This window comes from Ursus arctos, unplaced genomic scaffold, assembly GCF_023065955.2.
Source record: "Ursus arctos isolate Adak ecotype North America unplaced genomic scaffold, UrsArc2.0 scaffold_10, whole genome shotgun sequence".
NCBI classification, from domain to species: Eukaryota; Metazoa; Chordata; class Mammalia; order Carnivora; family Ursidae; genus Ursus; species Ursus arctos.
The window spans coordinates 57,323,836-57,395,924 of NW_026622764.1; the positions used below are offsets into that span (position 1 = coordinate 57,323,836).

General features: G+C 39.4%; 1 long non-coding RNA gene and 1 other non-coding gene across 3 annotated transcripts; one reads left to right on the forward strand and one right to left on the reverse strand.

Annotated features, from left to right (window-relative positions):
* The first annotated feature begins 2,333 nt into the window (after positions 1–2,333).
* LOC130543080 (uncharacterized) lies at positions 2,334–40,302 on the forward strand. Of its 2 annotated transcripts, XR_008958102.1 has the most exons (6): positions 2,334–2,724; positions 3,736–3,809; positions 16,954–17,077; positions 17,798–17,910; positions 31,011–31,089; positions 37,162–40,302. It is a non-coding gene; the product is annotated as an uncharacterized LOC130543080 (long non-coding RNA). The 2 variants fall into 2 exon arrangements; XR_008958101.1 differs by having other exon boundaries at positions 2,335–2,724; positions 3,736–4,030; positions 17,012–17,077; positions 22,485–40,302.
* LOC113251578 (U6 spliceosomal RNA) lies at positions 27,100–27,206 on the reverse strand. Its single transcript, XR_003314551.1, has one exon. It is a non-coding gene; the product is annotated as a U6 spliceosomal RNA (small nuclear RNA).
* Positions 40,303–72,089: the final 31,787 nt, after the last annotated feature.

The window sequence follows — 72,089 nt, forward strand, 5'->3', positions numbered from 1 at the left end:
TACATCCAATTTTTATGGACAATGTGGAGAGGCTCATTCCTAAGAAAACTAAAGTTTCTTTTCATCAAAATAAAAGAAACAATTCTCCCGTAATCTGCATCGAATAGGTAGCTTAATCTGAAAAATTTCTGTCAAAGAAATAAAAAACCTAGATCGTACAGTTTTTAACCAATAGAGAACAGGGGCAAATACATAAAAGCCTTGCAATTTCAGCCAGCAGAATTACAATTTTTCAGAAAACTGCCTCCTCAGTTTTACTTTTAATATACATTTCAGAACCATTCGAAAGTCCTTTATGTAAGAAAAAAATATTACACTCCAGCTCCCCCCCCAACTCCCCGTCTTAACGTTTCCTATTTCCGTGGTTCTCTAAAAGTATAATTTTTCGGAAAGTCGAGAATTGTAATCTAGTGTTCAACATTCAAACCCCCCAGTCCCGCTCTCTTCCAGCCAATCAGGGGGGTAACAAGTCCGGTGTTTTGGGAACTCCGTTAGATACAATTTGAAAAACATCACATTGCGCTCTCCTATTCTCCTCGGGGATAGATAGATTCTAAATGAGGGCGGGTCCTCTATATAGAAATAAGAAATCAATCAATCGTTACATCAATTCCAGGAGGAAAAACTCTTTAGGCAGTTGGTCCTAAAGAGTGTGAGACTGCGGTTCCCAGAAAGCGTTATTCCTCTTTGCGAACAATTGAGTAACTGCTGCAAAACCCATCTCCTGCATATTCGCAACCCAGAGCCGCGCGCCCCACACGCAAAACACCACACCAGCAAAGGGTTAATCAGTGGTGCCTTCAGCGCAGAAAAAGACTCAAAACCTAATATATCTTTAATGGGCAATTTTCACAAAGGCCATTATTTATAAAGTACTACTTAAAGTTAAAGCCGTCACTGGCCCAAATCATTCAAGAGTTGTCGACTAAGAATTGGTACAAACTACAAGGATAAAAAATCACGAAAGGGAAAGACAAATAACAGCCCTCTTCCCTCCGCCTCAGAGTCAAGAGAGTTCCCGAGAAAAGGTGGGGATTGCAAAATTACCGTTAAGTTGTCCGGGCTAAGACTTTTCGGGAGGAAAACATCAATAGTTTCACAGATTGCTTTTATCCTTGCGACATGTTTCAAAGACTGGAGAAGCAAAAAGTCTTCTAAGAAAAGTGCAACTGGGTGAAGGAAATTGCAAGCTCGAAGCCCTGTCTCCCCCCCCCCCCCGAAAAAAACAACACCGTGAGAGCAAATGACAGAAATCCCGAGCAAAAATCGAAAGTCCAGCATCTTTCCTAGGAGCCCGCTAAAACCTCAAAAGTCTGCCCCCGCCCTATATTACCCAAATTGGAAAAGCCAGACACCGACAGGGTTACCGCTGCCGGGACCGAGGAGCGCAAAGCGGGAGGGCTGCGTTGTGAAACTCAACATTCCTAGGGCACCTCACGCTTCAGCGTCAAAGACAATATACAGCGCTGGGTCCCGCGGACGTAAGTCCGCCCGACGGACTGGAGGCACCCGCCACTCCTGGTTCTTAATTTTCTGCCGACCTTAAGTTTTATGTCACGAGAAGACGGCCGTCAGCGGGCCGGGAAAACTGCGATAAAAGACGGCTCAGTTCGGCAAATGGGGGAGGGGACGCTCGTCCCCCTTCTCCTGTCAAGGGGCCGCGGCCTGCGGAGCCCCGCCGCGCCCCGGGTCCGGCCCCGGGCGGGGGGTCCGGCTGACAGATCCGCTGGGCGGCGGCTGCTCCGCCGCAGCCCGTCCGCGTCCCGCTCAAACTGCAACTCCCCTCCCCCCACGCCCCCGTCTCTCCGCGCTCCCGCCACATTCCGCCCGCCGCCGCCCACTCCCAGACACCCAATTACCCCCAACCCTATCTCCTCGCATTTTTAGCAATTAAAATGAGGGCGGACCCAGTGCCCACTCCCAGCACCCCCCATCGTCTGACGGTCCCACCACTACCACCTCCCAGGTCCCGCTATTACTTCTTCAGGTTCTTACCGTCTGCGCCAATCCTGGCGAAGCCCCACGGACTGCCCTTTGCTCAAAGTAATTTTTGGCGATTTTTTTGGTGATTTTTCGGCGGAGTCCTAGTAGCGCTATAATCTCGGACAGGTTATCCCGTCTCTCCCACTAGATTGATGAGATCAGGCATCACTCGAAAATGGCGCCGAAAGCGCTGAGGCTCCTCATTCAAATTCGTTAGAGCCAACCCCGCCGCCCCGGGGCATGCCGGGAACGCGGGCTGCCTCCACAGCTGTCAATACCGCCTCCGAACCCTTCTCCAGTTTTCCCGACACTTCTGCTCATGCGCAAACTCCTACCCCAACCTCCGCGCCTTGAACATGCGCAGAATCGTGGCTGTTCGCCGCTCTCACTTCGCTTCCTCAGTCTCACTCCTCCGACCTCCTTTCTTGCGCGTGCGTGCAGTTCCTTTGCTCAGCCGCGGACGTGGAGGAACCGTGCGACTGTGGGCCCGGGGGTCCATAGATGACATGTCTGTCGATAGGTATTTACTCTACTGTTCGAGGAAAACAAATAAGGGTGCAGCTTAGACGAAAAGAAAAACGTTTTATTGCCAGTGTCTAAACTAACAACGGAATGTGTCTCTAAGACCTTGTGAATGGATACACGTGTACTTAAAACAGCCTCGCCTGTGTGTAGAGCGCTTGCTGTATGTCAACGCTTTACAGGAGCTATTGCACTTAAGCCTCTTAACAACTTTATGAGGTAGGTACTGTTATTATTATCGGTTTGCAGACCAGGAAAGCAAGGCTCAGAGACTTTAAGTAATTTGCCTTAGCAGGCACAGGTAGCAAGCACGTGGATGAGTCCGCATCTGTCAGATTCTGGAACATGGGCCATTCTTTGCCTTGCTGTGCGATGCAACCTGAGCACACACAGGAGGCGTGGTTTCCCCTGCTCAACAGCTGTGCGTGTGCGTGTGTGTGTGGTGTGCGGTGCATGCGTGCGCGCGCGTCTGGGGTTCAGGATTACTTAAGTGTGTTGGAGCTCTTCTTCCCGGTTCTAGGGTGCCTGTTGCGAAGGCGCTTTCATTCAGTCCAGTTTCTCTCTCTGTCTCACTTTGTTCTTAAACGTTCTGCTCCGTTTTGGAGAGGTGAATGGGCAGTCTGGCCATCAGTGTGTGTGTGCGTTTGTGTGCTTAAGGGTGGTAAGGGAACCGAAACTATCAAAGACGGGTTTCCATTGTGTGACACATAAATAAAATAATAGTAGCTAGATGTCACGTACTGACTGTACTCTGGCTGGGCACGGTCCTAAATAAACGCTTTACGGATTGATCGTGTTTGCTGCTCACAACAGCCCTACTAAGAAGGTATTATTATCGTCATTTTACACATGAGGACACCCGACACTCAGATTAAGAAATTTGCCCCTAAATCTAACAACTATTAAGTAGAAGCACAAGACCTAGGCAAATCTGTGCTCACCTTCAGAAACTGGACGCTAAGATAGGACAATAAATGATGATAAAGTTGTCAGTATTTTAACACCTTCCTTAAAAACCTCTTCATATGCTTGGGAGAGTTATCCTACCTGCCACCAGTCTAGTTAAGATGAAAATGAAAACAAAACCACTGCCATTGATTCTAATTTATTACATTTTAAGATAATTTTTGGTTACTTTTTTCCTGATCCCAAGTTATAATACATTTTCTAAAGAATCCAACAATTTAAAATTTGGAGTATTGGTACTTTTTTTTTTTTTTTTTTTTACAGTTTTTGTTGCAAAACAACTTGTGATGAGGGTTAAAGACGACGATGGATATTGAAAGTGCCTGACGTACTAAGAAGTAAGGAAATGGGAGAAGGCTAGCATGATCTGCATTACTGAGGTAGAATTAGAAAAGAAATGGATTTTAATAATTTGAGATCATCAAGAAGTAACTCCGCAGAGTACTGTTTGTCTTACATCTCTGTGGTACTTTTGTGCACTGATTAAGTGCATGGACTCTGGAACCAAACTGCCTGGTTTGGATCTCAGCTCTGTTACTAACTAGCTTTGTGACCCTATGTAAGTTGCTTTTTCAGTTTGATCTTTTGTAAAAGGAGTAATGCTATTATATCATTGGGTTGTTGTAAGGATGTAAATGAGCTAATATAGTAAAGACATTTGAACAGTGTTTGGTGTATTAGTAAATGTTAGCTATTGTGAGTCATTAACACTGATCTTTTAAAGCAGCTTCTTATGTTTTAAAAAGTTTTAAGTTAACACCATTAGGAGTTAAGCATTTGTGTTCAAAAGTCCCTTAAAATGATAAATCAGCCTGACAAATTATTTTTGCCAAATATGAGTAATGGCTTCTGCCAGATGAATAAGGATGTTAATTTGTTTTATCATTTCCTAAGAGTATCATATGGAAATGGAATAGTTTTATTGATTTTTCTAATTATTAAAATTAAGGGGGGAAGGGAGAATCAGGCCAGTCTAAAATATAAAGTAAAAACTATCCAAATTTCTATCATCCAGAGATAAATACATATTCTTTGTTCTTTAAAAATGTATCTGTGGTGATTGGGGCGCCTGGGTGGCTCAGTCTTTAAGTGTCTGCCTTCGGCTCAGGGCTTGATACCAGAGTCCTGGGATCGAGCCCCACATCAGGCTCCTCTGCTGGGAGCCTGCTTCTTCCTCTCCCACTCCCCCTGCTTGTGTTCCCTCTCTCACTGGCTGTCTCTCTCTCTCTCTCTCTGTCAAATAAATAAATAAATAAATAAATAAAATCTTTAAAAAAATGTATCTGGTGAGAATCGGCTAGAGGTAGTCTGGATAAGTGGTATATTTGGGGAACTTATTTGCACCATTGTACTTGAACTTAATGAACTGGTAAATTTTTTATCTAACCCCCTTTTAGATATATTCTGCCAAGAGAATTCTGAAGTGATGATATTGGTAAATAACATTTACTAAGTTCCTACTGTGTGTCAGCTAAGCATGTATATGCATTTTCCCCTTGAATCCTCACAGTAACACTTGAGGTTGGTGTAATCATCTCCATTTTGCACAGACTAAAGTTTATATGGAGGTCACTTTTAGAAGATTTAAGTCCTGTTTTAAAATACTGTTCAATAAACCCAAAACCCTTCATAAATCTTCTCGATTCACCAAAATGGGAGAAAACAAAATTGAGTAACATGGGTCCCATGCCTGAACAAAAAGCCCATTTGGAAAAAATGTTTTGAAAACCAAGAAGTTTATGTTTGACCACAAGGGGGTGCAAATAATTGAGTTGAATTTTCATGAGGAAAAAAAGTGCTTTTTACTTTAGATTATCAAATTCACAGGTAAAAACTAGTAAGAATACCTTCTCCAAACTTTAATATTCCACATGGTTATGTACTTTATGAAAAAAGAAGTCACTTATTTAGGTACTCAATTAGGGCAGAAGTTTTCAGCTTTCTTTTATCTTCGATATCCGCCCTACCCCCACTCTTTTCCACCCACCCCATTTGTGTTTCTGCATATTCTACTTGTCATAATGGTAGAACTGAAGTCATAAATTTAAAATCTGAGGTTTTACTTGGAAACTGGAATGCAATCACCAGCAAACGAATAGTAGATATGGGTAGTGTGGAGAACAGAGGTTTTGTAATTTCAAGGCTTTCTTTTCCTCCTGCTGTTTCTAATGAGTAAGCTACAACTGATGGAATGTTGGATTCAACATATTAACTTATTTAGATAAAACTGTGAAAGCTATAAGTCTGTTCATCTTTTACAAAAGAATGAATACTCTTGAAGAAAACATTTTGAACAGTAACTTGGAAACTTAGTATATGCTGGAGAATGTTTTAAAGATGACTTGCTTAGGTTTTAAAGTAACTTTTATTTTCTTGTTGGTCTTGTTTCTCCAAAGTGGACTTAATTCTTAAGAAAATCTTTTTACTTAGAAAGAATTTAAAATTGGCTCAGCTGGTTAAGAGTTCCATTCATGATTTTGGCTAAGGTCACAATATCATGGGTCTTGGGATCCAGCAGGGAGTCTACTTGAGATTCTCTTCCTTTGCCCCTCCCCCCACACTCATGTGCTCTCTCTCTCTCTCTCTCTCAGATAAATCTTTAAAAAAGGAAATAATTTAAAATTTACAAAAAATTGCAAAAATAAAAATAGTTCAAAGAACATCCTCATCATTTGCTTGCCCTTGTGCAAGGTCTCTCTCTCACCACATACATGTACACTTATATACATTTTTTTTCTGAACCATTTGAGGTTAAGTTACATACATTTTGGCCTGTCACCCATGAATACTTAAGAGTTATTTCTTATCCATTCATAGATTTACATTGAAATAATACTTCAGTGTACCACCATATTCCAATTTTGTAGCTTGATCCTTACAGCATTTACCCCTCCAGTATAGGAGCCAGTCTGGGGTCAGGTAATACATTTAGATGTCGTGATTCTTTAGCTTCCTTTACTTTGGGACATTTCCAGCCTTTATCTGTTATGACCTTGACATTTTTAAAGAATTTTTAAAGAATATAGCTTTTCACTCCACTGCACCTTTTTTTTTTTTTTTAAGATTTATTTATTTGAGAGAGAGAGAGCACCTGAGTGGAAGGGCAGAGGGAGAGGGAGAGAAGCAGACTCCCCACTGAGCACAGAGCCCAAGGCTGATGATCTCACAACCCTGAGAACATGACCTGAGCTGGATTCACTGTGGGAGCCACCTGGGCACCCCTCCACCACTCTTTTTAATAAAACGTTCCTTCTTTTGTTTTTGTCTGATGTTTCCTCATGATTAAGTTGGGGTTATATACATTCTCAACTGGACTATTGCACAGGTGATATTGTGTCCTTTGTAGGGTATCACTTCTAGAAGCACATGATCCATCTGTCCCTCCTTGGTATATTAGTTTTGATCACCTGGTCCATATGTGGCCCAAATTTTCCATTGTATAGTACTGGGTTTTTTTTCCGTCCTGGCAATTAAAAAGCAAATGGTGCGGAAAGATATGAAGATACATCCTGCTCATCATCAAAATTCCCGTTTAAATTTACCATCAATTATTGCTGATATAATTTTGACATAATGGCTGCAAAATGATTCAACAAATATAATACTCTCTCCACATCTACCAGTCAGTCCATAGCATTCTACTGTGAACAAAGAGCCCTTTCTTTTCTATTTATTATCTGCATTAACTTATGAATTCCTGTTTTTCTGTTCTGTATTTGCTTTGTTTTCTTGAGTTCTAGCTGTACTTATATATGTATATTTTGTACACTTTTTTTAAATGAATCACTTGAAGGTAAATTGTTATGTCATGACCTTTCACCTCTAAATATTTAAGTCTGTATTTAATTATTTTGGTATTTCAATTGTCCCAGATTAAGCTAGTAGGAGTACTTTTAGTCTAGGTACTATGTCTTTGTGATATGCCTACATCCCCCCCCTTTTTTTTTATGAGCATTTCCTTACTTTCTCGTATAATAAGATGTTCCATGTTCATCTTGTCCTTACCAGCCCTTTTTCTCTAAGGAGCCCTGTTTCCTGTTAGTACAGAATGGTTTTAGAGACCAAAACTAGATATGCTCATGCTAATGAAGTGTTTCTGCTTCTTGGATCTTTCATAAGACTGACTTAGGAAATATATACATACATACAGAATATTTATATACACAAACAAAATATACATAATTACAAATGTGCTTACACTTATATACATATGTTAATGATATGGGCTTAATTTTAAATTATCTTCATTATATTTGAGAAGATACCATTTATAAAGTTCTTAATAAAGGCAACAAAATCACAATCCACAGAAACCACTCATACAATTTTCATGTTCCCTTTTAGTCAATATCTATACATATAATTTTAAAGGGTCATAGTGTGAAATCAGTTTTCTTTGTCCTTTTCCACTTAACATGTTGTTAGCATCTGTGAGTTACTATATCATTTTATAAGCTTCATTCTAAATTGCTCTGCTACATGTCATTCAGCAGATTCTACCATTCTTCTATTGCTGGACATTTAGGTTGTTTCCAATATTTTGCTATTTTAAGTAATTCTGAAGTGAACATTTTTATGCATATACCTTTTCTAATTGACTTTCTTATTTATTTGCTTATTTATTGGAAGATTTCCCAGAAGTGGGAATACCACTTCCCACAGGTAGGTATGTTTTGATGGGTTTGATATGTTTTGGCACACACATTTAATCAAACAATTACCCAAGCCTAAACCTGGGTTGGATATATAGAGATGAAAAATATGTAGTCCTTGCTAGGAAGAAACTGAAAGTCTAATGGAAGATAGATAAATTCTCTAAAAATGACAATTAGAGAAATAATAGATGAAGAGCACTTAAACCAGGTTAGGAGTAAGTGGCCCAGGAAAACTTTTCAGGAGTAGAGCTGTATCTTGAGGGATACCTTGAGGGAACCTTAAAGGACTGGGGTTATCCCAGTGTGAAAGAGAGAATAGAAATAGGCCATAGAAAGCATTTTAAACATAATCATTGGATTGTAAGAAAACAGAAGTCAGGAAGAACCTGCATGTGCAAGAAAATTCAGGTAGTTTATATGACTTGTTGCTACATGCCTTTGGAGGAGTTGAGAAAGTTTAGCCTGATCAAGTGGACAGAGGTAACCATGAAGGGTCTTGCATGTATGCTTTATAAAATGCAACTGAAAAATCTCAAACCAGTGAGTAATATGATCAGATATGTATTTTAGAAACTCACTTTAACAAGGATACTGAGGGATGGCTGAGTGGCTCGTTGGTTAAACCTTCAGCTTCAGCTCAGGTCATGATCCCAGGGTCCGGGATCGAGTCCTACATCGTGCTCCTTGCTCAGCCTGCTTCTCCCTCTGCCTGCTGCTCCCCCTTCTTGTGCTCTCTCTCTCTGTGACAAATAAATAAAATCTTAAAACAAACAAAAAACCAAGGATACTGGAAAACAGATTAGAAAACGTGAGAGCAGTGGTTGAGTCATTCAGAGGCTATTGTAGTATCCAGGCAAGCAATAAAGAGTACTTGAACTAAAGAAGTAGAAATGGGAGTGAAATGAAGTACAAAAGGTATTAAATTTATTTAGTCAGTATTAATATGTAGGTATTTCCAGGTAACTAGCACCTACAAAGTGTCACGTTTTGTGCAAGATACTGGGCATATTAGTCAGGGCTCCTATTGTGGTGTAGTCTAGTGAAAGAAACAATGTTTAAGTTAATAGTTATACAGATTATAACTGTGATAAGTACTGTACCAGAAAAATACAGATGGAATGAAAGCATACACCATGGAGACCTAACACTGGAGGTTTAATTAAGGTCTTCCTAAGGTGGGACGGTTAAGCCGAGACTTAGGAATTAGCAGGCCAAAAAGAAGGGAAGAACATTCTAAGCAAAGGAAGAGTGTATGTTAACATCCTGGGCAGGAAGGACTGGTAAATTCAATGCCCATATGGCTAGAGCAGAGTAAGTAAGGATGGAAAAAGTTGGAAGGTGAGACTACAGAGGTTTAGGAGGCTTTGTTTTTGGAGAAGAGAGGAGGAGATATGTCACAGGACTCCTAGGTTTCTGGTGTAGGCAACTGAGTGGATGTGGGTGCCATTTCCTGAGATAAGGAAACTAGAACAGGTTTGATGGATTCTGATATACGAAGTATTGATTTTGAGATGCCTGTGGGTTATAAGTACATCCTCCCATCCTCACTTAACAGATAACTAGATATTAGGATTGGGTTTTGATTTAGAAGTCTGGAATTTAGGGGAAACGTCTGGTTTGCATGTTGTCTATAGATTTCCTAGTTGACCGATTACAGATGGTAGTTTAAACTATGGGCTTGGATGAGGTCACTGAGATATGTAGAGTGGCAAAAAAGTTCAACACAGAATCTCAGAGAACATTGTTTGGTAGCTACACAAAAAATAAATACACAGGAAAACATTCACTATTAATACACAAGACACATGACAAACTAAAAAATATGTTTAACTTGTAAAGCAGATAATGGGTTAATATCCTCAATGTACATAAAGAGAAGTCTCTAAGAAAAATGGGATAGTTAACAAACACACAGTTAACAAAAAAAGGAAAACAAATACAAAAAAATTAATGAATATTTGAAAAAGCAAGACCTGAAAGTGAAAGTAAAGAAATTTGTGAGTTTTCACCACCTATCTCATTTTTATTGACTTACTTTTTAAAATCAATAATTGAGGACATTGTTTAGAGACTGGCGGGTGCTGATGGACTGATGGATCACATAATTCTTACAAATCTGTTTTTTAAAGCATTTGCTTCTCTGGTTCATAAAACATTAGATCCCACTTGTTATGACTTTAGTGTTGTGTTGTGACCACAGTCACAGAACTTGAGAGATACGGAGAATCCAACTGGATGATCTTAAGGTATCCAAAGATATGTAAAGTGAGCTAAGTAGTGATGAAAATTAGCTACAGTCCTAGTGGCACATGGAAGAATTAAGTTATGTGTAATTTGGATCTGGGTTATATGTCTGTAAGATCATCTCTTTTGAGAGGCTCTGATAATTGACTTCAGTGCCTGGGATGGTACCTAACTTGCTTGAGTTGACAGTTTTTACCATTGTCATAGTTTTAGCCCCAGGAAGATATAAATTAAATGTGGAATGATTTAGCAAATCAGGCATATACTATTATAGCTTAGGTAGGAATGATCTATATATTTTAAATTCTTGTAATGTTAAAAAAATTAGGCAAATACCAATTTATTTCAATTAAAAACAGTATTATGGGTATTATGGGAGTAGTCAGAACAAATTCATACATAGCATTTTCAACTCTGATTTAAGGTTATAGAAGTATAAGGGGTTTTTCCCCCCGTATGAAGAATTGTTTTGCTTCCATATTCTTGAGCACAGATTATGAGACTGATCTAAAATTTATTTACAATTAGTAAAAGCTAATATTTACTGAAGAAGTATGGGTTCCCCTCACTCCCTTTACCAATAAGGATACCTGGAAAAGGATAAACCCACTTATTTCAGTTATCTATTTCTAAAAAATTCATGTGACCATGCTGCCTTTAGATAAAATATTAAATACAGTGTTTTGGAATGTTGTTTTTAAAATAATAGGTTTGGAGTCATAGAATCTTAGTAGTTCAAACATATCTCTTTGTAACTGCTACCCATTGTTGAAGTGCCCCATGCAGATAGTGAGAATAAATTCATTCCCATCTATGTGTGATAACCTTTTAAATATGACCAATGTTGGCGTACCTGGCTGGCTCAGTTGGAAGAACAGGAGACTCTTGATCTCAGGGCTGTGAGTTCTACACGTTAGGTGTAGAGATTACTAACAAAAAATAAATAAGCTTAAAAAAAATATGATCACAAACTGAGGGCTTCAGAAGGGAGGGGGTGGGGGAATGGGATAGGCTGGTGATGGGTAGTAAGGAGGGCACGTATTGCATGGTGCACTGGGTGTTATACGCAACTAATGAATCATCGAACTTTACATCAGAAACCAGGGATGTACTGTATGGTGACTAACATAATATAATAAAAAAATATTATTATAATAAAAAAGAAAAAGAAAGAAAGAAAGAAAGAAAGAAACAAACAAACAAACAAACAAACAATCTGATGGTCACCAGAAGGGAGGAGGGACGAGGGATGGGTTAAATAGCTGATGGGAATTAAGGAGTGCACTTGTCATGATGAGCACTGGGTGGTGTATGGAACTATTGAATTATTATAGGTATTCTTGAAACTAATATAACACTGAATGTTAACTGGAATTAAAATAACTTAAAAAATAAAAAAAAATATGATCACTATTATCTTCAACCATGAAGACAACTGAATCCCTGCCCTCCAAACATCTTTAGTTTCCTTAGTGGCTCTTTGATTTTAAACCCTTTACCATCTTGGCTTCCTTCTAGTTATGCTCCAGTTTAACAGGGCCCCTCTCAAAAGTGATATGCCACATCATATACCATATATGGTCTGAAATATACCAAGTGCTAGTTAACTTTTTGTCCTAGCCATTAAAATGTTTGTATTGGGGGAATAATTTAAGTAATAAAAAGGACTGGTAAATAACAGAAATGGATCTATTAATCCTTTATCAAAAGAAAATTGAGAGTTTTTTTTTTTTAAAGATTTTATTTATTTATGTGACAGAGAGACAGCCAGCGAGAGAAGGAACACAGCAGGGGAGAGGGAGAGAAAGAAGCAGGCTCCCAGCCCAGGAGCCTGATGTGGGACTCGATCCCGGAACGCCAGGATCACGCCCTGAGCCAAAGGCAGATGCTTAACGACTGCGCTACCCAGGTGCCCCAGCACTACCCAGGCGCCCCTGAGAGTTTTAATAAAATAAACTTCACATTGTGTAAAAACTTTTAAAAATTATAACTCGTGACCTTCTTAGAGACTTTGTTGACTTGGGGCGAGCCTTGTCCTGGAAGTTGAGAAAGACAGCAAACCAGGAATCTATAATCATTCATTTCTTTTTTATTTTTAGTAAACAGAAGTAAAATTGAGACCCTCTGGTCTCTAGGATAGACATGACTGAGAATGTGTGATGAGTTCTCTATGACAGTTGAGCTTCATGTTACATATCTATTCTTCATATGTAAAAATTATTTCTTTCATGTAGCACAAATCTATAGGGAAATGAGAATAAAATATAGCACATTCTTTTTTGGCGAAGAAATGCTTACGTGTTTAAAACAAATTAACTTTTTAAGGCAGCTCTGAAGAAGTAATTTATTTTAAATAGGTGAACAGTTTACAGCTCTTGTGGGAACACTTTTTCCTCACTTTTCTTCATCATAGGATTCGGCCCTATGTTTTTAATTTAAGTCCTTTAATTTTTGCTGTTAACATTTAATTTACTTGATGACCCTATACTATTAACTTTTGACCCAGTGAACCCAGGATGGTATATACAATGCATATACCTAATTTTAAGGAAACTCTTAAAGAAAAATAAGTGGTTTGAAGTATCATACATTTTTTTCCCCTTTTGGGAGGATGTATTTTATAAGCATAGGGTTTTGTTTAACAATTAGATGTTTATATGCCACTGGCAAAACAACCCAAGGCTCATGAGACTTAACTGCAATATATTTAATAAACTGCAAAACTACTAATATATTGTGGTGGATACAAAACTTTTCCTGACCAGAAATTCTTATAGCATATGACCAAACCTAATGATCCTCCCATCTACCTTTATTTATAAACATATTTCCTTTAAAAGGAAAGGAATATGAAATTGAAAGTTCCTAAAGTTTAATCCTTTAGATGTAAAAAGTGTTAGTAATACAGTTGTTAATTATGATAAAGTTCAAAGCTTCTTGTGAATCACTTGATGTAACAATACTTTTATTTGCCCTTGACACTAGACCTGTCGACTCACTTTTGAACATCTCTGCCAATTATAAAATACATGTGCATTAAAGAATATTGAAAAAAATAAGGCATTGCTTTTGAAGGCCCCTTAACAGTATACCACTTTACTCTCTCCTTCCCCAATTGACAAAGGAAGACTCTATATTTGTTTTTCCTGTCTTGGTATTATTGAATTTCATTCATTTAGCATTATTAAATGCTATACTTTGTTTTTCTTCTTCAGGAAAATTGCAGATTGTATCTTGTGGAATAGATGGTTCCATCTTTCAGGCATCAGAAAGCAAAGCAGAAAATATTTGGAGAGGCAGTGGGACCCCTCTGATCTACCTATGCCACACTTAACCTTACTAAAAGGGTGGCTGTGAGGGTGCATTCACTTTCATAATTTTGGAAGCATGGAAAGGTTGAGTGCTGTTAAAGACAGTAGAATAGGAATGAAAGGAAGCTCAATTTATAGGGAAAACTCAGTTTGGTAGTTTATCTAATTCCTAATGTGGAATATGTATATAGGTATGTGTGTGGTATGTGTTTTAAAGAAATTCTGGTGAACTAACAAGGTGTAAAATTGTAGTTTGTTATAAAACTTAATATGAATCCTACTATTTATTGAACTTTTAATATGCAGGTTATGATGACTATAGTTATCTTTAAGTGTGCCATGTTTACCTTATTCAAAAGTGAACAGATAGTAAAGCAACAACTGCTGTGTGATAAAAACTTAGGTAGGGGGGTATAAACAAGGTTTCTGATCTCTGGGAATAGTGGAGGCTATTTATGCTTCTGTATAAGCCTTCATGGTTTGCTAATAAGGTAACATGGTTGTAATTTCATAATTTGAATACTAGGGGAAATGTTGTAAAATGTGCTCTATTATTATTATTACATATTGTTATATGTAATGATTATTATTACTTAAGTAAATGGAAGTAGTTTTATGTGGTTTTACAGTCATGAGGGCATATAATCAGATTTTGGACTAGGGTAGTAATGGTTGGAATAGAGATGAGGAAGAATCTAGAATGGCTTTCTAGTTCCTGGCTTGGTTGTAGAGTACAATAGTGGTATCATTAACTAGGATAGAGGCAAATGGAGAAGAACAGGGATTTTGACTTCTGTGTATGTGTGTATAAGGATGTGGAATAGAAAACTGGGAAAGGCGAAGGAGATGAGAAACTCAATGCAGACATATTGAATATGGAAGATTGTCACTGGGATATCCATATAGAGAAGTTCACTAGGGAGCTCAGCATGTGAGTCTGAGGCTTAGGAGAAAGGTTGGAGCTGGAAGTGGGTGTCACTAAAAAGGTAGTAGTTGAAATTTTGGGGAAACTGGATGCCATTGCTCATAGAAACTGAATATAGTGAGAGGAAATGAAAACCATTAGTAAATGGGCAAAGTAACAGAAGGCAGTGGGAAAAAAAAATTAAGAGTAAATAGCAGAAGGATGGAAGGGAGCACCAACACAGCTCAGTGTTCTAGAAGCCAAGGGGAGAGAGGATTCAGGAAAAAAGGAGTCAGGAGTATCAGAAGATAAAGACAGGTCAGGTAAATTGAAAAATATAACGGGATTTGGCAATTTTGTCATTAGTAATGTTTGTCAGAACATTTTCACTGTGCTGATGATGGCAGAATTCTGTGTTGGTTGAAAAGTATTTTATTTTTTTAAAATTTATTTTCTTGTTTTTTAAAGATTTTATTTAAGATTTTATTTATTTATTCGACAGAGATAGAGACAGCCAGCGAGAGAGGGAACACTAGCAGGGGGAGTGGGAGAGGAAGAAGCAGGCTCCCAGTGGAGGAGCCTGATGTGGGGCTCTATCCCATAACGCCGGGATCACGCCCTGAGCCGAAGGCAGACGCTTAACCGCTGTGCCACCCAGGCGCCCCAAGATTTTATTTATTTATTTACCAGAGAGAGAGAGCACGTGCAGGGGAAGTGGCAGGCAGAGGGAGAAGCGGGCTCCCTGATGCTTGACTTGATCCTTGGACCCTGGAATCCCCTGAGCTGAAGGCAGACGTTTAACCAACCGAGCCACCCAGGCTTCCCGAAAAGTATTTTAAATGAGAAAAGTTACAATAGATTTATATAATTTCAAGGCTTTTCAGTTCTTCAAAACAGAAATAAAGGATCACTATAGGGAGTAGTTTATAGAATTGAGGAGGAGATTCTCCAGTGAAGAGAGTTTAATCTTTATAAAATGTGGGGAGAGTCAGCAGAAGAGGAAGAGAAGAGATGAAAGAGAAGAGGGATAAAGGTAAAGAAAGATCTGTAGGAGATGAGGGAATGTGGGATCAAGGGTGCAGTAAAGGAGTTGACCTGGAAGAAGAAAGAAGATACTCCTTCCTCTGAGATTAGAAGAAAGGAGGTGAAGACCGTTATATATATAACTTGTAAATGTGGAATAAGAAGGTTAGGAGGTTCATAGCTTATAGTTTTCACTTTTTTTCTGATAAAGGAGACACTAAAGATAAGGGCATAGGTGAAGTAGCAGGTCTGAGTTGTAGTAAGGTGGCATAAAATACATGCTCTGAGGAATGGGAGAGGGAATTAGCCAGGGGACAAGGTTATTCTCGAGAGAGACTGACGTACTTGGGAAACTAAGCTAGATAGGAAAAGATTCGAAGCCATGCTGGAGATTGTGGTTTGAAGAAAAGAAAAGGGAATAGTTGAGGAATAGAGGTTAAAATAAGATAAGAAAGCAGGTATTTAGGGAATAAGGGAGTGAAAAAATTGGAACAATAAGTGATTGTGGTCTGAGATCAATAATATTGACGTCTAAGGCTGTGGAACAATTTCCTGGTGATCAGAAGGTTGAGGGTATGGGTCTGGGTATGGATCACTGAATGAAGTGGTTGTAAGTGGTGGAGTCAGAGTTCTAGGTTGTTGGATGGGTTGTCCATATGGACACTGAAGTGGCACATGATGGCAGGAAATGCAGGGGAGGCAGATACTGGAAGTCAGGTGCCAAAGTCCTCTATAAATAAGGGAGGGAATCATTGGGTAATCAAGTAATAAGAATGAAAAGGAGGAATAAAACATTTCAAAGATTGTTGACTATGCCCTTTTTGCCCTCACAAATTAAGAGTCATGAGAGCAAGGACTTGTCTTATTTATTACTGCAAATATTGTTAATTAATGGGTAAACAAATGATGACCTCATCATTTTGAGTAAGTATTTATTCATGTTGAATTAGTATTTTTGGAAACTTTGGGTATTTCGTATTACATGCAGTTGCTATTAAAGAATATAAAATAAGATGAGCAAGATGTAGAAAAAAATTAATAATCCAAACCCAGAAAATAACCACTGTTAACCCCTTTTATTACATTTTCATACCTGTTTATTTTTCATCCTAGTAATAAATACTCAGCTATAATATCCTTTAATGGCCGAGTAGGTATTCTATATAGAATAAGGATATACCGTAATTTAAGCAATTTCTTATTTGGGGGGTATAATATTTATGTTTTTCTCTATTTGTAAAAGGGACAATCTGATAGTTAAATTTTTGCTTTATTTCCTTAGGATGCAGACTTACAAGTAGATCTAGTAGGATCTTCATAGCCAGCCTATTTTTCTTTGTTTTAGGCTTATTTCTAATAGGCTTGTTTATGTGTATTCTTATTCTATCCTGGACTGGAATCAGAAAACTGGACAGTGTTGCAGGTACTGAATGATGTAGGCATGCTGATAGACACAACAGTGAGAATTGGTAAGTAAAAGTCCTTTACAGGAATAATGATGGGTATTTAAAAAACTTGGAATTAAGTGTAGTTTTCATGAGCACTATAAGAAATGATTCATGAGCTGAATAACAGGATAGTCGTCAATTCATAAATGCATATTGAAATTAAATAAAAACCTTTATGAATAACCTACATTTGTTGACAGCATCCAATTTGAGGGGAGGTTTTAATAAATCATGAATAATCATCAAGTTCACAGCTTCTCAAACTTTTTCACAAAAGTGTGGTTAATGTAGAGAAAAGTGAAAAAAAGTGCCCTAGAAGCTTGATCCCAAACTAGAAGTTTCTTAATTTCTTGTTTTGTCTTAAATTTAATATAAATGTTGCATTATATATCATAATAGTCCTATGTTTAGTATAAATATAATGCTTATACATTTTTTCAAAATCCCTAGGTAAAACTGATATGTAAGAAGATGCCTCATGTTTATTCAGTAGCTTTTAGCACCCTGGCATACTATAAGTTTCCTTTGCCTCAAACTGGACTTTTAGAGGCAAGGTTCTAGGATATTTCATGGTTGTACAGTATGCTCCTTTTCAGTTTTCTCTTTTACACTTTAGCCCAGGCTATTTATAGTAGTGTATGGTAGAGAGTAGATTAATTGATGATTACCTACTTTGAACCTGAGAGTGTTTCAAAGACTCTGAAAATTCACAGAATGAAAATTTAATATCATTGCCAACAGACTGCACTACAAGAAATATTAAAGTAAGTCATTCAGACGGAAGGGAAATGATACCAGATGGAAATATAGATCTACACAAAGAAACGATGAACACTGGAAAAGGCAATTACAGGGTAAATGTTTAAGTTCTTTTTACATTTAATTCTCTTTTAAGATAATCAACTGTTTAAACAAAAATAACAGCATTGTATTATGGGGTTTACAACATGCATTAGTAAATATACGCCAACGATAGCATAAAGACCAGGAGGGGAAAAATAGAAATAAGATATCATAAGGTTCTTTTATTATACCTTAAGTGGTATAAATTCACTTGGAAGTAGACTGTGATAAATACGTAAACTATAAACCCTAAAGCAATCAGTAGAATAATAACAAAATTGTTATAGGTAATAAGCCAACAAAGGAGAAAAAAAGGAATAATAAAGTACTCAATCCAAAAGGAGGCAGAAAAAGAAAAGAAACAACACATGGAAAACAGAATAGAATAGAAAATAGCAAGCTGATAGACTTAAATCTAATTATATCAATAACCACATTAGATGTAAATGACCTAAAAATACTAATCAAAGGGTAGAGATTGTCAGATTGGATAGAAAGCAAGACTCAACACACTTAACATATAAAGACACAAAATGTTAAGAATGAAAGGATGGAAAAAGATACACCATGCTGATGCTGACATTAGTTAAAAGAAACTAGTGGAGCTGTATTAACATAGTAGAAACAAAGTAAAATTACAGAGCAAAGAATATTACCAGGGTTAAAGAATGTCATTTCATAATAATAAAGGAGTCAGTTAATTAGGAGGTTATAACAATCCTAAATGTTTATGCCCCAAATAAAAAGAGGTTCAAAATATATAGAGCAAAATCTGACAGAACTGCAAGGAGAAACAGACAAATCTATAATTATAGAAAGAGATTTCAGTACTTCCCCTTCAGTAATTGCTAGAACAAGCTGAAACATAGCAAGGATATAGTAAACTCAACACTATCCACCAGTATTACCCAACTTTCCTAATATTCCACTAACAGTAGAGTACACATTTTCTTTAAAGAATACATGAAACTTTTACCCAGAGAGACCATGTTCCTGGCCAGGGGGTAGCAAACTCTGACTGGGGGAGCCAAATCTAGCCTAGTTTTTTATGGCCTATGAACTAAGGATGGTTTTTGCATTTTGAGAGGTTTCTTAAAAGAAAAAAGGAAAGAAAATATGTGACAGGAGAAACTGTATGTGACCCACAAAGCTTTAAATATTTATTGTCTGACCCTGTATAGAGAAAGTTTGCCAGTCTCTGTTTTAGATTATAAAAGATGTCTCACTACATTTTAGAGGATTTAAGTCATGCAAAGTATGTTCTCTGACGACAGTGGAATTAAATTAGAAATCAATAACAGAAAGTTAGCTGGAAAATCCCTGAATACTTGGAAATAAAATCACATGCTTCTACATAACCCACTGATTAAAGAAATCCAAAGTGAAATTAGGAAGTATTTTGACCTGAGGGAAAATAAAAATACAATACATCAGAATTTATATAAACAAAATGCCTACATTAAAAAATACAAAAAGTCTCAAAGCAATGACCTCAACTTCCACCTTAAGAAACTAGAAAAGAAGAGCGAATTAAACAAAGAAGCAAAAGAAATGAAATAATAAGGTCAAAGTGGAAATCAATGAAATAGAAAACAAAGATCAATTGAGAATATCTATGTAATCAAAACCTGGTTGTTTGAGATCAGTAGAACTGATAAACCTTTGGTCAGACTGGTAAGGAAAAAAAAGAGAGGGAAGACACTTATCAGGAAGACCAATATCAGGAATGTGAGAGGTGACATCATTACAAATTCTACAGATATTTCAAGGATAATAATGGAATATTATGAACAAATTTAGGCAAAAAATTTAACAACTTACATGAAATGCCTAAGTTCCTTGAAAGACATAAACTACCAAAGCTGACTCAAGAAGAAATAGATAACCTGAATGGTCATATATCCATTTCCAAAAAATTGAATTTTTAGTTTAAAATATTCCCATAAAGAAAAATTCTGGTCCATAGGACTTTACTGGTGAATCCTTCCAATATTTAGAGAAAAAAAATACCAATCACACAAAAACTCTTTTAGAAAAGTGAAGAGATTGGGCACCTGGGTGGCTCAGTCATTAAGCATCTGCCTTCGGCTCAGGGCGTGATCCCAGAGTCTTGGGATCGAGCCCCGCATCGGGCTCCCTGCCCCGCTGGGAGCCTGCTTCTTCCTCTCCCACTCCCCCTGTTTGTGTTCCGTCTCTCGCTGGCTGTCTCTCTGTCAAATAAATAAATAAAATCTTTAAAAAAAAAAAAAAGTGAAGAGAAAGGAATACTTCCAAGCTTGTTCTTTGAGGCCAGCATTACCCTGATACCCAAGCCGCACAAAGACATTACAAGAAAAGAAAACTCAGGCCAATTTCCCTTATGAACACAGATGTAAAAAGTTCTAGACAAAATCTTATCAAATCAAATCCAACAATATATTAAAAAAATAATATTTATTGGGTGCTATTTATCCCAAGAATACAGGATTGATTTAACATTCAAAAATTAATCATTGTAACTTACCAAATTAATCTAAAAAGGAAAAACTGATCATCTCAGTAGAGGAAGAAAAAACATCTGACAAAATCCAATATTCATTCCCTATTTAAAAACTCAGCAAATGAGGAATGAAAGGCTACTTCTTCAACTAGATAAAGTGCATCTACAGAAAACCTATAGATAATCTCATACCTTCTGGTAAAAGACTGCACGCTTGCCCCCTAAGATCAGGAACAACACAATGATGTCTGCTCTTACCACTTTTTTTTTCTTTAAGATTTCATTCATTCATTCATTCATTCATTTAGAGTGTGAGTGGGATGAGGGGGAGAGGGAGTAGGAGAGAATCCCAAGCAGACTTCATGCTGAGTACAGAGCTTGACATGAGGCTGGATCCTGTGACCCTGAGATCATGACCTGAGCTGAAATCAAGACTCGGACACAACTGACTGAGTCATCCAGGTGCCCCTGCTCTTACCACTTTTATTCAACATTGGAGGTTCTGCCAGTGCAATCAGGCAAGAAAAGAAAAAAAAATACATTCAGATTGGAAAGGAAGAAATAAAACTGACATAATTATCCATCTGTTCCACTTGGTGGAATCTACAAAAAGCTACTAGAACTAATAGGTGAATGTAGCAAAATTGCAGGATACAAGATCAATATACAATAATCATCTATATTTCTACATTCTAGCAACAAACAACCAAAAATGGAAATGCAAAAAATATATAGCATTTACAATAGCATAAAGTGAAATATTTAGGAATAAATCTTATAGAAGGCAAGAAAGATCTGTATACTAAAAACAGCAAATACTGTTGAGAGGAGGAAGTAAAGACAACTTAAATAATTGAGGAGATTTACCTCGCTCAGTGGGCTCATATTGTTAACATGTCAGCTCTCCTTAAATTGATCTAGAGTTTGAATACAAACCAAATCAAAATCCCAGTAAGTTAAAAAAAAAAAAAGACAAGCTGATTCTAAAATTCATATAGAAATGTGAAGATCTAGAATAGCCAAAATAATTAACTTTGACACAAAGAACAAAGTTGGAAGGCTGATACTACCTAATTTCAAGACTTATTAAATATCTACAGTAGTCAAAACAGAGTGGTATTAGTGTAAGACTAGACAATTAATGTAACAGAACACGGAGTCCAGACATAGACCCACATATATAAGGATAACAGATTTTTTACAAAGTGCAAAGGTAATTCAGTGAAGAAAGAGTAGTTGTTGTTGTTTTTTCACACATTGTGCTTGGAAGAACTGGATATCCATATATAAAAAATAGGAATTTGATTCATATCTTACACCATGTACAAAAATGTACTCAAAATTGATCATAGGCCTAAACATAAACCTGATATTACTATTAAACTTCTAGAGAAAAATGTAAGAAAATTTTTGTGACTCTGAGTTAGACAAAGATTTCTTAGATGTAACATCAAGAGTACAATCCATATGTGAACAAATTGAGAAATTGGACTTAATCAAAATTTTACAAACTTCTATTCTTTAAAATACACTGCTAAAGAAGACAAGCTCCAGCCTTAGAGAAATATTTGCAAAGCATGTAATAAAGGATCTGTATCAAGAATGTAACATACTCGCAGGGTGCCTGGCTGTCTCAGTCAGTAGAGCATGTGACTCTTGATCTTGGGGGTCATGAGTGCAAGCCCCACGTTGGGTATAGAGATCACTTAAAAAAATAAATAAAGATTAAAAAAGAAAGAATGTAACAAACACAAAACTCAACAAGGAGAAAACAAAAGTCTCAAAAAATAGGCAAAAGACTTGAATAGTAACTTCACCAAGAAGATAACCCATATAGCAAATAAGCATATGAATAGATGTTCAACTTTATTAACCTCATTAGTCTTTAGGGAAACACAGAGTAAAACCATGATGGAACAACTGGATATCCATATCCATATACATCTATTAGAACAGCTAAAATAAAAAGTATTGTTAAGGATGTGGAGGAACTAGAACTTTATACACTTCTAATAGGAATGTAAAATGATGCAATTGGTTTGGAAACAGTTTGGCAGTTTCTTGAAAAGTTAAACATACACCAATATATGATCCATTTCATTCTAGGTATTTCCACAAGAAAAGACAGCATATGTTCCTACAGAGATCTGTATGCGAATATTCATAGTAGCTTTATTTTTAACAGTCTCCAATTTGAAACAACTCGAATGTCACCAAGAGATAAATGGATAAATAAATTGTGATATATTCATACAATGGAATACTACAAAGCAATAAAAGGCAATGAACTACTGTTATGTGCAACAGCATGGTTTAATTTCAAAACAATATTCTGAGTGAAGAAAGACAGAAAATATAAAATTCTAGAAAATGCAAACTGATCTTTTGGGACAAAGGGCAGACAGACCAGTGGTTGCCTGGGGAGAGAGGTGCTAGGGGGAGGATTATAAAAAGGCAGGGGAAATTCTTAGGGTTGATGGATATATTCACTGTCTTATTCTGGTGATGGTTTCACAGGGATATACATGTTAACATTTATCAACTGTATACTTATCAATTCTATACATGTTAAAACTTATCAATTGTATACCTTATGTATATGCAGTTTATTGAATATCAGTTATACCTTAGCTTAATACATTTAAAAATGTATCTAGAAAATAAAGGAGGGGTGCCTGGCTGTCTCAGTCAGTAGAGCATGTGACTCTTGATATTGGGGTTGTAAGTCTGAGCCCCATGTTGGGTATAGAGATTACTGAAAAATAAAATCTTAGAAAAGAAAGGAAAATTTCAATTGAAATATAAAAGGGAATAAACATTTATTAGAAATATACTAAGGAGCAAGTACTAGGTAGGTGCTTTAAATAAGAATTACAGTATATGTAAATATATAATTTTCTACGTGCCAACCTCTGTTATATGTACTTAAAATATATTAAGGTGTTAAATCCTCACAACTCTTTGAGGTATAGGGACTTTTATTACCCTCATTTTATAGATGAGGAAAAGGAGGCATTAAGTCACAATTTCTGTGTGAGGGAGCTGAGATTTGAATCTGGGAAGTCTCTTCTTTTAATAGATCTTTATGACATCCATTAGACTACAGAGTTTTAGTTCCAGTTTACAAAATGAAAGAACTGTGACTCACAAAGGCAGTAACTTTTTCCGGATCACAGAAGTTGTAAGTAATGTCAAGATTTAAACTCAAATTTGTTCTACTCCAAAATATACACTCTTCTATACTAGATTGCCTCCATTTAGATTTGTGGTTCAGTAGCAGCACTGATCGTATTCTACTACTGATAACAAGAGCTCAGACTGTGTGATCCACGTCTTCCATACCCCCTTTACCACTCAATAGTGCTGTCTGGCATGTTTGTTGGCTATAGATTAGAATGTTTTACACCGATAAGCAACTAAGCTCAAAAATTATTTGTTGCTTTGTCTTGACAATTCTCTTTTCGGTATTCATAGTATAGCTGTGTCTGTTGAAACTAAGAAATTGAATGTGTGACTTTGGAGGATTTTTTCAGGCTAATATTAAAGCCAGTAACTTATCTATGCACTTCTATAAGTAGAATTAAATAGATGTGTTCCTATATCCCTAAAATTGTACTGGAGGATTTTTTTTTTTTTTTTTACTTTTCCATGAAATCTTCCTTTCCTGTGAATGTATGTCTGTGTGTCTCTGTATGTGTGTGTTAAGTTATGATTACTAATCTGGGAGATATGGTTTGATATGTGGTCCAAGTGGCACCCAAGAAGATTTTCTTGGTTAAAGTCATGACAGTAAGCAAGAACACAGGAACATTTCTAAATTGCCAAAAAAAAGTATTCCATTATATTGAATAAAATTCAACAGAAAACTTTTATAATAAAAATATTTTTAGGTGAATTTTGGAGGCAATAGCGTATTAGGAAAAGTGGCATTAGAATCAGATAGATCTGAACTCAAATCCTAGCTCTGCCCACTTACCAGCTATGTTACCTTGAAGATATAACTTAACTTGGGCCTCAGTTTTGCCCATCTGTGAAATGGGTTAGTAATGCTTCACTGAATTGTGAATGTTAATTAAATGAGATCGTAAATACTGGAGCACTTAACATAGTGTCCAACATATAGAAAGTACTCTAATAAATGTTCCACTGCTAGCTACTACATAAATATAGAAATCCAAAGCCAGATTATATAATGATGAAATGCTGAAATTATTTTATGATATAATCTGCGTACAAAAATAGCAAATAGGTTCTAAAAACTTTTAGTTCAGGGAGTATCAAGCTTGATCCTTTCCTATTTAAAGAAACATGTAACCTAGCGCATTTTAAAATTGAACCTTCTTTAAAGGTGAGTTTCTATTTATGTGGTTCCATAACCAAGATTTGCTTTGGGCATGGAAATTTATGTTCACCCTGACAGTTGTATATAAAACAAACTCCATATTTAACATAATATTTTTTTTTAAAAATCCAGAACTTGAGTGAGATAATCCAGAAAAAATAAGTCTTTCAATTTTATTCATTTGTTTTGTTATTCTCACTTACTAAGGGGTCAGTCAAAATGAAGAGATGATGTTTAATAAAGGACAGCTTTGTCTGACTTGAAGGAAAGAGTTCCAAAACTAGACTGTCTTCTTTGAAATTGATACCTCATCTTATAATCAAAGTTCATACATAGCCATTTGATCTTCTTCTTTGCAATTCCTCATTAGTCCATAGAGTTTCAGTCAATTTCTATATGATGCCAACTTACACGTGTACATTACAGGTCCATTAGCTTATTGAGAAAGTCTGAGTCCTCTGTCTTCTGGTGACATCTCATTTAGATCTGACATTAAGTTCATTTTTTCCCTTCAAGCTATTTCTTTCAATTTCTTGGCTATTCTTATTGACAACACAAATTTTCAGACCTTCAAACTTAAAATCTTACATTCATTTCCTTAGTTTCTTATCCTCCCATAGGTAAACAGGGGTTAAACTTGTTATTTTGTATAGTTGTTCTTTATTGTATACTTCAGATATGTCTCTTTTCATTTTTAAAGCTGCCCATTTAATCCAAGCTCTTAATTGTCAAGTTTGTATTCTAGGCTCTTATACTGCATTGCATTACAGCCTCTTGGTATTTTCCCTAGCCCCCATCTTGTCTTACCCCTTTCCCTACCATCCTACACAAAACATAAAGTACTTTTCATCACACTCTGTAGAGAAGTATTGCTAGGTGAATAAGGAACACCTGACTGACCAGAAAAAGGGAATTTAAATGGAATCTCCTTTCCTTTCAGTGATTCCACCTAGAAGGAAAGAAGAAGAGCAGAACCTTCAGGAATTGAATCACAAATACTGAATGGGAGACTTGCTGGAAAGGGACTGATAATACGTAATAGCCATTATAAAGATAAAAGGAGACATAAAATTCAACTTTTGCTACCCATTCTTTCCCTTTTTGCTTTCCACATAATTTAGCTGGGAATTTTTATATGTGTAGTATTTATTTTGTGTTATCCTGGTTATTATAAAGTTATCTAAGAGGCTAGGAGAGCTGACCGACAGAAGGGGAAAAAAAGCAGTTATTCTGACTGCAGTGACCAAAGGAGTTCAAGTCACACCAACATCTTTCTCCCATTTAGAAGCATTCTAGTATTTAAGGCCTTCTACTATAAGCCCCTTACTAGTTCTTTTCCTTTCTATTTCATTTCTTTCTACTCTCATATTTGTGTTTTCTGTTCCTATCAAATTATCATGCCTGGGCAATGAAATACCTGTTCCTGCTCTGCAATAGTTTGTGTATTGCCCTATCTCTAGTGCCTTGAACAGTGCCTGGCACGTGGCACATAGTGAGCACTCAGTAAATCTTTGATGAATGGTTATCTTTTCTCTCTGGCAATCAAAATCCATCACTTTAAAAAATCTATATAAAATTTGCCTATTCCAATAAGCTTCTACCCATTATCAATCTAGTTTTAAATCACTTCATTTTCCATTACCCCTTAGCAATTATTAATAGTTTGCATTTGATTAATATACTCTTATTATGTTACTTTTCAAACACTCCCAAATCTTTTTAACATATGCTGTATTTTCAATGAAAATACCTCAAATTCTTGGGGCACCTGGGTGGCTCAGTCAGTTGAGCATTTGACTCGATTTTGCCTCAGGTAGTGATTTCAGGGTCATGAGATCAAGCCCAGCATCATGCTCCGTGCTCAGCAGGGAGTCTGCTTGAGATTCTCTTCCCTCTCCCTTTGTCCCTCCCCCCACTTGTACTCACACGCACTTTCTCTCTAAAATAAATCTTAAAAATAAAAATATACCTCAAATTTTATATATTATATATGCTGCTCAGCAGTGTCTCATGTGCTGTAGAAAGCTAGATACTCAGTAGACGAGCAGGCTATCTCCTTTTAAGATATTCTCTGGATCATTGTGATCTGCTTTGAAAGGAGTTTAGATACATAGAAAGGTTCTATTTTTTGCTATTTCACTCCTGTATTATGTGACTTTGAGTAAAATTGTTCCTTCAGTGCTCAGTTTAAGAACAAATTGAATTTGTTCCTAAAGAAAAAACATTTTGAAGTTATAGAAGTATCTATATGTTGGTATATTTCTCCAGAAATATTTAATGTAATATAAAAGTTCTAGACTGGTCAATTTGAATCTCTTCTTCTTCTTCTTCTTCTTCTTCTACTTCTTCTTCTTCTTCTTCTTCTTCTTCTATTTCTTCTTTTTTATGGAACGCTTCATGAATTTGCATGTCATCCTTGCACAGGGGCCATACTAATGTTCTCTGTATCGTTCTAGTTTTAGCATATGTGCTGCCAAAGCGAGCACTGAATCTCTTCTTGTAATTTCCATAGAGATGTCCATGTAACAAAGAAACTGAAATAGTATTATGTAGAAAATATCACCAATCCTAAAAAGACTCCTAATTTCTTCATAGAGGAAACAGAGATAATATCCTGATTTTTGCAGTACTTAAGCTACTTCTTAGTTGTCTCATGAAGGAACTAATGTAGTAGAACACATTCAGGGAATTGCTGAGGTGTCAGAATAAGAATATACAAAGTCTAAGACTATTTTCTAGAACATATTTTTAAATAGATTCAGAGTCATGCACTCTCTGTCTTCTTTCTCCATCTACACTGTCTTCTGGCAATAATAAAGTTGGGGAATCTATATAAAAAAGCGATTTCTAAGGATGCCAAACTAAGCAGTTTCTGGGTCATTCCCATTTCTTCCTCTGTGAAAGTATACAACACATGAGTTACTCTACATATTTCCCCCAAACCCCAAAGTGTTAGGTTGCCAAAGAAAGCTCATCAGGTAATATTACTATTTGCCTTCATGTAATCATTTGAAGTACATACAAAAATCAGACATTAACATGAAAATATCAAGCCATAGAATTGAGTTTTAGTTTTACTGACATTTATATATTACACTTCCTGTTTATGATTTCAGAAATGCAACCATGCGTGCTTCTATTAAAAACTGAGTGATTGAGAACAGTTTGAGGATTATAATGACAACTTATCCAAAGGAAAAAAAAAACAACTAAACTGCTGCCTTCATTTGTGGAATTGCTATCTTTGTTGTGTAAAAAGTTGAATACTTTTCAAACATCATTTACTAATTATGTAGTTAAAAGGGGAACTTGGTGGTCTGTGTCCCTAAAACACACACACACACGCACGCACATACACACACACACACACATATAGTAAGGGTAATACTTGCAAAAATTTTCTTTTTTCCCTCCTTTTTAGATGTCAGTTACTAATTGGTTATTGTTATGCATTAATTAACAGTCCCACCTAAATGAGGGAAAGGGCAGAGGTGAATGCAATTCTTAAATAAAAGCCCCTTTCTTTCATTATTTATTTGTTCTATTTGAAGCATAATCATGTGAGTTTATTTTTTTGTGTCACTTCAGAGTTTGTGTGGGGGGACTGTATGTGGAGAGAGAGAGAGAGAGAGAGAGAGAGAACCCAAGTGAGCAATGACTCTTAGTTAGACATCCAAATCCATGTTCTCATTTCTTTTTGGCCACACAGATAAACTTATTCCCAGCCTCCCCTGCAGGCAGGTGTGGGCATGTGACCAAGTTAGAGCCAATGGAATTAAGAATGGCAGTTATATGCACTACTTTTGAGTCTCCTAAAAAACTCCCCTTCTAACGGACTGGTACTGAAGTCTGCTACTGAAAGCCTAGGTACTAGAACACCTTGGAAACTAAGTACTGAACTAGTGTATTTTAGCAAGAAACTTGATTATAACAAATATAATTTGAGCCATTATACATCCTTGTTGATCTGTATGGCAGTTAGCCTACCCTAATTAATTTAATATACAGAACTTATATTTGCAGTGTCCCTATGATGCACAACTCCATTGGGCACTATTTACATTGTAATATATGTAAATGTCATTTCTGAAGCAGGATTAAGAAGCTACAGGTATGTAAACATATGGATATACATAAATCTTCATCCCAGGAGTTATGCAACAATGTGGTTCTGCCAAATTAACTCCAGCTTTTCTCCTGGGTTTTATTTCACACAAGCATCAATTTGTATAATTTTATATCTGTGCTAACAGACTGAGGTGGAGTGGATCTTCCAACAAAAATCTTAAGGGAAAATGTGTACTTCGGATACAAATCAGATCTCTTTCTCAGATTTGTTCATCTGTTAGCTACCTACTTACTGTACTTATAACCTAATACCCTCTGGTATGCATTAGGCTGAAAGAGAGTGTTAGGATCCCTCATCTGCCTCCGCCCACTCCAAGCTTACTGCTATGAGTAATAAAAATTTTCTGGGTTTTACTTTCCTCATCTATAAGATGAGAGTTGGATTATGTGACCTCAAAGATCCTGTCACTAAAATTCTACTATAATGTCATTGATATAATGTCAATTGACATAAGTGATATGTCAATAGCTATGGAGCTATTGGTAGAAATAATTGTTAATGTGAGTGTTCCTTTGGATTCCAAACTGATTCTATAGAGGTCCTTAATAGTATCTTGGAGGTTTTTAAAAAGGTATTTAACTTGCTCCAATTCATATCAAAGAGGCACAACAGAGGTTCCATTCTTTTCCTAAATAAAAACTACTAAGTTGAAAAAGTGTTTAACTCATATTTTTTTAGGGTAATTTTAAAGTAGGTGTCACCTCTCTGATTTCTTTACTCATGGGTGGAAAAGTACCAATGCTAATGCAGAATGTGATAACTATTGAAATAATATATTGCAAAAAAAGTAAAAAACTAAATAGCAGAATATAGTTGTTCACTGAATTTAGTAGTTAAAACCTTAAATTTTATTTCTCCTAATTGTATATTTATGCTCTAATGCTTCAATGTAGTAATAGCTAATATTATAGCAAGTTCAGGATCATGGCAAAATCACCAAATTTGTAGTTATTTTTGTCATAATTAACACACTAAATCACATTTTTGGGATAACTAACAGAAATGAACCTTTGCCTATTTGTCTGCTTTTGGGGTTTTAATCTTATGGATTTCAGCTTTGGTTAAAGCTAAAATATACATTATCCAGACTTGAGGCAGGCATGGAATTGGCTTTACTCCACATTCTTTTGCTGCAGGAAGCTGCAGAAATATGGACCTTACTCTGGGATGATACCGTTTTAGAAAGGAGAAAGGACAGGCTCTATAACATTGTCCAAACTGGAGTTTTTATATTAATAGAAAGCCATGCAAAGGCTGGAGTAGATAAGAAGGAATCACAGTGATTTTTTTTTCCCAAACAAGAGGAATAAAACAAAAGAGAAAGCCTGTAATAGTATTTTGAGTACTAGTTGACAAGTATAGATTCCAAAATATCCTTACAATACTGCGGAAACTGGGAAAAATCGTTTAGAACTAGGGCATGGATAAATACATTTTGGTATATCCATATGTTGGAATGCTATGCAGACGTTAAAAACACGTTTTAAAAAATATTCAATAACATGAAAAAATGGTCAGTAAAAACTATAAATCCTTTATCTCTATTAAACAGGAATCAATCTTATTCCTCTTCACCCCCACTATAAATAGGAGCATAATGGAAGAGATGTGTAACAGAGAGATGCATAGATAGTGAATTTTAAAACCTAAAGTGATTTGTAGAGATCATCTAGTCATTTTGCAGAGGAGACATACTCTGGAAAATGAAATGTCTCACCTAAGGTTTCAATCCCTTTAGCACTGTCACTTGCTAAAAGTGAGGATTTCTTACTCCCCAAATTTGGAACGTTTTACTTTGTACTACAACATGCTACATCAGAGATTGGGTCAGATCAGAGTATAGAGAGTGATGAAGGGAAGGCCAAAGTCTAGATATCTTAGTCTGTTCTTTCTTTTGGAGGGGGAGTACAGGGCAGAAGAGGATGATAATGACCATTCATGAAAGATCTGTAGAGGTATCTATATGTAGAGATATCTATATTTCCTAATAATCCTAAATCTTTAGCTTTTTTCTTACTCAATAGTACAACTTTAAAAACTCTTGGGGTAGAACCCAAATCATTTCTTTGTCACACTTAAGTAATATTGGTAATGGAAGTGCCTAGATTCCAGCTTAGGACTATTCATTTATTCATTTGCTTTTGTCTGTCCCTTCCACCAGAATGTATCTTCCAGGAGGACAGGCCTATATCTTTTTTTGGTTGACTCCAGCGCCTAGCAAGTGTTTAACACACAAATCAGTAAGTATTTGGTGAGTGAATGAATAAATGATAGCTACTAAAAAGCAGTAATCCTTTATTTACTTAGACTAGATTTCTTCTGGATGTTTTCTCAAGTTTTGCAATTCCATCACAAGTCTAAATTAATTTTGGAATTAGGTGAACCTGCTTTGTTCATATGCTCTGTATTTCAGTCTAGAACAATAGAACTGTTTTGTAGTATTAATTTAGGCACTCTTAAAACTCTTGTGCCAAGTTTGCTTAGTTTGGAAATGACCTTGGCCTGCAATTTTATTTAGATTTCCATCCACAGATGAATGTGTACATATATACGAAGAATTAGTGGTGTACATGTGAGATTAAACTGATGATGAGTCAGGAGGCAACACTGTTGGGTAAGCATATCTGAAAATAGGAAAAAAGAGATGATGATACCCTAGGCTGAAATAAGTATATATTTAAACTTACATCCTCAAGTTAAGTGTAAGTTTTGAACCTAAGAAAAACAAGTAAATATTTTGAAGAGTGGATTTTTCCTTAAAGGTAAGATATTAAAACCAAAACCAAAACACTGAAACTAAACTTAAATATTAGTCTCAATTTTAAAAGGTAGTCCACATAAATTTTTCTCCTTAGATTTATTTTCAGTATAAAAGTGTGTAGAAAATTAAAAGATTTTTTTACAGCAAAATTTTTTACCAGATGAAGAACCTTAAAGATATTGGCCATTTAAGCTCATTTCTAGGAATTTTTCGTAACTTAGGAAATAATTTGAAATGCTAAAACAGACTTAAGCATAAAGAAGTTCATAGCAACATTACTTATAAGAAACTAAGGAAAATAGCTTAAGTGAGCACTTAAGGAAATACTACTCAAGGAACATTATGCAGCCATTGAAAATGTTTTTGAGGACTTTTAAATAACTTGAGGAAACAGTTATGATATATTATTTTGAAAAAAGGCAGTGTACTCAAGTAGTTTAAACTCCATAAGCTTAAAAAACGATATGGAAATATGTCAACCTCAATAGTCGGTTGCCTGTAAAAGAATTATTGGGTTTTTATTTCCTGCTGTCCTTTAAAAAAGATGTTTTCTTAATTTATTTTATTTAAACATATTTTCAAAATTTTCTTCACTTACATATACTACTTGTGTAATCAGAAAAAGAAATCCATTACTTGTCATAGATATATGTTTATGTCTCATTGGTATGTTTTCAGTGTCATCACATGAATATAAATATTGTTGACCAATAGAAAAGTTTGATATTATTTAAATTTAAATTATGGAGTTTCCAAAACAAATACTGATACATCTCCTACAAGTTGTAAAATTATAATGGTTTAATATAATTTAGTAATGGTTTTAACATAGCAGGCTCTCAGTATGTTTGTGGATGATGAAGATGGTTAGAGAAAGGGCAACCTCCATTAATTTACCAAGTTCCTTGAATCTGTCAGTTAAGTAGACTCTCCCACCAAGAGTTTAATGATATAGTACAGTGTCAAAAAGCTGTCCCTAAAATTGCTTTTAGTTTGTGTGGTGCACTTTTGCAAACTATTATTTTGTACTTCAAAAAGGAGTCTCTTATGTGCTAATTTTTTAAAAACACAGAAGAGAGAAAAATTTGTTCTTACCTTGTTTATTTTGGTCAGCTGTGAGCTTCAGGTAAGGTTCAGTGATCTGACATCACTAGTAAAAAAGGTTTCTTGTGGAAATAACTGGCAACGGTACTTACCTTGTAGGCTTGTGATAAGTGTTAGAGATCATGTGTGTAGAGTCCCTAGCATGCAGTGCACACAGGCATTCAGTAAGTGGTGGCTATTATAATAATATACAATAGTACTGTGACATCTTATTGTCATATTCCTACATATAGGGTGAGCTGAAAAAATATGAAGTGCAATCTATTTAAGAACACTATTCTAGACTTCCAGATAAAGACGGGGAGTAAAGGCAGACCACAAAGTCTTCCTCTCCAAATATCTTACAATACAGGAAAAACAAGTAACAGTAAAAATTCCTTTAAAAACAAAAAATGTCTACAACCTAAGCCAATGAAGACTAAAATAATACTATTATTTCAAAACCAATATATTTGGAATATTAAGAAATGAAATATGGCTGGAAATCAAATTCTCAACAAAAGGGAACGCTGGCAATCCCAGCATATTCACCTAGTCAATTCATTCTTCTGTTCTCCTAGATGATTGCGCCTCACCTCTTCTCCTAAATCTCTCACATCTCCCCACTCTTCACCCCAAACTCGTGTTTTATTGATAAATAGAAGCTGTCTCAAGAAAAACTCATCTTTCCTACACCTTATCTACCAACCTCTCTTCATCTGTACTTATACTCTATCTTCCTTTATAAAGGATCAACTATCTCTGCTCTTAAATAAGGCACGCCCCTACTTGTGCCCCCATTCTATGTTTTCTTGAAAACTCAAGGGTTGTGTTCTGTGATTATTTCCTCCATTCCCCGCATCCTCATTTTCTCTCTCTTTACTGGATTATTTTAACCAGTAAACATACTGTAATATTTCCCACTCTAAATATACCATCACTCCATTTCCCCCTCTACTTACTGAGCGAACCCATTTTTCTACTCCCCTTTATAATGAAACTTTTTATAGACTCTGCTTGCAGTTTCCACTTCCTCACCTTACATTATCCCTTCAGTCCATTCCAATTAGGATTACTGTTTCCACAGTCCCACCTAAACTGGGCTTGTTGAAATCACCAATTAACTTCTTGCCACATCATTTTCCTCTTCTCAAATGTTTGGGACCCTAGGCATATTCCTCACCCCTTTTTTCCTTCTCCATCAACATTTATTTTCCCTTGGACCATCTCATCAAGTTATTTTTTTCCCTTTTTTAATGTTGCAGATGTTCTTGGGACTCCTAAGATTTGTATTCTATCCCTCATATCTATTGAACTCTGAACTCATGCCCAACTGCCTACCTAGGAACTGCACTCAGACGTCTAGTAAGGACTTCAAAGTTAACACATTCAAAACCAATCTCTTAATTTTCTTCTCCCCCTCAATTTACTTCTCTCCAAGTCTTCCCTAGGTCAATAAATGACATTATTTTCATCCCGTTGCTCAAGACAAAAATCTAGAAGTCATCCTTAATTCCTTTCTGTGCCAGTTACTAAGCTGTTACCTCTTAATAATAAACCCTTCCACACTCATACATTTTGTGATGCTAGGATGGGACTCTGCAAACTACATTTTTATTTTACCAGCTGAAACCTTGCTGCATTGTTAATAAAGTGCGTTAGAAAAAGACTGAAAGTCAAGAAGAGATGGGAAAAGAACTCACTCTTTGCTGGCTTTCTGCACCAGTTATGGACTCACCCTCACAAGTGGCAGTCAGCTCCAAATTTCAACTATTTTCCACTCTCCTAGAACCAGCCCCAACATACCCAACATACCCTGTCAGAGGTATCAGCAGCAAATGGGCAGCAACCTGTCTTTTGAGGCCAGGGTTCTAGCTCTGCTGAGTCTCCCCTGCTAGCTTCTGGGTTCTAAAAACTTCAGGTCTTCTTTGTGTTTATCCTAGTATTAGGGATAGTGGCTGCTTCTTGAAGCTGCTCTCTTATTTTATTGCTCCCTTTTTGCATTTTCAGTTCTACAGCACCTATCAGACCGATTCTTTATACTTAGTTATTGCTATTGAAATACTTAGTGGCAACTTGAATTACTTCTCTGAAGCATACATCATCTCCCTGCTTCTCATCACACTTAGAACAAAATTCAACCTCCTCACAACCCCTTTTGTGATCTGGCCTATCCACTTCTCTGGTCTCATCTCTCGCCACTTTCTGGTTACTCATTTGGCTCTAATGATTCTGTCTTGAACACAACTTTTTCCCACTACAGGACCTTTGAATTTACTCTTTTCTGCATCTGGATTGCTCAGGTCTTTCCCTGGTTTACCGCCTCACTTCATTCAGATCTCTTCTCAGGTGTCACTTTACAGAGAGAGGCCTGTTCTCACTTTCCATCTAAAATGCACAATTCTTTCCCCCATCCTTCCAGTTTCTTACCTGGGGTTCTTCTTATTACTACCCGACATTGTTACAAGTTTATTTATTTCTTCTTCCCCTATCCTTAGCTAAAAGCTTCATCAAAGCAGTTAAACCGCTGTTGCTGGCACTCAATAAATTCCAGTTGACAAATGAATTTAATAAATTGCAGTGAATGTAGGAGAAAAGTAGACCAAAGTAATTGCAACGAAAATCATATGAGACAGAGATAACATTATAAACCTGATTCATCTTCCTGAGTACATAATACAATAAATGAATCAGAAAAAGCACATAAAGATGTAACAGAAGAGAATTTCTACAAAATAATGAAAGAACTGAACCTGCAGAAAAATAATGGACACATAATATTCAGTGTTGAGGCATATCCTGGTTAAGCTACTAACCATAAAGAATGAAGGAAAAACTTCTCAGACCTCCAGGCAGAAAACTAACTTATCAAGAGGGAGGAAATCATGCTGGCCTTAGACTTCCTCTAAGCAATATTCAAAGCCAGAAAACAAAGGAAAAACGTCTGTACAGTTTTGAGGCAAAGCCAGCATGACCCCAAACTATTACATCTAAATAATTGTCATTTGAGGATTGATGAAAAGGGCAAACACAGCATCCATGGATCCATGTAGAAAAAAAGAAAGAAAGAAAAAAAAAACTAGTGAAGAGCAGATAACTGATCAATCATAATAACTAGGATATTGAGAATCAAGCCATGTTATGAGCACTGTATTAAGATACAGATCAAGACCAAATGATCAAAGAAATTAGGATTATAAAACAGAAATAAACATTAAAACCTTGACTTTGTAAAAATGATGATGTAAGAATACATTTTTCATAGCAGAGTCTGTTAGCATTTCTAAATTTGAAACATAGATTAAAAAAGTCTCCAAGCTCCTTTTTAAACTTCAGATATTTTAGGAAATAAGATCTCTTGTAGTAAAGAAACATTTTTCTAAAAGTTCAGCAATTCCTTCAGTTTATCTTACCACCTCCAAATTAAAATAATTTTAAATTTAATGCTTTTTAACTTAAATGTAATGTACATGTTCTGATCTTAAATAAGATTATCTTATATAAATGCATAGAAACGCCTACCATGATGTTCATTTAAAATTGATGGTAAAAGCTGGGATCTGAGATTTTAAAACATTCCTATAACTTTCTATATTGTTTAAATTATTTATAAGTGAACCTGTATTATTTTTGTGAACATTTATTATTTTTATAAAAACACTTATAACAGCAATGTGAATATACTTAGTACTACTGAACTGGACATTTAAAAATGGTTAAGATGGTAAATTTTATGCTATGTGTTTTTTACCACAATTTAAAATAAAAAATTTTAAACATACTGTTGTAAAACTTACAAAATAGATCCGGCCATTATAGCTTTATAGATGGATTTTCACTATACTAAATTTTTCTTAAATCATTTTTTCCACCAAAGGTTACATCTCAGATTATACCATTCACATAATACTCTCTACTTGCCTATACTTTATCTAATTTAATTTTAGAAAGCAGAGATTCACTGGTAGACATTGTTTTAAGTATACAAAATGAAAAAGTACTTATAAAGAGTAACTAATATGATGTGTTACTTTATTAAATACCCTAGTGTTGTAAGAATGTAAATATATGGCATTTGATTTACATATTTGGGAGGAGATCTTTTAAGTTTAGTGATTTTTTTTCTGATTGTTGAAATAATTTGTGCTCATTTTAAAAAAGAAAAATTACCGTAACCACATATAACACACTGATATATTTTCCCCATCCTTTTTCTATGCATATAAGTGCATCTTCAAATAAATGAGGAGAAATAGTTTTATAACCTAAAAAATTTAACTGTACATTAAATTATTATTAATATTTTCTGTGGCATTAAGTACTTTTAGTTATCACATAATATTCCATTTGATTGATGCACCAGGGCTCATTTAACCACTCCTTTACTGTTGAATATTCAGATTGTTTCCTCTGTATAGAAGCTGTAGTGAATATATATAAAACTTTGACTTTGTATTTATTTCTTTAGGATTGGTTCCTGGAAGTGGAACTACTGTATGAAAGATTTGGACATTTTTATGACCCCAGAAAGGTAATATTGTATTAAATGTGATTGTAAATTTGAACACATTCTTAGCAACACTAGCTATTAGCACTTACTTTCAATCTTTGTCAATCTGATGGGGAGATTCCTTGTGTAATTTAATTTGATAAAATTGCATTTTTGCTCATATACTCATATTAATAACTTTACTACCTCAAGTACTTAGTAGTCTTTGTCTTCTCCATGATGCTTACTCAGCTGGTGAAGAAATGTATTTTTTATTGATTTTAGCAGTATTTCTTTTAAAATAAATTACATTTTGAACACACACAAAGGTGAAGAAAAATAGCATAAGGAAGGATCCAAATTATTTCACTTAGTAAAAACAGCTAAGACTGTATTTTGTTCTTAATGTTGTGGCAAATATAGCATTATTATTATAAGCTAGCAATATCATATTTTATTTATTGAATTTATGTTTATTGAAATCATATTGAATTTATTGCTTAATGCGCCATTTTTGCTATAGCACTTTCCAAAATGTTTCCTGAATGCTTAGTTTATAAGGTTAAGAAAAACATTTACTAGATAACTACTTTGAAATAATTGCCTCAACTCTGCTTTCATTCCCAATGCCTAGAAACAGACTTGCCTACTTTAATTTTCTTTCATGTTATCATTACTATGAAGTCATTATATAGATAGGGTAATAAGCATTCTGGCATACAGAAAAATAGCATCTGTAAAACTATATGGCACAGTTTGGTTGGGGCTGTTTCTCCCTCAGAACTTCATTACGTAATTTAAAAGTGTTTACTTAAGCTCCTTTGGGCTGCCTCCATGGTAGCTATGAAGTCACAGACTTAGGAGCAGTTTGGGGCCTGATAACAAAGTCTATTAGTTTAATGTGAATGCTGTGTCAATTTTTTTTTTTATCATTGCTGTATAAGAACCTTTTTAAAAACAAAGATATACTTAATTCAATTTGTTTTTTAAAACACATATGCTTCTTCAAAAGTCATTAAGAATAAACAAAAGGGGTTCATAAATGTATGTTCGCTCATTATTTAGATGTACTTATTTTTAAACTTGTATTCCATACTATGGATTCAGAGTATAATTTTGACTCAATATAACTATAAATAATTATGCAAAATGACCAAAATGTGTAGAGGTATTAGATACCCTTTAGGAGAGTATGAATTATTAAAATGCTATTTCTAAGCCAAGAAAGCACTATTTCTAAGTCATAAATGAAATCTTCCTAAGAGAACATCGAAGATGTATAAATTATAGTAATATCAGCTTTAGGAGAATTTAAAAGGATACTAGGTTATAAGAAAAGATTATTTTATTGTGTTTACTCAAAGAAAGGTAGTATTTTCAGTTCCTAAGAGAACTCTTGAGCCTTTTTATCAGCCAAATAACTATGTGTACTGGTTTTAAAGAAAAATAATGCAATGTACATTGTAAACATGGAAGAAGAGTCATTTAAATTTTGTATTAGAATAATCAAGTGGTATATCACCTTCAAGGCAACATACAAATTTTTATAAAATACCTAAAATCTCAACCATCCCTTTTAGAACACTGAGTTTTATTAATAAACAAGCCTAAGTCAAGATCCTGATATCTAAAAACATAGCCCTTTTAAAGAAATGTCATTTTGTTTTAATTATGTAACATTAATTTGTTATAAAATTATTATTGGAATAATTCCCCTATAGCATTTTGCTTTTTAACCCTGAGAAGTAAAGACATGTCACTGATGGCCTTCCCAATGATCTGGTGAGGTACAAAGTCAGGGATAATTCAGAGAAGGAAGTGAAAAAAATTTTAGGACCTGATTAGCACTTCAGAGGTATAGCCACTGTGGGGAATCCTACCTGGTTTGGGAGAGAGGGGTATCTGTTTTTAGGAGGCCTGACCTGGAGTGGGGAGAATGGTCAGGAGAGAGAAGGAAAGATTATGAGACAAACTGCCTACTTGGATTGGTTTAGAATTAGCTTTGCTGTAACAATGGAAATGTTTGGGATTTTGTATCTCATTCTGATATCAAAAGAGGATGTTTGGTTTCTTATGTTTAAACATTTTTAATATACAATATATTGTTTATAAATCTATTTATCTGAAGTAAGTATGTGTGGATTTTAAATACATCGCAAATTCTTTGACGCTCCTTCCATTAAAAGATGAGTGTAATTCCCCTCTCTAGAATATGTATGGCATTAGTGATTTTTCTCTAACGAATGGAATGTGATGGATATGATGCTGCATGACTTCTAAGATAGGTCATCAAAGGCGATACAGCTTTACCTGGCTCTCAGTCTTGGGACACTTGGAACCCAGCAACCCTGTTGTGAGAAAGCCCAAACCATAAGGAGAGGTCATTCTGTAGATGTTCTGACCGGATAGTCCCAGATAAGGTCCCAGTCATCAGTGAGTACTAATCACTAGACATGTAAGTGAACAAGCCTTCAGATGATGCCAGCCTCCAGCCTACGAGCTGCCCCAGATGAGGCCAAGCAGATTAGAAACAAGCTATCCCTGCAGAGCCCTACACAGATTGCATATTCAGGTAAAGTAATGAGTAAGTTCTGGGGTGGTTTGTTATGTACTTGAGTCCCTGTTTGCAGGGACTAGTTCTAGCTCAGGTTAGCTGTAACAAGTAGGAAGGAGATGGAGGAAGCAAAAGAAAATGCTTTCCCTCTACTTTTCCTTGTTTTCTTAGCCAGACTGAGACCTTAGCACCTCCTAGTACTAATTGTTGGTGATTAAGTATGGTTTTGAAGTGCCAAAAAAATACCATAATGAGGACCTATCTAAACTCCTTTTCCTTGAAGGCTTAGTGTCTGAGCAGGGAAGACAAAACTTGAGTCTATTTCTCCTTTTCTTCTCCCCTAGGTATCCCTAGTTTCAAAAAAGAGGGGAGGGGGCGCCTGGGTGGCTCAGTCCTTAAGCCGCTGCCTTTGGCTCAGGGCCTGATCCCAGAGTCCTGGGATTGAGCCCCACATCAGGCTCCTCCGCTGGGAGCCTGCTTCTTCCTCTCCCACTCCCCCTGCTTGTGTTCCCTCTCTCTCTCTGTCAAATAAATAAATAAAATCTTTAAAAAAAAAAAAAAAAAAAGAGGGGAAAGCAAGATTTAATCATCTCCTGCCCTCATCTCTCTTCTGAATTCAAATCTTTGGAAAGGTGCCCACCCCCCCCACCGGAAAGAATAGACTTTTCAATCTTATGAAGGGACCATACCTGCAACATATTTTCATTTCTTACCAAGGAAGCAGGATTCACTGACCAAGTTATACACTAAGGACACCACTCTGTCTTTAGTCACTCATCAGTGTCCTTGAAAGCTTCCTCTGGCTCCTCCCCTTCCCCTAAATGTGGGCATTCCCCAGGGTTCTCTTCTCAGACCTCTTCTCACTTTTCAGACTTTCTGGTTCATCTTATACTGTCCCATGACTTAAGTTACCATCTACATTTTATTGACTCCAGAGAGCCAGACTTTACTTCCAATCCTCCTGGGCCAGTTCCCTGATAGCTCAAATTCCACAGGGACAAAAGAGGGTTTCTCCTCCTGGAGCTAAGGCCCATTCCTCACCCCAATCCACACAGTGGACCAGAAACTTGGGGATCTCCTGCCCTTGCCCCATAACCAGTTTCACATTCCACCAATTCATTTTAATTACTTTTCTTGATTCCCTCTTCTATTCCCACTGTCATTAGGTACACAGCAGTGGTCCCAATCCATTCTTACTTAGATTACAGGCTGTTTTACATTCCATTTTCAGGTCTCCAGGACCCCAGCCAATGTAATCTTTTCAAAGACCTGTAATCTTTTCACACCTGACCATGCATTTCCATTTAAAAAAAATCCTTTGTTGGTTCTCCCTTTCCTATAGGTTTAATCCTGAGGCCCAATAGTCCTTTACGCACAAACCCCTTGAAAATGTATGCAAAACTGTAGTATAGATCTGTAGATACATTTTTCTGGAGAGAGGACACATTGCTTCCTATAGGTTCTCAAAAGGGAAGGGTATGTGTCTACAAAAAGGTTAAAAACTTGTAGCTCTCAGGATAAAGTAGACTCTTCTGGCCGCCTGTCCAGCTTCCTTTCTCACCTGTCTTTACTCCCTTCTTGTCCTGTACTTCTCTCTCTGTAGTTCCAGGCCTTTATACATTCGGCTTCACTTTCTCAGTTTGGGAAGCCCCTTCCTTTCCTAGCTGGCCTAACTGGCCATCCAGGAGACCACCTTCTTTCTTTCAAGAAACACCTCAGATCATGCTACCTACAGAAAACTGTGCGGAGCTAGGCAAGCTGGGTATGGACTGTTGGCTCTGTGAAGCCAGCCTAGCAACTGCTCTTTTTTAGCATTTACCCCCTGGATTTCTGAACTGGGTTGGGGGGAGTGAGGGGATGGGAGAAAAGAAAAAAATAAAACCCATAAAGCCTGTAAAACAAGCAAGGGCTGATCATTGTTTCTGCAACACTTCTACACTGTAAAACTCCAGGCTGAAATATACATTTTTACAGTACTTTTTGGGAAGAAATTGGATGGGAAACGTTGTAATTTATATTTGTCAGCAGTTTTGATAAATACCACACACACCTTCCTGTTACAGAATATCGTATAGGAATTTTCAACATCATCCAGTTTTCCTTTATTTTATGCCTAGCCACCGCAAGGTGTTAGGTATTATTTAAGAAATCCTGTAAAAATGCAATTCTGATATTCTGTAACCTGCTAGGAGGGCTGCTGGGTAATATATCTGTATTATTGCTCCTGGTTCACGCAGCACCAGAACAGTCTACCATCACGACGTGTCCCTAAACTTCTCCATCTACCCTGGAAGATATTCCAACTTTTTGAGAGAAAACGTGTTCTGACTAGTATATGCGTGAGACCTGCTGTGAATAACAGCATAGGCTTTTTAACAGTCAGACCTTTTTTCTTTATGGAAAAAAAAAGGTTGTTTTTTAATTGTCTCTTAACAGAGCTCTTTGCCCTCCTCCAGCGGACGGATCTGAGTGAAGTGTATTACCCTGCTAGTAACGCATCAACTTATAAATAGCGCTTACCGCGCTGAGTCACCAAAACCCCGAGTTTCCCCAAATAGCTTATAACGACTGCTGGAATCACGTCCCCTGGAGCGGTAACCGACTCCTACCACACACCCGCAGGACTGTAGTCCCGCGCCACTGAGCGGGTCCCCAGCCACTCGGCGCCCCATGAACGCGGGCAAGGCCACCAAATTCCCAACCCGGAGCCGAAAGTGTTGGACCTCGCGCGCTGGGACGGCGCTCTCGGGACGCAGCAGGACTTGGCCTTGACTGCTCCGGGCCGCCCCGCCCCCTCCCGAGCTGGGAGCCGCGGGGGGCCGGCACCAGCCTCCGCCCAGCGCCGCCCGCTCACACAATGGGACGCGTAGGGAGGGGGTGGCCACGGCTCCCACTCCGGTCCAGGCCCGGGACTGCGGATTGTTGGGGAAGCAGCCAGGGGCTAGGGCAGTAAGGAAAACCCCAGTCTACCCTCCGCCCACTCCCATACTTCGAAATGGCTGCAGTCGCAGTTACTGGAGGCTGGAGGAGAAGAGATGGGGGAGGGAGCGGAAGTGCCACCCCCTGCAGTCAGGGGATGGTGACGTCACCTCTACATCCAGCCTGTAGCGGGGGCGTCTGCCTATCACGTGACCCAGCCCCCCTCCCCGCCGAATCCGGCGCGCGCCTCCCTCCCCCAGCTCCGACTCCCACCTCTCCCCCACCCCTTCTCCCCAACTTTCGCCCTCCCTGCTCCAGCACTGCTGTCAACAGCGCCAGCTCCGCCCCCTCCCCCGCGCCCTGAGTAACCGCCACGGCGGCGCGGCGGGCGCTCGCGCACAGGTCCCGGGCTCCCGAATGAAGGCTTGCCCCCTGACCCCACCTTGCCCCCCAATTCCTGGCTCTCTGGGTGTGTGGGCACCGGAGCCAGGGTGCGCGGCGGCGTGTAGCGACAGCTCTTCTCTGCTCAGCCCTCCCACAGCAGCCGCAGGACGAGGCGGAGACGCCAGGTCGGAGCTCGGAGGGGGCGAGGCACGCTCAGCGGCCTCCTGGACCTGGCACGTCCCCGGCGGGGGTCGGTCCCCGGGCGGGAGCGACAGCCGGGAGCCAGCCTTCGACCCGCGCCTCCGCAGCGCTCCCGCCTCCGCTTTCCTTGCCGCTTGGGCGGCGCACGCTAGTCCTGCCTGGCTTCGTCTCCGGCCGCGACGCGGGCACCGGCCATACGACGAGGGGCCAGGCGCTGACCGCCTCGAGCCCCCTCGGCCACCCCGCCGTGGACTGCTTCGGTTGCAGATTTGGTGGCTGTCACTGCTTCGCCTTGTTCTATTTTTTCCCTCAATTCCCTTCTAAAAGTAGAGGCTTGGGGGAGGGAAAAGAAAACCCAGTGTAGAAAGGGGCGGTACAAACTGACCTGTCAACGGCGGAGGAGGAAGACCCCCGTTCGGGGCGAACTCTCGAGCCCGCGCAGGGACCGGAGCCCTGGGTTCGCGCGGAGCGGTGCGGCGGTAGCTGTGCCTCAGCCAGGTGTCCCCCCTCGGCGGGGCCCGCGCTACCGCGCCCGCCCCCTCCCCTGGCGCCGCGCTCCCCGCCCCGTCGCCAGGGACCAGGGAACCCCCCAGCTCGATTTTTTGTGCAGTTTCAGCAAAGCTCCGAGGAAGTTGGTCCTTTTGTTCCACTATTTATAGATTGCGTCAACATTGCGAAAAGGAGAAGGCGGAGCGGTGGCCCCTCCCCCTCCCTCCGCCGGCTCCTGGGAGAGAAAAGCCCCAGCACACGACCTAAGTACACAGCGAGCCAGCCGCCTGCCCGCCCCCGGCCTCCTGCTCGCCGCTTCCCCCTCCTAGCCCGGGCCATAACGCTGCCAACCCCGTCACGTGCCCACCCGGGAAAACCAGCTACCCGGTGCTCCGCGCCGCCCGCCAGGCTCCGTGGCGGCTGCGGCTGCCTCGCTCAGCTGTGCGCCCAGCTCGTGGGTTTCGACTGTAGCCCGAGCGTCGCGCACAATGTGGGTACCCACGTCTTAGCCACCCGGCGGGGACCCTTGGTCTGCGGCTCGAGGGTGTGCTCACAAAAGTCCGGCGCTTCCGCCCTCCACAGCGCACCCCCCCCTCCCCGCTTCGGCAGCGCCACCGCCCTGGTCGCGAAGTGTGCGCGCGTTCGGGCCTCGCTTCGGAGCCAGGGGCCTGACTCGTCCCTCACCCAGCCGCTGCGCCAGGCGTTAAGATGCCCACCCCGACCCTCCCCCGCATGACTGGATGAGGGCGGGGGACTGAAGCTTGCGGAGGTGGCTCGCAAGCTGGTCCGCGGAGCGCGGGAAGCGCGGTGCGGCCGTTTCAGAGACGCACTCTCTACTCCGCAGGTGCAACGAGGCATTGCCGGAGTTCACTTACCGCGTCCGGGACAGCTAGGGACCGAGGAGTTTGCAGACCTAAGCCGCAGTGGGGGAGAATATGGTTTTTGAGTAGTTACTGGAAGTTAGATACGTGACAAAAACATTGGAACTTTCCCTCAAAACCTGATGAAATGATAGGCCCCGCCATACCCCCGAAATGAAACTGAGCTCCCTGCCGGCCTAAAGCCTCTGTTTCTGAGCTCGATGTAAGCAAGGAGGGCGGTAAATACGAGAGGAAGGCCTTACAACAATACCAAGTGCAAATAGCTAGTTTGAGTGTAATTTGCCTTCTCACCTTATGGTCTTTTCCCTAACTAATTTATTTAGATCGCAGTTTAACTTGCCTGAGTCGGAGTAAAATATTTTAGTCCATCAGATCACGGATGGAGGAAAGCCCAGGCTGAGCTGGGACGAGTGCAGGAAATGCGTTGGACCTTTCCGGGCAGCTGGACAGTGTGGTAAACAGTCGGGAAGGGTTATGTTATTTTCTGAGAAGTTTGAAGAGACTGTACCCGTGCGTTCAGCCTCGTTCTGGCTCAAGTGCAGACCAAGGGGGAGTGGGGGCGGGACCTCTGTATCGGCCCGCGCCCGAGAGCCGCGCTTCCTGGCGGTGCACTATGCTTGTCCAAACCTAGGAGCGCCTTCGCACGGGCCACACGGGGCAGCAATAAGCGTGCCACTATTTGACTAACCGTTCCAGGTTTGGGCCTTGTTTGTTTGTTTGTTTTAAGGGGGAGAACTTAGGCCATGGGTTCATCAGTTTAGCAACGTGTGCTTCGCTCGCCATAAAGAGGGAGGTGAGAAGAAATAAAGCAAACTTGTATAGCGGCTGCTGGGTTTGCAAAGCGCGGGGCTAAGCGGATCCGCTGCAAATTGGACGACGTATTGGTCCCCTGACACCTGACGGGTCTCAGAATCTGGTGGGGGAAGTCATTCTTAATCTTACGGCTTTCGTGCCTCCTCTCTCTTCCAAGTTAGTGAAAGGTCCAGGCCGCCCTTCTTCCCGCCTTTCTATTTTGCCTTGTCTTCTGTATGTGAAAGACACAGCCTAAGAAGGCGAATTCGTTTCCGCGCCAATTTTGTTGCATCCATGCCTACAAACCACGTTTCTTTGCAGGAAGAAAATAAGCCAGGGCCTCCTGGTCCTTCCCGCCCCTGCAAATGACAGGGGTGTCCAGGCCTGAGCCTTAGCCTTCCTTCCCCCTTCCCGTTTCGGGCCAAACCGCGGTGTCCCCGCCACTTTGTCGGGACACGTGCCTTTCACCCCCACTTTGTTCTTCCGCAGTCTTTTCAGCTGCGGAGAGGAGGGAGCGAAAGTAAAACGAAAGCGCCCGGGCGCATCAGTCGCAGCTGCTTCCCTGGGTTTCTCTGAGAGCGGCCGTGGGAGGCCAAGGTCTGGGGTGGGGAGGCGAGGGTGGGCGCCGGAGCTGCGCGGAAACTGGGTCGGGGGTGGTCTCCGGAGGGCGTCTGGGGGCTGCCTTGAGCCCTAGCGCTCCTCCTCCCCCTGGGAGAAGCGAATGCCAGTCCAGAAGGGAAAGTTTGGCCTGGGTCTGGAGTTGAAATTCGAGACTGATTAGGGCTGTGCGGAGGGGACGCGGAGGCCAAAGAGTGAGGCGTGGAGGCTAGCGTTGGCCCCTGGAGGCGGATCCCAGGGAGAGGCCTGGGCGAGCGAATGCGCACAGAGGCCGCAGAGGCCCACAGAACTGTTGATCCACTGAGGTTGGATAAGCACCCAGACTCCCCGCAAAAACCATAGTTCTACGTGGTATAAAGATTTCAGGAAACTTTGGTGACATCCTCTGCTCCCGCCCTCACCGCGGGGACAAAGGAGGCCTGCGCAGATTTGGATGAGGCGCGCGGCCCGTGTGGGCGGCCTTACCGGCCGCAGACTTTTTCAGTTAAGACGCGGCTTGACAATATCTTCACGAGGTAAAGGTAACCCCCACAACCATCTCTTAGGGATGGCAGCCAGTCCCAAATTGCGTCCTCGCTTCCCCACCCACCCCCGCAGTGAACCAACAATGGAACAGTGGCCTGCTAGAGGCTCGTTCTGTCTCCCCAGCGCATACACACACACACACACACACACACACACACACACACACAATGCCAAACGCCAGAAAAGCACCACCTTACCCTAATAAACAACTAACTTTATTTAATAGTACATTTGTTGTAGCAGTATCTGTGGGTTCTGGCAAGTGTTAAAAAATCATTTGATCCTAAATGAGTCGAATGTGGAAACAGTTTTCTGTGCGAGTAGTTGGGTCTGTGCTTTATCTCACTGGCACCTACGGCACCGGGCAGCCCACAGCTGTTACATCTCTAGCTGGTAAGATGCACTTTCTCATCGCGCTCTTTCACTCTTTAAATAGAGAGACTTGGAATTGTGTACTTGTTTACGTCGTTTAGATCCCGCATTGCTGGTTATTCATTTCACCAAGGTGACTTTAAAACAGCTGTAATTTTAAAAGATGCGAAACTGAGTTCGCTTAGGCGAGCTTCGAAAGGCAGTCTTGGTTTCCTGCTAATGTTTTGCTGTTAACAGGCAGTAGTCAATCCCAGACTAGCGTTGTTCGTTTTTATTCCTTCCTTTTTCACCACAACTGCAAATACCAGAAAGTTCTAACTGTAAAAAAAGACGGCCTACTCCACCCAAATTTCTTTATACAATGTTGAGAAGAGAGCTACAGGTGAAATAGACCCTTAGGCTTATAGACCCTTAGGCTACCCTTTTGTAAGGACCATCTATTTCTTTAAAAAATATTTATCAGAAGCTGTTTTTAACGCAGCAGACTGATAAAAATCCCTGCTTTCACCATGCTCGCCCTTTGACTTCATAACTGACCACCGTTCTCACTTTCTTGCAAGTTTTTCCCCTTGTAACTCATAGCTCTGAAACAGAGGTTCCATCAGGTTATCTTGCTTACCTGGGCGTATGTAATTAGGAAGTTGGTCTGTTCTCCACCCCACTTAAATAAAAAGTACATGCACGGCTTTGAAAGCAGCAGTTGTCTTTATTCCGCACCCCCCCCCCCTTTTTAAAATAAAACTCCGCACACGCAAATGTACATTTCCTGGTCTAGGTTGAAAATGCAGCACCTGAAACGTTACCAGCCCGGGCAGTCGCTTGAGCCATCGAAAGCCCAACCTTGCATACTCCACTGGAACCCGCACCAGAAACCTCGATTTGGAGTCCAGTTTGGAAACAAATCTGTGCTTTTCGCGGTGAAATGGGAACTTGCCCAAGCGATGCATCTGGCTTTAGATTTTATGGGGAATATGATCTGGAAAAGGGAACGCCTGCTTCAGGCGTGGCAACATGCCCCGTGCGGATCCCTAGGGGTTCCCTCCAGCAAACAGTGCGCGGGGCCTCGACCCGCAGGGCCTCAGCCAACCTCTGGGCGCCCTGGTTTGGGTTAACCCCACACTAGCGCTCTCTCTTCCCGGCTTCGCCTGGGGTCGCTCTTAGCGGCTGAAGAAGCTTTTAGACTAGAGGAGAAAGTTTGAGGCCGAGATCAGATGTCCTTAAAGGGGCTGGGAAAAGGGAGAGGCTCTTCGAAGTGAGTGCCAAGGAACTCGGACACCCCGCTCTCCACGCGAGGCGAAGAAAACTGTCCTGGGCGAGCACAAGTGTTCCCCAGACTTTGCCAGAGTTTCGAGGATCCAGCAGTAGCATGGCCCCCACCTCCGCCCACCACTAGTTCATTTCATAATCCCCTCCCTCCAGGTTGCGTTAGGCGGGGACCTAGGCGGAGTGGGGGTAGGGTGGGAAGTGGGGTTGGGGTGAGGTGTGGAGTTTGAGCGTTCTCTGTGTAGCTCTCCCTCGGCTGCGGAAACCTGTAAGGGGTTAAATAGCGCGGCGGGGTGGGCGTGGGGAGTGGTGCCTGTGTTCGGCCCCGACGGGCGGGAGAAGCGGGGTGGGAGTGTGGGATCCCGGAAAGGGCCGGGAGAGCGGGGACCAAGGGGGGGGGGCGTGTGTGAGGCGAGGGCTTCTGCAATTGGGGGCTGGTTTCAAGGAAGATGCGGGCGGTAATGGGGATGGGCCCGGTAGCCGAAGAGCCAAGCACTGGTTAGTGCGCGTCTTGGCCCCTCTGGACAGGATGAAGTCAGGAGACCTCTCTGGCATCGAGCTCTGACCCGCGGAGAAGATACTCCCCCTTGGGCTCACTCCGCGAGCGGGGCTGGGCGGGCGCAGGGAGGCTGGCGGAGCGCCGCGCGGAGCCCGGGGCGCTGAGGTCGACAAGTAGCCTTCGGAGCGGGCGGCGGCCCTTCTCCAGTCTACGTGGAAAAACTCTTTTGAAAGAGCAACCCCTCGGCAAGCAGCCCTTTAGCCCTGGTGAAGTAGACAGAAAGGGACTCAGACTATAAGGGAAGTTCAGTTTAGAACTTCCCACAGTTTCCAAGTTTGTCAGGCGACTGGGAATCTTGATGCCTCTGGAAGAGTTGCGCCCATTTCCCCTTCCAGAACAAAACTAAAGTTTTCCTCCAAAGGAAGGCTGAAGGGCAGGCCCCACGTGGGACCCGAGCAGCCCCAACAGCTGACCTAGGGCTCGCTTCTCCCGGCGCGCCGGGGAGCGTCCGTACTGAGCAGCCCCGGGCGGGAAGCGCGCGACTCCCGGCGCGCTCTGCGCTGGGCCGCTCTGCGGCCCGGGCGTTACAGCAGGAAACGCTTCGTCCCGTTTTCTGTCTCCCAGTCAAAACATTTGGCTGAATCTCGAAATAACTTTTTTGATAGTCCGGAAAAGAAACACGACAAATAGACTCACCATCAGGCTTGCGTCAGAGAACCATTTCCTCTGGACTATAGCAAGATTGGTTTTTTCATTAGTTGCAAGAACTGAATTTTTGATGATTTACCTGCCTGCTGGAGCTCCTGGGTTTATTCTCCGCCTCTCCTTTCCCACTTCATCTGGTTGTCAACTCCTTTCTTATTTTTTTAAACTCAATTACACCGTATCCATTGTAACGTATGTAGCCGCTAGTCTAACTCAGCCTTTATCAATGGTCAATATAAGCCACAGTGTTTGCATAACTCTCACAAAATGGGTCATGTTTTCGGTTCCTTTGATCCACAGCGACGGAGGTTTTGTTTTGCATGTTCTTTCCTTTCCTTTTTTCTTTCTTTCTTTCTTTCTTTCTTTCTTTCTTTCTTTCTTTCTTTCTTTCTTTTCTTTGGTTCATCGCGTTCAATGATGGTACTCTTCTCCCAGTTACAAGTTCCTCTCCTCCCAAACAGTTCGGGATTTCTTTTTCTTTATTCTTACAGGGACCTAAAGAGTTAGGAGAAATTCAGCGTTTGCTGACTCACCTTCACTTTTTTTTACCAGTCAGGATTAACACTAAACGATGTAATCGGTTAAACAAAACAGACTTTAATATCATTAAACATGGATCTCTCCATTAACCTTGGCAATTATGTCACTTCGAAGAAGGAAGTAATAAAAACGAAATTCTTGCGAATAAAATATAATTATGGAAGCTATCCATTTGAGGTCCGGATGCAGAAGAAGGAGGTTTCCGTCTTTTAAAAGAGAGCTCTTATTTATAAACAATGATTAATATGAAATAAAATGGGTAAAACCAGCCCCAACAGGGTGCATGGACATAGTGGGTACTCAATGAATATTTAATCTCCTTCTTTCCCTTTCTTCTCTCCATCACTGGAAATTTTGGCAGGAGGTACAGAGTCCCAGTGGCTAAGGAAATTATGCTCAAAGTTCGCTTCTGGTTCATGTAATCTCCACTCACTTAAAAAAAAAAAAAACACGTCACAAAATTTATCCAGGGAGCTTTAATAGCTTATTAAAACTTAATGGAAATAGCTAGAAAAAATAAAAAGTATGGTGATTACACACATATAAATCCGAAACACACTAAATTATTTCAAACTTTTCAGTGGCTGTAGTAGGTAACTATTACCATTTGATTTCGTTTACCGACTTCTACAGTAAAAACGAAAATTGTGGGCTCCTGCTCACTTCTCGCGTTTCTGCTAGAGCAGCCTTCACCCACAAACTGATCTATCTCGACTTCATATTTTTTACAATGCAAATTTTATCTGGACCCTGTTCAGTTATCCACATTTGAGACTTGTGCTCATTTTTTTTCTTTTAAAAAATAAAATGAGAAAATAGAGAGGAGGTTGTAGCACTCACGGGTGGAGAAAACCCACCTGCCCGCTCCTCCTGCCTTGGTTGCGCAGTCGCTGGAGGTCTCACAGAGTCGCCGGGAGCGGCTTTGCGGGTCTTGCGCAGGCACCTGGTCCAGAAGTGTTTTCTTTGGGGCCCATTCGCCGGGAGTAAACAGTTACGTTGGCAACTTTGCGCTGCACTTTAAGAGAACTCCCGCACGCTCGCGTCCGCTTACAGGCTTTCCTGCCTCAAATGATTAAGTATTTAAAAAGTGTTCCACGCAGCCTTTCTTCTTCTAAATGTTGAGGCCAGTCACGGCGGGTGACCTTGGAATCTGCTGCGGGTCTCAGCCTCCTGGAGAGGGGCTGCGTCGCCCTGCGAGCTGGCGACAGTGGCATCTAATTAGTACGTGGCGTGGCTCCCACAGACGTGAGTGCGTGAGCACAGTGCGTGCCTCTCGAACGCTAACCCAGGTTCCAAGCGCCGTACGTGAGGAAAACTTGGGGCGCTAATATCTTCTCTCAGGACAAGCACCCTTGGGGGATCTGTGGAGAGGACGAGGGGGCTCCGTGGTGGCTTTGGGACCAGGACTTTGCTTTTGCGATCTATTAGGTCGTTCTGGAAAACTACACCATACATGAGCATATATAAATTTCTCCCCGCCCTCCACTCCAGTGGTCTGCAAGCCCCGGGTGCGAGTGCAGCTCCTCCAGAGTCTCGCACCGGGGGCCCGCTCGTGCGGAGCCGGAGGCGGGACGCGGAGGTCACCGTCAGGTCAGAGCCGCGGATCTAGATCAGAAGTGAGGGGGGGAAAATCCAGGTCCAGCTGGGAGCTGCTGTCTGGGGCTCAGCCCTAGCCCCTCAAAATCCTTCCTACAGCGCAAAAGGAGTGGATTACCAAAGTTTGAGCAAACGACGCCACACCTGAGGGGCCCGCAGAATCACTTGCTTGCCTTTCGTGGGGGTCCTGGCATCAGTGCGACTAGAGCATGTTACCATTTTTGCAAACTGAGACTTGAAGTGAGCCCCGGACCTCCTCCCCACCCCCGCGGCCCAGGAGCAACCCCAGGGCTTTCCGGTCTGGAGGTCAGGGGTCCCGGCAGGCCCAGCACCGAACGGCGCTGTCTGCAGCCGGGCAGCGCGGACGGCGTCGCGCACCGAGCCCAGGGCACTGGGGAGCGGCGGCCGCGGGAAGCCCACGCGGGGCTGGCGCAGCAGCGAAGGCCGAGGCGCTTCCAGCCTCGGCTTGGAGCGAGGGGCACGCAGGGGGAACCATTTCGCGAGCTTCGAGGCGCAGGCAAGTGTGGCGGGGAAGGGATAAGGGGCAGGAACGAACTCTGTTCTCGTCAGCGATCTTGCTGCGTCCGCGGTTAGCAGGGGCACGCGGGGTGAGGGTCGAAGGACCCCGGTAGCTGTGAGCAGGAAAGGTGGGCCTCGCTGCAGCGACCAGGAGTGTCTCCCGGTCAAGGGGGTGCAGCGGCCTTCGCCTCATGGCTGTCACACGCAGTCTGGCCACAGGTCATACAGTTGGGCCCCGTCAAACGCTCAGCGCGGGTCTGTGCAGATGGCCTGATGGCAGGGAACTCCCAGACGTTGGCCTAGACGCCGAATCCACAAGGGTATTTCCAGGCCCCAGCGGCCTCTGGGCAGGGGTTAGCTCAGAGTCAGGTTTCTTCTTTCACCGGAAGAGAACTACACAAGTTTCCCAAATCTGCAATCAATGAACTCAGGGCTGACTGTTCTCCTAGGATCTTATAGGTATTTTTGCTTGTAGAAATGAATTTTGGGACTATTTTCTTTTCCTCAAGTGAGGTGGTCACAAAGACAAAAGGTGGGTTATAGGCCTGGGAAGGATTCATCCCCTGTTCGTGTGTGTGCCTCCTTCTTGGGACATTGTGTGTTCTCCACACTCCTGGGCTTGCTAGGGGGGGATCCTGCACTGAGCTGAGGAGGTGGGCTTCCCAGCAGGACTAGTCTGACAGGAAGGTCTATCCGCAGACTTGGGAGGGATTGAAGGAGGGCCTGAAAATGACCAAGAGACAGGATCTGAGTGTGTGTGGAGGACTTGGGGTGGTTAGGGTCCCTCTCTCACTATGGGGAGTTTAGTTGCCTTGCCTAAAGAGACAAGGTGGATATGCCCAGTCCAAAGGTGAATGGCACAAGGCTGAAGCTTCCAGAGACTATGTTACTGTCAGAAATCTGTATGTTACTGGCTAAGTTTCTTGTACTGTATTTTAAGATTCTTTCCATTTGTTTTCCGTTTACTCTTTAGTCAAGTGGTTTTGAAAAATCTTGCAAAAGGAAATCATTCACTTAACAGATATTTATGGAGAGACTACTGCGTGTCAGGCACAGGAATAGGACAGTGAACAAGATCATTCCTGTCCTCACAGAGCTTACAATCTAATTTTCTTTATATAGAGAAAAAAAAACCAGGCAATGAAAATATGCTTTGAAAAGAGATACATGGACACATCCATGGTGAAGTGAGCATGGTTATTTGGGCCTATTTACAAGGTCAACAACCCTGGAATATTGTGGTTAGAGGACTGGGTGAGGGAGTAGAGAGATAGACTGAGGTGATTGGCCTGGATCCAGGCGAGGAGTTTAAAGGGTAAGGCCTTCAGAGTAGTGGGTGGCCCCGAAAATAAAGCTGAGGAGGCTGTGGTGCTACAGTAGGTCAGATGCTTCCCAGGTTTTTCTTCTGGTGCTAAGAAGGATTCACTTTCATTTTATTAAGGGAGTCGGTATTTCCATTCTAGGACCTGCTGAGGCACATATAAATAAATGAAATGCATCTATCCCTGTTATACCTAGATGACTGACACTTCAGGCCTCTGAAAGAAGAAAACAAAAAACTAATTTTAAGAGAACCATCTAGCAGAAAACTTTGTGAAAATACTGCAATTAGAGAATTGTATTTGAGACTAAACCTTAGACAGTGAAGAAGACACTGTCCTGTCCTCAAATCCAATGGAAGATATGGAGAAATAAATACAAGATGGTTAGCATCCTGGAATATAAAGGGCAGCAGACAAGGCAGGCTTTAAATTCTCAGGAGGCCAGGTCGTAGGGGTGGGGCATTTAGTTCAAGGTAGCGCAGGGAAGTCCCATGGGGAAACCCCAGAGAACATTCCTAGGAAAGAGAAAGCCTTTGTGGGTTGACACAGCCCTTATCCTCTCTGGAAATGTTGGAGTCTTCACAACGTTTGTGAGTCTTAGGCGTGCTATCAGCTAGTAACTCTGTTTCAGAGAGACGTAAGAAAGGTCTTGCAACTAATTAGACTTAAAAAGTGTTGGTGTGATGTCACAGTTATTAAGTATGAAAATACCTAGATACCAATCTTTAACTAGAGCTACTGAATTCCTTCGTAGTGTTGTCTGTAGGGGCAGGAGGGAACAATTCATTGAGCACCTGCTGTGTGACATCGATGTTTCATATATATTGCCTTTTCTAACCCTGATAACAGCTCCATGAAGTAGGTGTTTTTATTTCCATTCTACAGATTAGGAAACTGAGGCTCAGTGTGTTTATGCAAGGTCACTTGGCAAGTAAATGGCTGAGCTATCTGACTCCAAGTCTGTTTTCTCTTCACTCTTCTCACGGAGTCTGTTCCCAGCCAGAGGGTGATGATCCTAAAAAAGAAAATGGGGGTAAGAGAATTCACATTTGAGACTTTGAATCCTTCTGGAAAATATAGGGTTGGGTGAAGTTATAGTATCCCTATACATTATATTTTAGAGTTGAGAATATTAAAATTCTCAAGGGGATCCCAATAATTAGAACACGAGGAATGTTTTTAATCAAGTTGAATCCACACAATGTGATTAATTTCTCTTTCAGCTCCTGCTATGTGCTAAACACTCTCTGAGACTCATTTAATCTTTCAGACAAAGCTGCTGTCTGTCCCTGTATATACAGTACATACACAAATAGCGGAGGCTCAGAAAATTTAAATAACTTGTTCAAGATCACACTAGTGAATGGCAGAGCTCCAATTCAAACCCAGCAATACAGACTACGCTTTTCCACTACTCCATTAGGTATCCTTGATTATGCAGACACTAAAAATTGTGAGTACTTGTTAGTCATTTTATCCCTCCTTGTCCTGTTTTCTCAACTAAAACAGATAGTTATTCTTATCCTGTTTACCTGATGGAGCACTGTTAAAACCCAAAAGCAATTGTTTAGCTTAATTTAATATCACAGGATAAAAAGCATATGAACTCTAATGACAGGTTTATTTTAACAATCTATTGATGGGAAAGAACTTCTAGTCCAGTCGGATCAGATTCTGATGAATTATTATTGTTCTTTGTTTTGTTAATTATTCAATGCCAAACACTTACTGGATGTAGTAAAATTGTACTGAGCCTGTAGATACAGAGATCAGGGAAGTTCCTTGTCCAAAAGGAGCTTCAAGTCTAGTGGGTGAAAGAGACATACAAACAGGTAAATTATGAAAATGTGCTATAACAGAAGCCTAAGGTCTCTTGAGATCCAACAGCATTCTGAGCCTCCCTTGCCCAGGCTAGACTTTTGTCTCCTGAAACATTGTTTCTCAAGCTAGGAAACACTTAAGCAGCTTGTTAGAATCATACCTCCCTCTTGTATAGTCAGATTTTCTGGAGGTGCGGCTTTGCTCTCCATTTTATTTTATTAATTTTTTTTTTTTTAATTGGGGTGCCTGGGTGGCTCCATCAGTTAAGTGTCCAACTCTTCATTTCGGCTCAGGTCATGATGTCAAGGTTGTGACACTGAGCCCCTGTTGGGCTCTGTGCACTGGACAGGGAGCCTACTTAAGATTCTCTTTTTCCTCTGCCCCTCCCCTCCAAATATTTTTAAATTAATTTCTATGCCCAGTGTGGGGCTTAAACTCACTACCCCAAGATCAAGAGTTACACGCTTCTACTGACTGAGCCAGGTGCCCCCATTACTCTCCATTTTAAACAAATTTTCCAATAGTTTTTTTGAAGTCTGCCTAGATTAGCATTTGAAGAAAGGACCTAGACCACTTGATTACAGTCAAGTGGCCCAGAGAAAAACAGCCCCCCAGCCCCTGACAGTGTGCGCAGGGATGAGGTTATACTCTACCAGTGAAAGTTAAGAATCCAAACCCGCTTAGAGAGTGTGTGTGCCAAGGGGTGGGAAAGGTTGACGGGAAGTCTTCAAAGCAGATATAGGTGACGTAAAATATAACACATTAAATGGGAGAACATTTTGGTGAATAGTTTCACCCATGGTTCATTTAAAACTATTAGTGGATGTCACTCAACTCCAGAACATCCGGTTTGACACATGTAGCCAAACTGCCCTCCAGAATGGTTGCAGTGAGGCCTCCTCGTGCCGTGGATGGATGCAAGCCTTGCTTCTCACACCAGAGCTTTACTTTTCACCTGCAATGACATTCTGGCTCTTAATGTTCAGTATTTGACAGGGAGTGCACCACTCTCCTAGCTTTGGGAAGGAGGAGAGGGTACTTAAGGTTTGGGAGTAGATATTTTCCAGCATTTACCATTAAAAGTCTATCTCAGTATTTTGTTTTTCTTAAAAAACAGCAAAGTCTGAGGAAGGCTGATTAGCTGGCTCCATGGCTGCCACTCTTAATGCCTGCAGGACATTTTGAGTATATTTCCTTCTTGATTTCAGACCTCATTCTCAGGCCTCGAGGAGACCTTACCCTAGAAGCACCCCTGCACCATGGCCACCACCCCGGCTGGAATGAGTCTTTCTTTGGCTGTAAATTTGCTTTGGGGACTTTTTCAGAAGTTAAATTTATTTGTGTGGAGGCTGAAACTAGTCACTTTTGTGATATGAGTTACATTAGAATAAAGATCTAGAAGGGTGGTAAATTGTCTGCCTAAATTGTAGCACTAATGGTTGTGGATATTAGTATTTAGAGCTACAAAAACATCTCTTCTAGTCCCTCTCAGTTCAATCTGGATTTAACATTTTTTTTTTCATGATCTGTATACGGTGTGTGTGTGTGTGTGTGTGTGTGTGTGTGTGTGTGTGTTATTTTGGAAAATTTAAATAAAAGTTCCATATGTTGTTATAGTATACTGTTACAACCAAGTGTTAACACACACACACACACACACACACACACACACACTTTATCCGTTTAGGGAAAGTACGCTTTTTCTTTCTTTGCTCACAAAATTGAAAAATTGGCAGAATCTTTAATTTGTAACTTGGCAGTATTGCAATTTACAGGCAAGAAAGGCAAGCCAAATTCGGTGAAAATTGTTTGAGAATTTCTTTTGAGTCTTAGTGAAAATCATGTAGCTGAATGTGCACATTCGGACATTTCCTGCTTGATTTTTAACCACATTTATTGGCACTGCCAGAGGTAGTTAAAGCGTTCCAATGAAGACATGTGATGTCCAGAGGAAGGTGTGGGGACTTATGGTCATCCTATCCATGTATTGATGCTAAAATGACTGCTGATTTAATTATTTTGAAATACTGACTGGGGAAATATGAAATGGGATATTACCCGAGCTTCATAAATCTATTTTAATCATGAATTATACAAACACAGATTGGGATGTTGGGAGGTCAAAATCAGATGTGTTTTCAGGCCTGAGCTGTTTCTGTGGGTTTCTGGAACATTCATGGTGCCCAAGACACAGTGGGACCCTGACATGTTTGAGGCTTTCTCTTTTGAATGCGGGGGGCTTTGAAATTGTCTTCACAACGAAGGAGGATTCATGAAGTAATGAAAAACTGTTTCCTTTTTAAAATGTTCAGACAGCAGCACAAACATCTGGGAATTTGTTTAAATACTCTGGTTCCCCGAATTACCCATTTCCTTAACATATATTTTACTTATTTTTCTAAGGGGGATAAATTTCTACTTTGTGTTTTCCCCAGTTCAGTTGTGTTAGGCTCATTTAAAAAAAAAAGATTTTATTTATTTGACAGAGAGAGACAGAGAGAGAGAGAGGGAACACAAGCAGGGGAAGTGGGAGAGGGAGAAGCAGGCTTCCTGCCGAGCAGGGAACCCAATGCGGGGCTCGATCCCAGGACCCTGGGATCCTGACCTGGCAGCCGAAGGCAGATGCTTAATGAGTGAGCCACCCAGATGCCCCTACGTTCCTCATTTTAGCATTTTGTTTCCTAGTATTTAAGCACACAAAGGAAGGCCTTATCATGCAAGCTATGATTTAGAGTGGGGCAGGATGTTGTCAGGTGCCAAGGGCCAAGTGATATTTGTGTGTGGAAGGAAGTTTCTTTACATTACAATTTCACTTCTTATAAATTAAGTAAATAAAGAAATGGCTAAAAAGAACTAGCGTATCTTAAAAAGAATAATCAAGCAATAGTATTCGATACTAGAATTAAGCAAAACTGTCATTTTCTTTCTTCTTTTCAAAACGTAGCTTCCCTTTCCAATTTCAGAAGTCATGAGACTTCTTTTTCTTTCTCCTTTCTTTCCCTTACTTTGTAGTGTCTCAGATGGTAAAAAAGTATGTGTGGTGGAGGGAGGTGGTGGTAGGGCAGTGGTCAGAATATTCAGGAAGCTAGGATGAGAGAAACCAAGTTGACTTCTGAACTTAGAACATAGTTTATGTCTATTTAGGGATGTGAGATCTGGACTGATGTAAAAATTTGGACGTGCTTAAATATATCAATATGTAATATCAGATGATGAAACAGTGCAGTGTTTATAGCTTCCTGAATTGTCAGTGTAGCTCTGTCTCTGTTTCTGTTTTACTTGTCATACTTGTAGTAAATAGAACAGGTGTGGTTTTAAATGTTCAGGACTGGGCTTTTTTTTTTGACTAGCTGGACTGTGTTATCACATGTGGCTTGTCAGTTTACAATCAATTAAAATATGAGAAAACTATGAGACATATTGGTTAGTATGACTATACTAAGTAGAATTTAATCTAGTTGATTTATTTGGTAGGTATTTTAATATATCGCAGTTACTACTGTGACCTTTGGTGTGTTGTAAACAGCTGTTGTTACTATATAGCATTAGACGTGAACCTGTGGGGACTGGGCTTAAAAGATACCAATTTAGTGGTATAACTTGGCAGTTGCCTATTTGAATATCCTGCTACCACTTTGAATGTTATTCATTTGCCCTCTCTCATTAAAGTAGGTTGCGTAATATATTTTAAAAAATTCCAGCTATGTGAACTGGCTAGTCTATTTATTTATTTCTAAAAAGTTAAATGGTAGTTAATTGTGATTTGTGTGTCATTTCTTTTTCCCCATTGCTTTATTTTCTGCTTGCTTAAATAAATGAAGGAATATTCTGGATTTTGCCTCCTCCACTTCAAATTTAGGGATATTGTGAAGTGAAATTATGACATTTGACTGTGGAAAGGTATATATTTGTACCCTGTTACCGGGTTTCTCTCCTCAGTGTCTCCTTCTGGTTCAGATGGAATTATCAACTTATATCCAGGTCTGAGGAAATAAACACTGACAGAGAAGGGTTCCAGTCCTCCATTTTCTGAAATGTTACATTGCCTGACATGAACGAATACACACCACACTCTGGTACCCTGTACCAGTGAAGGTATTTGCATAGTTCCCAACTAAGAGAGAACCCTGTGAGGAAAAGATAGGTCCAAGCCCCTTGAGCTTGAGGATGTATTGTGACAAGTCCCAGAAATAGTTCACTGTTGAGATCCAGAATTACATGTTTGACATTATGAAACACAGAGCCCAAACAAAGTTTCCATTAGCAAGGGTAAAAGTACCTAATACTCTGTTCTATCAAACTTATCTGATTAATGAGAGAACTGAATGTTATGGATGTTTTTGTTTGTTTGTTTTGGTGTGTATGTGTGTATTTATGTGTAGAGGGTGCTGAGAGAGAGCTAGGTAGTGTGAGAACAGTTCTGGGGGTCTACTCCCACTGTGAACAACTCAGGTTTCTCATCTGACCTTGGTAGTCTTTGACAATCACTTAGCACAGTACTTGTTTCATAATAAATGTTCTGCTTCATAGCTGCAATAGAAATCGATCCCTTTGCCATGTGGTCACCTCCCTCTCAAAACCCCATTTGGTCTTTCATCCTTGGATTTGGGTCACAACCTTTGGGGAAGGGTAGAAAACAAAAACAAAAACAGAATTGGCAATTATCCCAGTGATCTAGATTCTAATTAATTAGGGTCTACTTTTTCCCCACTTTTTCAGGGGAATTGTGCCTGTAGGCATTTTGTGGGAAGGATGCATTTCTTAATGAATGACTCTACCTCAAGGTTTTTTGGATCCAGGAGGGAATATAAAAAAATAATTAGCTGCAAGGGGCACAACTGAAAGTATAAGATTTACACTCAAGCCAAAAATTTTATTTGCATATTAAATAACAGAGTCATGCTTGATGTCTCAGAATCTCTAGCCATCATAATCAGTAAAGAAAGTGAAACCAGATGTTTTCATTTAAGCTTTGAATTGTGTTACTATTAAAATAAAAATCAAGTTTCTTTAAGATTCCTTCTAGGTACAATCTAGTCATTTCTTTAGATAGACTTCTCTGAAAGGCCAATTGGTTTTTTTGAGAGTGGAATCTGGTATTTTGCTGAATTTAACAATTCTCTGTGAAGCTACATACAAATTTTGTCCATTTGCCATTTTGCTGTACATTTCTCAAAGTGCTATTTTTGTTGTGGTTTCGCTGATTCTCTTCCAAAACATAGCAGCATCATGTCATGGAAAAACACCGGACTGGGAGAATCAATTCTCGTCTCAGCTCTTCCGTTAAATGAAAAGATTTGAGCTTTTGGAAAACCGCTTTAACTCTTTGGACCTCAGTTTCATCAGCTGCATCAGTCTGCTATATAAAGTCCCTTCTTTCATCTAACATTTCAAGTCTGTTAGTACGTGCACATCCTAGTAAGCGCAAAGGATAGTCATCTGTAGAAATTTGACATCTCAAGCTTCAGAGTAACATTGTGAAATTAAAATGAATGTCAATGTTGGTAGAAAGTGTAAGTCTTAACGTTAGAAATACAAATACCATTAACTTATTGAACTGACAATTAAAAAGTTTAATGTATTAAGAATAATATTTACTGTTCTTCTCTCTTATACTAATAATCTGTGTTCATTGCAGAAAATTGATGAAATTCAGAAAAAAAGAAAAAAGTAATCTTTATCTTATCATTTAGAACTAACCGGTAATAGTGGAGGTATTTTCATTCCTTTGACTATATTTCTCTTATGTTCTACACCATATATGATTTATTTTTTTTTACAGAGTTGGGATCATATTGGTTGGAGCTATGTTGTGTCATGTTTTTCTTTTTCACTTGAGAAAATACTGAGTTGCTTCCCATGTCCTTATTCTCAAACATGCTTTTTTAAAGCTTTTTATTTTTGTTTTTGAACTATAAGGCAGATACTTGCTGAGTTTAAAGATTTAAGCAATAATTAGTTTTATAAAGCTGAAAATTAAACTTTCTCTCCACGCACTGTGACCTCACTCATTCTCAGTCACATTCATTGGAGGTGACTCCATTTAAAGCTTAGGGTATATATTTAATGGTCATTAAAAAAAAATGGAAGTATGTAAATGTATACGACTATCTGTGATGTGAGAGTGTTTCCTTTAAATGGGGTCATTTCATTCATACCACTTTCTACTACGGGATTCTTTAGGTAGCATCACTGGGTGGGTATTTTCTAGTCCGTGTACTCAGCCAGAGTTGTCTCACCTCAGTGTCTACACGGTGATCCCATCCATGGATGCTTGTTTCTATGTAATTATCTCCTACTGCTGGACATTGTGGTTGATTTGAAATTATTTTATTTTGCTTTTAAACTTGTTGCATAAATATTTTGTCCAAATCTTTGGGTGCATGTTTGTTTATTTCCCTAGGATAAATTTTTAGATGTAAAATGACTGGGTGAAATGTTATATACATGTGACTCTTGGTACGTATTGCCAGTTTTCCTACAGAAAGGTTAGCGTGGTTTACATCCCAGCATGCCATGTAAGAGAAGCTCTGTCCTGCCCTTTTACAACTTTGAACTAGCCAAAATTTAAGGCAAAATTTTCATCATTATTGCACCAATTTTTACCTCAATTCTAGTCTAGGACATTCATTTCAAAGCATAGGGAAGAAAAGTGCAGTTGACCCTTGAACAATCCAGGGGTTAGGGGCCCTGACCCTCCCCCCACACACATAGTCAAAAATCCATGTGTAACTTTTGACTCCCCTGCCACCAAATTTATCACTACTAGCCTACTGTTGGCCAGAAGCTTTATTGTTAACATAAATAGTTGATTAAGACATATTTTGTATGTTATGTGTATTATACTATATTCTTACAATAAAGTAAGCTAGAGAGAAGGAAATGTTATTAAGAAAATCATAAGGAAAAATACATTTATAGTGCTGTACTGGATTTATTGAAAATATCCATGTATAGTAGACCTGTGCAGTTCAAACCTTGTTGTTTAAGGGTGAACTGTAATTCAGATTCTCTGGTGCCTTGATCACCTTTGATTCCTCTGGTGAAACTTTGTAAAGGACCCTTGGGAATTTTAAGTTCTAATATACAAGATTTAAATTTTTCTTTAGTGTGATGAACTCAGATATTAATAATTTACATATTTCTTCCTTTAACTTTCAAACTGGCTTGCTTAGATTTTCTCTCCTATTGAAATATAAAGCCCTTTAGTAATGATAACATATTAAAGAATACTGTCATTTATATTCCAGTAATTAGAGTCTTGTTTGGTTGAGCTTCTAAAAATCCTCATAAGTGAGGAGGTGTAGGGAGTCCAAGATTGGAGGGTAGGGTGCCTTACCCTAGGGGGAAGGGGAACTGTTGGAGGAGGGAAAAAGGGACAAATGAAGATTCAGTGTGACAAATGGCAATTTAAATACAACAGAGGTTAAAATGACCAAGGTTCAAAGCCTTTTCTTAAGCACATAACAATAAAGGTAACCATGTGTTAGCCTTATTGAATAACACTCTTTAACACTTTGATTTTAGTGAATTGTAACCAAAGTTTCATCCAGTCTTTAAAGAAAAGTCATGTGTTACATTTTAGTTGAATGGTTTTCTGATCTTTAGATTTGAGACTCTAGAGATAGACCGAAGTTATTGCTATGCCTTTTTCTGAGGAAAGTGCTTCCAAATAGGCGATGTTTTGAAATACAGCCAACACAATTTTAATATAGCACTCTACTGTGGGGGCTCAGTTTATGACAATGGAATGTAGCAATAACTACTCACTAAGGAATTCAGATCGTGGTGTAATGGGGAGCAGGTTCAACACTCGACCAGGATGCTTGTGTTTGATTCTTGGCCCTGAATTAATTAATAGCCTGGATTTCTCTGGGCAGGTATCGTCAATCATGACAATATAGGCAATCTAATAAACAGTGGTGTGACCACATTGCAGTTTGTGGTCCTAATATTCCATCCTCGTAAAGTCAGGTGGTCAAAATACACCTGGTTAAAAAGAATACCTGACCACTTAGCTCAGCTTATGCCATACAGACAAGCCTTTTTATTCCTCTTTGCTTGAGTTTCTCCAGCTCTAGCAAAATGTTGGTACCACTAAGATATGATCTAGAATTTATGACCTTGTTTTCCCTATTCGTATATTCAGTGAATATTTATTGAACGAGATTATATGTCAGGTTCTGTGCTACCCACTTAAATTTTCAGTGGTAGGTGTCAGGGGAGTCAGGCTGGAAGACACACAAAAGAAGCCCACCCCACATCTGGCATTCCTGGATTCTGCATTACAATGCAAATGCCTTAAGCCTGTGGAGAACATTACCCCTGGCTTCACTGCAGGAGGTAAGGGCCCGTCTTTTCAGTTAGCATCTGAACCTTCTTTCAGTATGCAGAGTTTCGAAGGGAGAAACAAATGTTAAATTTGGATATTAAAACTATTCATCTCCCCATCGATCTTGATTCCTGAATTTCATTATGGTAGTAATATCTTTAGTCATTTATTTCACAGATGGCAGCAATTTTTTTTGATAAGTAGCTCAGTACATTTTCAATCAGTGAAAGACCAACTTGTCCACACAACCGGTTGGTAAATTAAAGACACATTCCGAATACACATTCATACATACAGTTCACAAATGTATTCAGGAACACGCATATAACTTTTAAGGCACCCTGCCTTGGTCCTTAAGAATAGAATTTAACCTACAGTTGACAAATACAAACTTAACCACATATATTTGGGAAAAAGTATGATGTAAGAAAAAAAAGTTCCGAGGCTGAATTGTGGTATTTAAGAAACGAGGACTTGTAAAACACCCTACTTTGTCTTTGTGAAAATTGACATAATAGAAGCGGCATCTTGCCAACGTATATCTAATCAGTATTTAGCCTTACTGAGGCCACAAACTAGGGAAGGGTTCATCTTCAATCTTGCAAAACCCTTTTTCCTTCTTTCTTTCTTTCTTTCTTTCTTTCTTTCTTTCTTTCTTCTTTCTTTCTTTCTTTCTTTCTTTCTTTCTTTCTTTCTTTCTTTCTCTTCCTTCCTTCCTTCCTTCCTTCCTTCCTTCCTTTCTTTTTCTTTCTTTCTTTCTTTCTTTCTTTCTTTCTTTCTTTCTTTCTTTCCTCTTTTTTTTACTCTTGTCGTAATCTAGAGTAAACAGTTAAACTTCATACATCTGAATGCATTTATTCTTGGATTCTTATTTAATAAAGATTGAAAAAAAACTTGTAAAGAAAACTCTTGGTGTATTTTGTGTGGCACATCCTTTGAGGCACAGGAACCCAGCGTGCTCTAAGAAACACTGACATTTGCAGGGCTTTCAATCCCGTGGGGTTTAGATAAATAATACAAGGCACATCTGACCATCTCAGGACAAGGAATGTTCTTCTCAGGCATTGATTATGCTCTATGTCTTGTTGAAATCTTGGAATAGAGTCAAACCATGTGTCTTGGTGTGTGACTTTAACATTTGCATTCAGCATTTATTAGCTGATGAGTTACTGGAGATTTGCATTCTTCTGAGTCAGCCAATATTGATATTATCTAGTTGTTTTATTGCAGTCTAAAATTATACTGAAGGGTGCCTTGGACAGCATGTTTTCCAAGTGTTGGGCAAGATTGATGTTCACAAAACTTGCAGCTGAATGTAATGCTATCCAATGCTAGTCTTGAAAACACAAGGGCTCTGCAAGAAATTGGGGAAAAATTTAGAACAACTAAGACTTAAATTTCCAAGACTATCTTGGTTTCATGCGTTAATTTCGGTATATCTTTTTCCAGTGTTCTGTTACCCCATCTCACCATCCCTGTTTAACCGTCCTCAAAACTGTCTCTCCAGTCCACTTTAATACCTTAACATCATGGATTTCATGTTTAGTGGTCCAGGGCTATTACATAGGAAAGAAAAAAATTGATCAAAAGGTTAGAAAAATAGGATTTATGAAGGTTAAAGGAACTGAGATTATTCTGGTTGGAAGAAGGAAACTGGTGGGTGGCTTAATAAAAGTTTTCAAGTGTATGAAGGGTTATTGTATGGAGACCGGTAACCAGCTGTTTTCCTTGCTGCTGAGAAGAGAACAAAAGGAAATGGTCTTTAATTTCAGCAGAGGTGGAGCTACGTTGAACATAGGGAAGAATTTCCCCAAAAAAGTGAGGTTTGTGAAGCATTGGAATGGATTATTATGGAATCTCTTTTTCTGGAGATGTTTGGAAATAAGACAGAAACTGATGTGGGAGGAATGGTTTAGATAGGTGGACCCTTGCTTAACAGAATGGAGGGTCAACCAGATGGCCTATGGAATCTCTTTGCTGGTCCTTTGAGTCTACACCAAACCAACTGGACCTCAGTTTGACAAGGTACTAAGTGCCAGGTTAGTTCATGCCTTCAGCTGTTTTAGCAGCAGCTGAGCCACTGTTCACTTTGCCATGGGCTCAATTTTTAATTGTATGGTGGGAAGTAGTGATTGGGGTAGCGCTGGATAGGAGATAAAGAATATGGCCTTGTCACAGGCTAGAACATACATAGGCACTCTTTAAAGAATTCTGAGTGAATAAGAGTAAGGTCTATGAAGTGTGAAGGGCCCTTGTAATTTCTCTTTTTTTAGAGCCTCAAATAGTTTTTTTCTTCAGTAGTATAGCTTCTATGTGTTCATGAGAACTGCTTCTTCCTTTAAGATTTGATATATAGAAGCATGTATATATCTCTGAAGGAGTGTTCCACTTAGTGCGTATTAATAAAGTAATTACAATTACAGGATTTTGGACATGACTAGAATTTTGGAGAGACCATTTAGTGGAAGTTTTTCTAACCTTATTAATAATCCCCAATTTATATTGCCATAACAGTAATAAGTATGTAATTGTTAATAATACCACAAGAATTTACATTTTTAAAAATAACTCAGTGTGTTATTTTTGTTAAATATGCTGTTAGTACAATACTTTCAACTGAACTGAACTTTTTTTTTTTTTCAAATTTAGTTCAGCATTTAGACACCACCCAAGAGCTTTGACAATATTTAAGTATTGTTTTAAGTATAAAACTTTGGATACTGGCCAATACAATATTTTTGGTTGCTTTAAACATGATTATTGCAATAGAATTACAAGAAGGGGTTGATTTAATACTAATTGCTGATTATGAAAACACACACACACACACACACACTAAACCAAATGTAAACTTTGTTTCTGAGCAGTTAAGATGAGAGATTATACTACTGCAGTTTTTAGAGGTTTTTCTCTTTCAACTATTCTAAGAAGTTTTGAGATTAAAACTGTTTTAAACTTTACTTCTGACATCATTCTACAAAAATGTCATTAAAGAGAATGAAAGTAACTTTTTACTCTGCAGCATCAGACTAATGAACATGGTGTATTCTTTCTCTTTTAGTCATTTCCTTTAATGTTCCATTCACAAAGATTCATAGGGAAGCAACTGCAGCAAGGACGTGCTTTGGCAGGCAAGGAAGGGACTTATGCTCAATCTCCCACCCTACTCTCTAGCTTTGAACTATTAATGTAAAGCCCAGAAACCTAAACTCTTACCTTTCCCTTCCCCAATAGGGGTAACCAGACCTATTTATATTAACCTGGTGAATGTCCAAAAAATTAATAGTTAGTCCGATATTTTTAGGGCTTCCTAAATTTTCTTTGTTCTTACAAGATATTCAGGTCTATAAAACCTGATTTATTCTTAGGAACACCCTTAGACTGCTTGAAGTTGGAATTTTCATCTGAAGAATATAACAAATGGGTGAGTAAGGGCAAGACACTGGAGAGAGCTTGATGCTTCTGGCCCAGGTTCACAATAGTTAAGTCAGCAGGTCTTTCAGCTTTGCTTAACAATGGCAGCTTGAAGCTCGGATTTGGTCAATAGTCTGTTATATGCCTTCTCTCTCATCAGAAAGGTCATATGTTACAGAATATTTTTTCTGCTTTTAAAAATCTACTTGCAGATTATCCTGATTCCTTGAAACAACTTTTGGAAGGAGCAAAGCTAGAATGTTTGATCCATCTTATGGGTCCTTGGTAGGGTTCAAGGCAAGCACACACACACATACACACACACTTAAGACTTCTGTGTGGTCAAGGGAGCTCGCTGTTCAGAGCTCGAAGTTGGACTAATAAAAGACACCAGACTACAGTACTTGCTTTGTTTGTTCTGTTGGACTCAACCAAATGTCTTCAAGTTTCGTTTTCAATTTTTATGGTGAAAACTGTGAAAGCAAGGTATTTGCTTCCTGCTGGGATTTGATTCCATCTTAAACACCTGGAGCAGAAGTTTTATACAGAGAAAGCTGATGCTTTATGATGCATCTAGTACAAGGTATAAAAGTGTAAATTAATCCAGTAAGAGTAAACAACAACATAACAACAAACACTTATACTATATTCAAAGGTGAATACTTAGTTTACCTCTCACAATAGAAACCCAGACTTTTAAATAATTGTTCAGTGCATTTAAATGAGAGCTCTGTGAATGTTCTTTCCTAACAGTTCGAAGGCCTGATGTGGTTGTATGTTTACATTCTCTTGTTCATGTTGGCCTGATATTCATATATTTGCCGTCAATAGAATCATGAGAGAATTTCTAGCATGACTTCTGGTTTATCATTCTGTCTTATGGTTTCTCTATCTGTCTTTATGATGCACATCCTGTTGATTCTACTCATAGCAGGAAAAGGAATTATTTTGCATTATGATTGTGCTATTGATATACACTTGACACTTTGGCTGAGATAGTCATAATTTAGGGAAAGCTAAGAATATTTTAGCTTTTTAACCAAGCTATGCATTTGGCACCTGCTCAGACTAAAAACCATCTTGTAGGATTAAAGGGATGGGGAACGTTCATGGGAAATCATTTTTAAAGGAAAAGAGAATGATATATAGAGTTAAAAAGCAACATTATAAACTGTTAAAAGGTCAATATTTCAACGCAAATAACATCCAAGTTATATAAAAGCCCTGTGTATGATATGTTTATTATTATTAGTTTTTAGGCTTTGTAGTCTTTGGGGACTTTGCTGGCCTGGATTTCTAGTTTAGTAGAGTACATTCAGCTGCTCTGTGCACTTGAGTTCTATGAAACCGTTGTGCTTCATCTTTATTTACCTCATCCTTGTGGGCAAGCATCTGCTTTTGTGTCTTACATCTTAGAACTGCAGCTGGATTTCTGGAATTCTGTGGCTGTCTGGTATTTTCTTCTGCATATTAACATGATTAAATTGTGCCAATGGTTCTCTTTTTTATCCTTTCAAAACGAATATACCTCGGATATTTTTAGATTATAAAAGTGATATACTTACCTTGTAAACATAGTCAAACAGCGTAGAAAAGTATAGGTATCCCCAGGTTTTGAAAGTTTGCTTTATGCCACTTTGCTTTTATGAAAGACTTACACTAGTACCTGTTTTCACTACCTGAAAGAAATCTGAAAAAGATTTTTGTGTTTAGGAAAAAAGGTGAAAAGCGAAAATAGCGTTCAGCATTCGTTTTGCAGCCACATGGAGGTAGTACATACCCCAAGAAGTGAGAGCGGCTCCGCAAAGCTCCTTCCCCAGAACTATGCTCAGCATCTCAACATCAAGCCTCCAGAGCTTTGAACTGTGTCTGTGGACGTGTGTGCTTTATCTTGATTTATTTTGTGCATCCATTAGCAAGATGTGTCCCAAAGTGTCAGGAAAGCCTAAGAGAAGTAATTTGTTGGGTCTGGGAATGCTGAAAAATTTTTCTGTGTAAATTAATGTTAATTGCTTCTTTGCTTCATTTCAGCTTATGAGAAGTTTCATGGGCATGCTCTACTTTCAGATAGTGGGGGAATCCTGTGTAGAGATGAACAACAAAAAAGCCCCAGAGATGATCACTGTTAATACGATAACACACTGGTGATCATCCTTACAGATGTCTCTCAATGTATACATATTCACATATAAATATATATAAGTAAATACACATGCACTTTTACATAAATGAGATAATACTATATGAACTGTTAATAACTATAGATCTAAATCATTATTTTAATGGATGCTTAATGTATACTGCATATAGAATACTGCCTGGCACTCAGTAGGCCCTGGCACTCAGTAGGCCCATTGACCAATTGTCGATGAATAAATGAACAATAATCCATTTAATTAATCTTCTATTAATGGACATGATTTATTTCCAATTTTTCACCATTACAAGTTGCACTGCAATGAATATCTTTTTGCATCTTCTTTGTTCACATGTGCAATGATCTGTTTAAGGAAACTTCTGAGAAGTGGAATTGCTGGGTCAAACGTAGAAATATTTAATAGTTTGACAGAGATAAAGTTGCCAGGCTGCTAAATTTATGCTCAAGTAGTATCAGTTTACACTATCATCAACAGTACACAAAGGTATCTGTTTTACACATTTTCCTCTACATTCTGACTGGTGTCAGAGTTTTTAAAAATTTGCCATTCTGATAGAAAAATTGCCATACGGGGTTTTTTCTTTCTTTCTTTCTTTTTTTTCCCCCAATGCTTACATTCAAGCAAAGCTGAATATCTCTTTGCATATTTATTAGCCATTACATATTTCTTCCATGCGTTGTCTGTTCTTTGTCCAGCGGTTTTCTCTTGAAACACCAGAGACCTATTTTGTCCTGCTGAAGTAACTTAATTTTATAATTTTAAAACACACTCTGAACAGGTAACAAAATACTTCCTTTAGTTGAGTACATTGATAAGTGAACATGTGGAGCCATGGTTCTCATTTGTTAGAGATAGCGAAGAAGATAATTTGGAGATTTTACCTCTTAGTACAGTATCTTTTTGTCTGAGGACCACTACTAAAGTTTTAAAAAGATTTTTTTTTAAAAGATAATAGTCATTTGGAGCAAAGATTAGGTCGTCCAATATCTGGATTCCAAAAAATGGGAAAAAGATAAATTAGTTATTCATATATATTGAAATGACACACTTCATTTCCAACTACTAAACACAATGCTCACCTTTCTTCTGTTTTAGCTTCAGTATGCTTCTGAAATGTGTGTGTGTGTGTGTGTGCGCAACCAGAGAGAAAGTCATTCCTAACCTCATATTTAGTGTTGGGACCATCACTTTTTCAGTGAGGCATTTTTATTTTTCAGGCCCAAGTTGCTGCTGCCTAAATTCCTTCTGAATTCCCAATACCAATAAATTACAGAGGTTTTAGTACCCTTCCACGAAGTGATAAAAAAACGCTTATTTTTAAAACAGTAGGTTGTGTCCAAGGGTGTTAGTTTAAATTCTTAATGTCCAGGCCTAAATCCTGGAAAATGAACCTCAATTTTTTGGTAATAATAAAGTGAACAGGCTTCCAGCAGGGAGATTTTGTGGCTTCTGTGACGTGCCTCTGTACTACCCTGTCTCTAGCCCCTTTTCCACTTGGCAATGCAGAGTCACCTTGCTCAGCCCTCCGGCCTTGCCCAGAAAAATGTCCTCATCAGTGAGTACTTGTGGGGTTTGGGTGATAAGGATTCTAAAGGAAGGAGCGCCTGTTTCAATTCAAGTAGTTGGATTAGTCATAGGGATACTTAACCCATTTACGAATGGCAGAAACCTCCAGCAACCTTCTTTGTGTTCATCAGAGCATTTTGTACTCATTTAAAGGAAAAAAATGAACAACTGAATGCAAACCATGCAGGAATTGTTCAGTTAGCAGAGTTCTAATTTTCCTGAATACAAATAGTATAAGCATTTAGACACCTCTAAAGATGTACATTTTCCATAGAGTTTTACATTGTGGTTAAAATGTACATAACATAAAATTTACCATTTTAACTATTTTTGAGTGTATGGGTCAGTGGCATTAAGTACATTCATGTTGTGCAACCATCACCACCATCCACCTTTAGAACTTTTTTCATCTGGCAAAACTCCGTACCCATTAAACGCTAACTCCCCATCTTCCCTCCCCCCAGGCCCTGGCAATCACCATTCTACTTTCTCTGGACACTTTTTTGAGGGATGTTATATCTCTTTCTTTAAAAAAAAAAGGGGGGGGGTTTATATCTTTCTTTAAAAAATCCATCTTTCGGGAATAGTTTTAGGCGCATTCCTGCGTAGACACACAGTTGGGCAGTCCTGTAATTATACCTCTTCCAGAAATGCATTTTGGGTCATTTCTACGCAGAACTTTAAAAAAATACTTCCAATGAGTACTGGAGGTTCTTGCTTTTCTTATCCCACTAACTTTTTGAAGGCATAAGAATATCTTATTAAGGATTATGCAAAATAACCTCCTACAAATCCTGATATTATTACACTGCCCAAAAAACTTCAAAGCATCAGGAAAGTTTTTTTTTTCCCCCCAACTTTTTAACTAAACCAGATTCAGCTGGCTACCCCACTTGGCTACAGAGTACTAAAGAAGAGACGGAACTGACTGAACTTGATCCTGCTGCCCCTGCACACACAACACTCCCATTGACTCTAGAGAAGACTTAAGTGCATGAAAGGACTCCAGGATCAAAAGGTTAGCTCTACAGGGAGCTGTGTCTGGCTCAAGCAATCCATTTTTTTTTTCTATTGACAGTGAAAACGTTTTATAGTTCTTTTTCAAAGTTTTTCAAACTTTTACAAAAACAGGCTACTTGTGAAAAAGTGAGAAGGCATCTAATTGAACTATATCCAGAGGAGATCATGGCAGAGACCAACAGGGAGGAAAACATTTCTAAGCCACAGTGATATTCGTCAAATCATTTGTATTTTAAAAATAAAGTATTTGAGTCGCCAGCTGAGGAAAATTTTCATTATGAAACCTGGTTGGGCTATGAAGCAGAATGTGAAATGAACTGAAACACAAAGCTCATGAGTGTTTATATTTGTCTGCTAATGACTTAATAATGCTGGCAGGATTATGCAACCTTTGAGTTTTATGAAATCTATGAAAA